General features: G+C 43.0%; 1 protein-coding gene and 1 non-coding gene across 2 annotated transcripts; both read right to left on the bottom strand.

Moving 5' to 3' along the window:
* Positions 1-1,572: 1,572 nt before the first annotated feature.
* Positions 1,573-20,883, bottom strand: ATP6AP2 (ATPase H+ transporting accessory protein 2). The gene is made up of 9 exons (XM_057538571.1): positions 20,651-20,883; positions 14,570-14,700; positions 12,778-12,909; positions 8,038-8,133; positions 7,752-7,889; positions 6,687-6,740; positions 5,687-5,836; positions 4,580-4,699; positions 1,573-2,575 (listed from the first exon to the last, which is right to left on the bottom strand). The coding sequence occupies exons 1-9, from the start codon at positions 20,688-20,690 to the stop codon at positions 2,381-2,383; spliced, it is 1,056 nt and encodes a 351-aa protein (XP_057394554.1). The 5' UTR covers positions 20,691-20,883; the 3' UTR covers positions 1,573-2,380.
* A 23,704-nt stretch (positions 20,884-44,587) lies between these two features.
* Positions 44,588-44,691, bottom strand: LOC130706551 (U6 spliceosomal RNA). Its single transcript, XR_009006771.1, has one exon. It is a non-coding gene; the product is annotated as a U6 spliceosomal RNA (small nuclear RNA).
* Positions 44,692-60,948: the final 16,257 nt, after the last annotated feature.

Raw genomic sequence — 60,948 nt, 5'->3', positions numbered from 1 at the left:
TCTTTATTTCAGTCACAGTGCTTCTTAACTAATGCCTTTTTCTGACAACTCCTTATTTTTCCAGGAAACCACTGCATAGTCACTCTGTCATGAAAAGGCTGGAAAGAAACCTACCTGAAGCCAAGGTTGGAAGGCCTGATGCCACTGCATGTTTTGGAAATTGTTGATCACCCATTAAAAAGTAAGTTTATGGCTTCCATATTATTTGGTACTAGTGAAAATGGATTCAGGATAGCATTCCTTCACAAAAGACAGCCAAAGAAAGTAAAAAATCAATTCTCTATTATTCTTAACAGAATTAGGCCATAAGCAGTATCTGCCACATGTAGAATCTCAGATATTTTATAAACCTGGAATATTCCACCAATTAGATATAAAGTGACTGGGTTTTCTCTTTCAGTGTCAGTGGAATAGTCTGCCATGAGCCTGACTTTCCTGCCTCTCACACAAATCTTGACATCATGATTTATGTTCCTGAACAAATTAGACTTAATTTAAGAGCAAATCATCAGCAACAGGTATAATAATCTTGGCAGAACATTTATTTTAATTAATTGCTTTCTGCCTACCATAGATGGAAGGGTGCTGATGCCATTTACCCTGTAAGGATTAGTGCTGTCATGTTATTAATTTTTTTTCTTCTAGAACGTAGTCTCATCAGTTTTAAATTACAAAGGCACTGGTTTACTTCATATTTCATCATAACAATCTAACTTCTGTGGCAATATTTATATAAGAAACTTGTGAAAGAAAAATGAATTTTAACCGCTCTGCAGCATTATAGATCCCTGTTCCCCAGACATAGGCCCTGTTGGGTTCCGTGGGGGTCAGAGTGTTTCCGGGCTAGGTTGCTGAAAATGCCCTCACCCTCATAAACTTGGCAGGGGGTAGTGGTGGAGGAGAACACTTGAGTGATTTTAGGACCATTAGTTTTTCTTTCCTGTGGAGTTATTAGCTTCACTGTTTATAGTTCAATGAGAGGCAAAAAGAAAACAAAAACTTCCTCCACTCTATGGAAGTTTAACACTGTAACTGTCAATGGTATCCTGCAGGATAAATAGACTCCGTCTTCTCAAACATGTTATTTAGAAACGATTTGATGTTCTTTGCAAAGAAGAGGCAGACACAGCTAATACTAAACCCAAGTAGGGGGTTCCCAGGGGCAGGGCAGCACACCTCTCTTACTAAAGTAACTTAGCTACATAATCATGAAGTTTAAAATTCTAATTAATTGGGTAAGCTATACGAATTTAAAACTGTATCCCTTAAGCCTTTACCTTATTAGTTCTTCATACTGTAATCAATTAGTTGTATATTCACCTTTTTAAATGCTATAGGAAAATTTAAGCCTTCCCTACCTGAAGTCTAGTGTGAATTTATCACATATTCTGTATAAATTCAGTAATAAGCATAGTAATTGAAATGTCTTCCTCAATTGGTAATGAATCTCAGGAGGCAGTGAGAATAATAATAAAAGTTTGTGTAACAAAACAGCCAATTTTAATTAGATTAAAACCCTTTTCAGTTAGGTTTTTACAATATAAAATAGATTTAATATTGAAATGACACAAATTTGGAATCATTATTAACTTTATTTGCCACTCTTTATAGACATTGGTCCACTTCCACATGAAAAGTAGGGAGCATCTACTTCCACTTAACGTTCTATAGAATGATGTTGTACTGCAAACCAGAGTAACTTACTTACAAAAGGGGAAAAATTAAATCATGCCCCAAGATGTCCCCCAAATGTTTTTGTGTCTAACTCCACAAAGCTAGTTCCTTCTTAGATCAATGTAGTATCTTTAATATCCACACCTGACCATTCGGATCACCAAACTTTCAGAAGAGGTTAAAAAACAGCTATAGTCTGTCAATCAGATGGAAGTCCAAATCTAAGTAAGTGACTATATAAGCACATACATAGACATACGTAGTTTAGAGCTGCTTGAAGTCAAAAACCTTTACTTTACTCGTTTCAGATTAAGATGTTTATGTTCATAGTATATAACAGTCCAGTTATCACTTTCACCTGTCCTGTGTAAGGAAGTAAGTTAAGCATTTCAAAGTCAGTGCATTTTCCCAACATAAATAACACAAACTGTTATTTCAGTGCATGTTTCCAAATATTAAATGGAATGAAATTCATATTAAATGGTTATATCAATCATATTTGAGCATATTATGGAACCTGTATCACACAAATCAACTCACATCAATACTATAATTCACTCTAAAAGAACATCATCTCACAGGCACATAAAAGCGAGAACACAATCTGCTTTTTTATAAATGTATACTATCTACTTTACACTAAAAGATTTATTATAACGAAACAGGCGATTTCCAAACCCCTTTTCTAAGTTGGCATAAGGAAAGTTCAATCCATTCGAATCTTCTGGTTTGTCATCCTATAAATGATGCTATCATATCCAGGATCCATGTTCCAAATATTGTAAGAGGTGATAATCACAGCCAAGGCCAAGGCGATCATTATCCAGAGTATCATGTTGAAAACCACTGGATATTCAAAATTGTACTTATATGCGAGGTTATAGGTACTTGATGGGTCCTTCTACAGTAAAGAAAAGAAAATCACAGAGGGAAGAATGTTAAGTTAGGAAATTATCCCAATTTGCTAGCTATGATTCATTTATCTAACAAAGTATATTAATAAGTGGCATAAGAACTCCCTATATTAGGAGGAACCAAGAAGGGGGAGCCTTCAAAGAGAAGGTTAGCACATTGTTGGTGGAAGTATATACAGTGCTCCAACTGCTTGCAACGCTGATAGACTTGACAGTGTGCGTATACTGTGATGCAGCCAGTGCATGCCCTAGGGAACACGTCTAGATGTACCAAGACATGTGCAAGGACATCCAGCAACGGGATGAATAAATGTGGCACATCCAGTGGAACATAGAGTAGTTCAGGTCATTTTACTGCTATGTTTATCAACTTGCGTGGCTCTTAAAAACAATACTGAGCCTTTGCTCAGAGAAAAATACATATAGTATGATTCCATTTATAGAAAATTCAATTACAGGCAAAACCAAACATTATTTAAGGATAAATACATATGTATTAAAACTGTAAAGAAAAGCCAGGGACTGGTTAACATAATATTCAGGAGAGCAATTACCTCTAGATGGGGAGGGTAAAGGAATAAGACAAGAGGGAGCTTCAGAAGAACAAGTATTCTCTTCAGCTTTATAACGTTAAATTTTTAAAATTCTTTAACTAGTATTACATGTTACATACTTTGTACGCTGTGTGTGGAGGGTGTGTCCTGCCAGGGAGGTTTTACATTCGCTTCCGTTGGAGGCCACTGGTCTTACCAGCCTGGGGCTGAGGTTTGTGTTAATTTCTTGGCCTGGGGCTTCCTAGAACTTGCGGATAGTATAAATTTGAGCCTCAAACCCACATGAAGGTGGCCCTGTGGTTAAGGATTCCCTAGGAGACATTCCACCCCCAGCACATACCCCGACTGCACAGCCCCCAAGCTGCCTTCCTGTCTCCTTCTGCTGGCAGGCGGGCTGTTTTCTAGTCTCGCTGCGGGCACGGCCCTTTCAGGGTCCCAGCTTCACGGGGAGGCGTCAGTTCCAACTCCCCACAGAGAGCCAGTTGCTCAGTAACCCAACTGGAAATGTTCCCGGGGCAGCCTGACTAACAAACACAGTTCTCCAGTTCCCTTTCTGCAGTTGCTCCTTAAGAGTTTCCCTTACTTTCTTGAGAGTTAAACTGTGCACTCAAGAGGGTGTTTACTTTTTATCCACTATTTCTAGATGCTCTGTAGTCAGAAAATTTTTCGGTTTGTCTAGCCTGCCATGCTGTCTTAAACAGAAGTCCTTCCGCTCCTGTTAAGGATGAAAACAAGTCACATCTAGATTATCTTGAACACATTACTTTTGAGCATCTCACTCTAAGTCCCACACAGCGATTGATAAAACTGAGGAGAGTGCTGGCTGCAAAATGGACCCAAAGGAGTGTCCATAAACGACTGGGAATCCGCCTGCTCTGAGAGATGAAGCCAGCTGAAGCCAGCTGTAAGTAATGTTCTTGGCCGTGCACGCACACGCACTTGTTATATATACTAGAGCTGGAACCCTTGCCTATGATCCTCTAAATGCTTAAAAATCAAAGCAAGATCCAGGTCAAAAAATTGTATTATAAAGAGTGTACGTAGCTGGAAAATGGGAGACTGTACCACAAAGACGATGTACCTCTGAGAAAAGCAGACTCCACAAGTTGAGAGCGCCACACCACTCCCTCATGTTAACTTCTGAGGTCTCCTTGTAATACCCATATTTGAATTATCTTATGGGCTCTGACACATTTGCTTTTATCCCTAACAAAGTCTCGCATCCCTAACAAAGTCTTGCATTATCTGATTACAACCCCAAAGAACTGAGCATCACTGGCAAAACACACATACCTACGTGAATAAGAAACCTACATTTTAATTGTTTTTTCAGATTTACTGACTGCTCATTCATATTGCCCACAAGTGATACAGGATTTAGTGGGTTTTTTAGAGTTAATTTTACAATTTTAAAGCAGGATCTAAAAACATACTCACCGCTTGTTTTGCCTCAAGGATAGTCCTAGTCTTCCTCGCAAGGGATGTGTCGAACGATCTGACAGTCACTAACTCTACCACTGCATTCCCACTGTAGAGATTGTACATGTCATCTGCAAACTGAAGAGTTACTGACATTACTATGAATCTCAAAATACACACTTATTAAAATTTTTGTAAAGCTTCTGTGCACCTACAAGAACAAATACAATTACCTACTGGCTCATGAAATACACTGTGTCTTAAAATAGGCAAGTCTTAAAGGTTTTGATGATGTTAAAATATTCAGAAAAGTGTTAAGATTCAACATATAAACGTTCAAAATAAAATTACTTCCAGAAAGAAGGGTCACTGAATTTGTTGGTGTATAAACTGGGGGCAGGGAAGTAGGAAAAATGAAATCTTTGTTGTCTCTGGTTGATCACAAACATCTACGAAGATTTAACTATGAAGCCTCACTGAAGAGCTGCAGGTGAATAACGTCAAGGGCAGAAGAAAACTAGCATTTACTAGTATCTACTAAATGTCTGGTACTGTGCTAAGTGTTCTCCTTCGATTATTTCATAGGGATTAGAGTTTCAGGGAAGATGAAAGTTCTGGCGATGGATGGTGGTACAGTTGCCCAACAATGTGAATGTACTTAGCGCCACAGAGCTGTACACTTAGAAATGGTTAAATGGGAAATTTATGTTAGATACATTTTACCATGCCAAAAAGAAAAAGAAAAAAGTACTGTGCTAGAGTTATTGATCATTTCCTATGCTGCCTATGCCAGCATTAGAAAGAGAGACATCCCTGGGATTTCGATTTCCCTGGTGGTCCAGTGGTTAGGACTTGGCACTTCCACTGCCAGGGCCCGGGTTCAATCCCTGGTCGAGGAACTAAGATCCTGCAAGCCGCTCGGCAAGGCCAAAAAAAAAAGACAGACAGACATCCCAACATACACCTGTGACCTACTCCATCCTCGGTCACTGAAATTAGAGGGCCCTCAAAGAAGGTGAGTAAAAGACTTCAATCAATAGTATTTCACTAAGCAGATTTTTCCCATTAGGAGGCTAAAAGTCAAATGCTCATACTCTAACTGCTCACACCCCATTGATGGTTTACCTTTTGTAGAGCATCAACAAGGATCTTAGAAGCATCTCTAAATTGTTCAGAGTCTTCCCCGTAACGTTTCCCAATTTCGTCCAAACCTGCCAGCTCCAGTGAGTATAAATCAGGAGAATGATCCTTGGCTAGATGCTTATGTCGAGACAACTTAGGAGAAAAAACAAACAAAAGGAAATAGATGAAGTATTGTCAAACACAGCCAGTTGGAGTTTTACACCTAACTAAACTAGGCAGAAGCACCCCAGGGTACCACAATAGTCTAGAACGGTGGCAAACAGAACTGGTTTAAATGGGAGTTTCTGATAAAACAAATCCAACACAAATCTCATTTTTAGGAGCAGTTATAATAGCTCTTTTAAAAGTTTCTTAGTTTAAAAACCTCAGATACGGGCCAGGGTATGAGAGAACAGATGGTTGGACCAGTTTGATCCCAGGAGAGATGAGCCATCAGTGCTCACAGAGCAGACATCTCCCACACCACCAGCACTACACTTCCACACTCCCCAAACCAACCCCACTGAGAGTTTGGCCAGCAACTTCAGAAGATAGCACACGGGTAAGATTTTCTATTTCATCATAGGAGGGTTTTTTAAAAAAAATCACCAAAAAAAAAAAAAAAGAATACACTACAGGCATATATATTCTCTTCCTGACTTGGTCGACTGTGTTATTAGTCCAAACTGTTTAAGTCTTAATGTCTGACAAGAAATCAACAGGTCAGGACCACAGCCAGGGTGGCCTTACTCCTAAGCCTGTGTTCTTGGAAGATATATTAATACTTACTATCCCTCCTAAAGGTAGAAATGCAAAGTAATTTGTTAACATGAGATGAGTTCAAAATTCCCAACACCACCACTGCTTTCTCAACTTTCATGGAATCATAAATCTAGGGCATACTTAAACTTTTTGACTGGTTTCACTATCATTCAAGGACTCTCTAGAAATGTCTTCTGGAACCAGAATAAATGGAACGGAAAAATTTGAGAAGCCTACTTACCAAACTTGAAATATCATGTAGCACTTGCAGTTCAGAAAGAAAAAGCAGATCAACCTGCAGAGAGCAGAAAGAAATGAGCATTATTTTAAATATGCATCTAAGATCTATATTTGCCATCTATCAAATAAGGCACAGGATATTACAGACATTAAGTACATGAGTGAATTTATGCAACAACTGTCCTCCATTTGCTAGGTTCATTTCAACTGAAAATGCTTATAAAACAGTATTTCCTAACAAAAAGGTGATAGTCATTCTCCAGCACAGTGACTACCACTCAAATAGCTTTATTTTTTTTTTTTCATTTATTTATTGTATTTATTTATTTTTGGCTGCACTGGATCTTCCCGCACCAGGGCTCGAACCCGTGTCCCCTGCATTGGCAGGCGGATTCTTAACCACTGCGCCACCAGGGAAGTCCCAATAGCTTTATTTTTGATAAAGCTGTGAAAAAGCATCTAAACTGGTTTTCCCTCAGGGCATCAGAATATTCTGGCGCACTGCAACGAGGTCCTGCCAATAGCCTACTTTGCTCACATCCCTTGAAGAATAAAAGATGGTGGTCCTGGTCATCCAGAGTAGGTGAAGAAGGGAGGCTACCACAAAGGTGGCATGCCATGTGGTTAAGAGGGTGCATGAACAGGTGGTGAAGCTGACATACAGGAGTCAAAAGTAAGGGTGGTGCCCTCCACTGTACAGTCAAGAATGAATTAGAAAAATGAGGCAACACATCAAAAGTGGCAGTGAATAATGGCTCCCACATTACCAGATCCACACAGCTGTACCAACTACCAACTAGTTACTGTGATTTCTGGCCTGTCAGGATTAATTGGTGGCAACCCTTGCGCTAGAATGTAGTGCTATTTATTACTACAGATCAGCTCACAAAGAGATGAGATTCATTTCTTAAAAATTACACTAAAGGAAAAAAGAATCTACTCCAAGCAATAAACTTGCAAAACTTTTCATTTTCTAAAATTTCAAGTTTGCTCTAAAGTCAGGAGCATAAGAAATGGCAAGTTACTAATGATATTCATTTATTCATTCAATAACTGCACTACTTACTTCATTGTTCCTACTCAGAGAATTGAGGGGAAGTGAACTGAGAACAGAGTTTTCTTGAAACAGTCGATTGCGGAGCTGTCTTAGTGTTACTGAGAGATCTTCAAAAACCGAGTTTGCCTTCCCCACCATGTACACTCTCTGGAAGAATCCAAAATTTTGTTACATTCTACAGATTAATTCCAACATACAGAGGTCTGTCAGCATTTTTCATAAAATTAGTTTTAAATTTTCATTAAATAAAGAAAGCTTATTTTTTAAAGCATTTAAAATAAAAACTATCACTTACTTCCTCACTGGGAGCCAACTGTAAAACTACAGGAGTTTCTTCAGAAAATAAGGAGTGAATGGAATTTGCAACGCTGTCAAGACTGAAAGGAACTGCCTGAAATTTAATAGTGAGATCTTAATTATTATCTGAACCAAAATGGGAAGAAAAATCATTTACATAGTATTAAAAAAGGAGCCTTAAAAAAAAAAAAAAGTACCAGCATTTTCTATGGAAATTCAAAAGACCTAAATCATATCCAAACGCAAAGAGCCCTTTTGAGGGCACAGAAGATTAAACAGCCCCCTAGTGGGCCAATGAGTTTGTGTCTCCAAATGTGCCTAAATGAGAAAAAACGTGCAAAATGAAGGAGAAAACACTACCTTGCACAAACGACCATTTTCTGGTGGTCATTCAGGTATTTTAAGCAGCAATACATCTGGTTTCAATATTGATAAAATGTGCCACAATGAATGTATATTCTACAATAATGTATTAACTTGCATTTAAGAGAGGGTCAAAGGAATTTGAAGACTTGAATATAATTGAAAGAGAGACCTCATTTTCCATTTCAAAATTTTAAAAATAATAAGATGTAGGGTTTGGTCTTCAGATAGACTGAAGACTCTTAGGCAAGGCATAAAGTATGTCACAAGAATTCTGAATGTGAAATTTATCTTGGGAACACATGATATTAATAAACTGAAATAGCTAATTGTGATAAAATGTACTTTTTCCGTGAATTTATTATTAAAGTGTAACATACATATAATACGGTGCACAAATCTTGGAGTAACAGCTCAAGGAATATTTACAGATGGATATGCTCATATAACCCAACCAGAGCAAAACAAAACATCAGCACTCTGCAAGCCTCTCTACCCACTCCCTCCATCCCCAAGGGTAACCAAAATTCTGACTTCTATTCCCATAGACCTGTTTTTGCCCCACATTATTTTTTTTAATTATGGTAATTTTTCCCCTCAAAAACTTATTTATTCTCAATATTATTACAACAAGCAGTACAGTAGTAATGTTTTTGTTTTAATGGAGATTTCGTACAGTGATTTTTTTTCCAGTAATTCCCTTTACTATTAAAAGGTTCATATATATAAGTAGCTCGTTAATGTGGGCCAGGCAGAAATAAATGTGATTAATAAATGTGAAGTGTTATCTATTTTTACTCTTACACAAGATGCATATTAACTCTTCCCCAAATTCTCTTAAAATAAGTTAATGAGTAACTGAAGAAGGGGAAGAGTTCCAGCTTGCAAAAGCATCCTGTTACAAGCTCCCTGAGTCAGCCACAAGCGCTCCTCCTTTTGCAGGCACACACTTCACTTCCTTGGGCTTTGGAAGGAATATGAGAACATGTAACACAAACTCTCCAGCCTCATTTCACCTCAGTGGCACACACAGCAGGAAAGTTGAAGATTAAAGGTAACGTGTCCCTAGCAATCAAATTGGAGAAGCTACTGAGTCAGGTAAGCGCCAAACTATGAAGGAAAAGAAAAAATTATATAGACTGCTATACTCAAAAAGGAAAAAAGGTCATGCTTAAAATCCCATGATTGTTTTCTTCTACTACATTATAAGGATAACACGTTTGTCCTGGGAAAAATGGAAATTCTGTATCTACAGGACTTGAAAATCTAATGATAACAGCTAGCTAATCAAATAGAAGCTTTGTTAAGTGGAATTCTAAGGCTTTTTTTTTTTTTTTCTGGTGGATTTTTCCCTCGGAGCCTTATATCTATCTTTCCACCTACTGCCAGTAAAAGTATTAGAAGCGGTCAGTCAGGGTCAAGCAATAACATGACCTCTTTTCACAGCTTCTACTCCTGTAAAATGAGGCTAGTCTGTTTTAAAATGTTTAGTTTTGGATTGTAGGCTAATGAAAATCTTAATGGCATATTGGATTTTTTAATATACTTTTTTATTTTTATTTTTTGGCTGTGCTGCGTGGCATATGGGATCTTAGTTCCCTGACCAGGGATGGAACCCGTGCCCCCTGCAGTGGAAGCGTGGAGTCTTAACCACTGGACCGCCGGGGACGTCCCATATATACTTTTTTAAAAGAGATCTTCTACAGTGATTTTTACAGAAATCACACAACAAGCTACTTAATAATCTTTGAGAAGACTAAAAGTATCTTTTTCACATGTCTTTCATTTTTATTGTTCCCTTCCTTCCATTTACTCTGAAATTCTTCTGGTTTTTCTTTAGCTCATTAATTTCCAGTCTTTTAAATCATCTAACATGTGCATGTAGGGTTATAAATTTTCCCTCTTCTTACCACTTTCGCTGTACCCTTCAAATATATGGCACATTTGTGATACTCAGTCCCAAATAATTTCAACACTTCCACCATAATTTTCTCCTCAACCAATGAATTATTTAGGACTGTGTCTATTTCAGCTAGCTTTTCTTATTGGCTTTTTAAAAATTAATTTTTAAGAGTTATATATACATGTGGTTTAAAGAGACAAACAATTCTTTAAGACTTTCTATGGAAGATAAGGTTGCCCGTCCACTTCCTATTTCTCTGAGGTACTCACTTTCTTTCCTCCCCCATCTTTTCTCTTCCTCACTTCGAGTTAGTTTTTCCAGTTTTATTGATACAGTTGACATACATCACTGTGTAAGTTTTAAGGTATACAACATGATGGTTTGACTTACATATACTGTGAAATGATTACTGCAATAAGTTTAGTGAACATAAAGAACATTTTTTTTCCTTGTGATAACTTAGAGTTTACCCTCTTGACAACTTTCATATGTATCACACAGCAGTGTTAACTACAGTCATCATGCTGACTGACTGAACATTACATCCTTAGTACCTATTTATAGCACTCACCTTCAAATCCTTTGTTTCCTTTTCTTTTTACCACCACCTCTAAATAATGTTTATACTACTCCATCTTGATTTTTCAATTTTAGGCATTATGTATTTATCGCCCATTATAGAAAATGAGGATCTAGCTCTCCGACATTACCAACCACAGCCCTGTCCCCTTACAAGCACTCTGTTTCTATCTCTCCACCCTCCCAATAGTTATAATTTTCATTTCTGTATCATTTTATTATAACTACTTAAACAATATTCTCAGCCTAGCTTCATACTGTGCAATTCCTGCTTTTCCTTTCTTGCGCTTCTGGTCCCTAATGGCAATGATGAGAAATCTGCTACCATTTTACTCTCATTCCTTTGTCATGACAGCATCTTTTCTCTCTGGGAAGATTATTAGCGTCCTTGACCGTTCTTCAATTTCACTATATTTAGGTGTTGATTTGGCTTTACCCTACCTCAGTGTGCTCTAAACCTGAGGAGTCGTATCTTGTGTTTGTTTCTACCACTTCCAAGCATTTTTTAAGGTATCATTTTGTTATTGTATTCAGATTTAACTGCATTGTGGTCAGAGAGGGTGGTTTATATGATACTGATTATTATCGATTGAGATTTGCCTTGTGGCCTAGTACACGGTCATTTTTTGTAAGCATGTCATGTGTGCTTGGAGATAATGTATACTAGACCACAGGAAAAGTGTGAAACCCCCCACCACCACCAAAATCAGCATCTTATAGACCAGTGTTACAATGCAGTGAAATTAGAAACTGAAAAATTAAAAGTTATTTTGAAAGAACCCGTATGTTACAACACTTCTAAATAACTCATGGGTTAAAGAAATCAGTATAAATTACAAAATATTTTTAAGTGAAAATGAAAGCACCACATATCAAAAATATCTTTTAACTGCCTCTGGTTTCTATCCCTTCCTTTAACTCTTCCACAATTTTAATATATGTATTTTTAAATCTCTTTTTGAGGCTGGTCTGTTATCTGTAGTAGTTCTAGGGGGATGAATTCTGTTTGTTGCACCTGCTGACTTTCTCATGGCATTTTTTCCTTCAAGTGTTTGGTAAATTCAACTCCTCTTCAGTTCTTTTTTACCGAAGGAGCCCTGGGCTGGGGAGGTGTCTGTGTGGGGTGGATTGTGTGAATTTGGAGCATGTGACTCTGCACAGCACAAGCCCATAGTTACGATTTCTCTTAGGGGGGCTCTTTGGGCCCCACAGCTAAGGGTGGCAACCCAGCTCCTTCATGGTAGCCCTGGGGCAGCTGGGGTTTTAATAGTCCTCCTTTCAAGAACAAGACAGCATTTTATAGCCCCAGGCTTTCTGTAGGGAACACAATTTCACCTTCAGCTCCTGCTCACCATTGTGGCTTTTGAATTCTCTATTCATATCTGGCACCTGTGTGTATCCCTTCCTCACTTTCAAGTTTAGTGATACATGTAAAGATGTTTGGTGACTTCTATATGCTTACAGTAGAAGGAGGGCCTCTCACAACAGCTCAGTCAGCCATATTGCCTGAAAGGCCAGTGAAGGAATAAGTGAGCCAGCAAAATTGCCTCCAGTCTCCTTCTTACACAAAAATGATAAAATTCTGAAGGGAAGGTGACAAAATAATGCCCTAGAAAATGTCAGCAGGTTACACCCTCAACTGGTTTCTCTTTTTTGAGCCTCTGACTATTCTGAGAGTGGGCCAATTTCTCTACCTTAGAAAGTATTCTCATCCATAGCAAACAGCCAAGTCTCAATAAATTTACAACCATCATATAATTTAAAAAAAACAACTATTTTACTTATCAGTGCATTAAAAAAAAAAAGACGAGTGCTTAGAACACAATCCATAATGACAGCTGACAAGACAAAATTTTAAATGCATCCCTTTAATTCTTTATAATAAATACTCACATTTTCCAAAGGGTACGAAATGACGCTGCCTGGGGGTAGAGCAAGCTTGTCCACTCCCTTCACCGTCACCATAACGGTAGCCCGAGGACGGTGGAATAGGTTACCCACTGCAAGTCCCGGCCAAGAAAGGTCCTACACATTGAAAAGTGCGAAACTGTGCCAATTATCAATGCAGGAAACCATTTCCCTAATAACATCTAACAAGCAGAATTAAGGGGTACTGGGATGACACTGGCAATGAAAACTCACAGGGACAGCAAATGTCTTATTTAAAGCAGTAGTTGCAATCTCCTAATTGAGGATGCTGATTTCTACCTTCTTCATTTTCTTAAACCTTTACAGACTTGAAACAATAAAGTCTAATAACAAGTCATCTCAAACCTTCTGTGGAAAAAAGGCAAATAAACAAAATGTAGGTACTTTTCAAATTCCAGATTACAAAACATTCTCTCTTCCATATAACCATGGACATTTCCTTCCCTCACATCATTCTTTGCCCTTACCTACAGCATCACTTTTCTCTTTCACAGTGACACAGCAAGGCTACCATTACAACATTCTCTTTAGACTAAGTGCTTTATAAATAAAATTCCTGCTGAAAGTAACTCATAGTAGTTTATTAATAATTATTTCTAAAGGTTACTTTGACAGCCATTTGTAGTCAAAATTAAGTTTGTAAAGAACTAGGTGCAAATTTCATCCTAAAATGTAAACAACCCATCAGGTTCACGCAAGGAATGCAGGGGCTCCAACCCATCAGGTTCACGCAAGGAATGCAGGGGCTCCACCCAAAGGCCCAGCAGAGAGGCAGTTCCCACGCACTGCTTCTGGTTTCAAGGGCACTCAGGACCTAGGAAGAATGTTCCTTTGAGTGACTGATGATATCTAGAGACCACCTCAAAAGCACCAAAGTTTAAAGTGGGAGGAGATAGGAAGATAGAGCAAACTCCATCTCCTTTCTTCCAGCCCTGAGCTTTATAAGATGTCTCATACTGACTGGACCTAGGCCCCCTACGCAACAATCATGTAAGCAGCCAGATATTACAACAGGTTATGGCTACTGACCACACTATTTTCCTAAACTCAGGTAAGATGCATATACATTTTATCATGCATAACAAATTGCAATGGACTGAATGTTTGTGTCTCCTCAAAATTCATGTTGCAAAAATCCTAATCCCTCCAGTGTGACGGTATTAGGAGGAGGGGCCTTAGGGAGGTAACTACATTATGAGGATGGAATCCTCATGAATGAGATTAGAGCACCCTTATAGAGGGGACCCCAGGGGGCTCTCTCCGGCTCTCTCCACCATGTGAGGATACAACAAGAAGTTGGCAGTCTGCAACCCAGAGAGGGCCTTCACCAGAACCCTGCCGTGCTGGCACCCTGATCGCAGACTTCCAGCCTCTAGAACTGTGAGAAATAAATGTTTATAAAGCACCCAGTCTATGGTACTTTGTAACAACAGCCTGAACCAAGACACAAATCTATCATGTGTACTGGAAAAACACAATAAAATTATACATCCTATTAATAGTAGGACAGATGCATTCTCTTATATAACAAAGAACGTCACTACTATGAATAAACGATTACGTGGTTAATGTTTTATAATGATTTGTTTTCATAATCGAGCTTGGAACACTTATCCAAAATCTTCCTGACTACAAATAAGCTTTTTACTTTTGTAATCTGTACCTATGTTTGCCCGTTGCTTTCCTGGCCTATTAGCAGAAATCAACAAAAATGCTTTCAGAAGCAGCTCCAAATATTTTTTTTAAATACACATACTTCTTTCACAGAGAAGCCCATGGACAATGCAGCCACGTCTGGGATTCGCTCTCCTGGTATGGGCCAATTTCCATCCCGGAAAACAACAGACCCTGGTGATCTTAATATACTAAACTCGTCCCCTAAGACACCTGAAAGGAAAACAGATTAATAAATGATCACCATCAAAAATCTTTTGCACCCACATTGAAAATTATTAAATATAATACATACTTGCCCATTCTCCATTGACTTTAGCATACTAAATTTTGATTGGACAAAATGCTGACACCTAAACATCAACAAATTCTTTTTCAAAGCATCACTGTAAGGATTTAAGTCCATACATTCTGCTGTAACAAAGTTACAACTATGAAACAAGATTCTCCTAATGACCTAGGTGCCTTCCTACAGATGGCCCTTAAACAGGGGCATGTGGCAATTTTGCAAGAATCAGAAATCAGCAGCATTTCTCCAGATTTTTAAAGAACAAAAGCCAAAACCTTGGCTCAGACCAGAAAGGAAGAAAAGAAACTTGAAATCTCTAAATTATTTCTACCATCAAGAGTTTCCCTGATGGCTCAGTGGTTAGGAATCCGCCTGCCAATGCACGGGACACGTGTTCGAGGCCTGGTCCAGGAAGATCCCACATGACGCGGAGCGGCTGAGCCTGTGCTCTGGAGCCCACGAGCTGCAACTACTGAGCCCACGTGCCACAACTACTGGAGCCTGCGTGCCTAGAGCCCGTGCTCCGCAACAAGAGAAGCCACCGCAACGAGAAGCCCACACACCACAACGAAGAGTAGACCCCGCTCACCGCAACTAGAGAAAGCCCGTGCACAGCCACGAAGACCCAACACAGCCATAAATAAATAAACAAATAAATATTTCTACCGTTGATCCTCTCTTGAAAATGCAAATTCATAAAATTCCTAATATATCATGCCAAAACTTCAGCAGGTTAGTATATCTTGGGATAGATCATAGCTTCCCTTATGTCCCACAGGCAAAGCTAGTGAAATGAGTACTGTCAAATGGGGGGTCCACGTTACGAGTCAGAATGTAAAATACTTCAGACTCTAGAAACAAAGTCCAGGACATAGTATTTCCAATGCACATATCAAGAGGCTGAGAAAAGGTATTCTGTAATAATAAAGTCAACTAGTCTAGGGGTATGGGGCCTGGGATTAAGAGGTGAGAATGAGAATAAAGGGACTATGTTATAGGCCCTCCAAGGCTAAGGATGAGGTATCTTGCTTCTTCACCCATCGTGAGTTAACCCAATCGTGTCTAGATTACACAAGGACAAGTAACTAATGGAAACTTTCGAGTTCCTATGAAAAGATTAGTTCCAAGTCCAAAACAAATCTTGGTCACGCCTAGTATAGGAAAATTAGACTTTAATAAAGCATCACTGTTACTCTCTTGACCTAAGGAAAGTACCGCTTACAGGCTATGGGAATAACGTTGGAAGCAACAGTGTTTCGGTGTTGCAGTATTGACAGTAAATAAAAGGCCTCAGGATGGTGCTGATACAACATGAAGAGTTACGAGCTTCATTCAGCACAGCCACTAGAGCAGGAATTTCCAAACTGCTCTAGCCAAAGGCAGACAAAAAAAAATTAGCAGAATGGAATGGCAGTTTGTAAATGATAGACATCTTGGTTCGCTGAAGTAGTAGTTAACTGCAAACTCTAAGGAAAATGGGGCAGCAAGGAAGGCATACTTTCTGAATACCATACACACTTAAAGAACAAGATCTGGATCTGGAGATTGCCTTGTTTGAGATGCAGCCCTACTCACTCGACCCCAGCAGAGCTCTACTAAGTTACTTTGCCTCAGCTTTACACTTAGAAGCCACTTCCACACCTGTACAACAGCCCTTCAGGAGCCTAGAGCTTTAGAAAACCTTACAGAGACTCCTGTGCTGAGAAACTGCTGCTTCACGCAGGCATCTCCGGGATACCTGAAAGAAGGTCACCCATCCTCTACCTGAATGTGACCAGCGAATGGGGATGCCACCTCAGCACTACGTTTGCCAGCAATCATCTCCATTGTCCCAACATTCTAATCCTTTAAAAAGTTTAAGAAGTTGGCTTCCCAACTTCTCTCAATTTCCAGTTTTATCACTCCCAACTCAGTCTCACCAGATAACCTCATCTCCAGCTTCAAGAGAAAGCACAGGAATTCCTCCAGCTTCCTGCTTCCTCTCCCCATCACAAGTTTATCTGCACAAGCCCCTAGCCTTATCTCCTCTCCCTCCAGGTGCTGGCAGGGATGTCCCTCCTCCAGTTGAAAATATCCCATGGTTCAGCCTTCAAGGGACCTTCATTCATTCACCTACTGAATTATTCATTCAGGGTTTATTAAGTCTCTATTCTGGAACAAACGATGTATCAGGAGTTAGGTGGCTATATGGTTTGGGGCATACGAAGCTGGCCCTGTACAATATGAGCTCCACGAGGGCAGGGGTTTCAGTCTGTCTTGTTCACACAATATCCCCAGGGCTGAAAACGGTGCCTGGCACACCGGTGCTCAATAGATACTTGTTGAGTGAATGAATGAAGCCACACGTTGCACTAGCCGTTTCCCCTCTCAACTGGCTCTTTCGCTTCAGCATAAAAATACGCGTAGGGTGCTCCCATTCTAAAATCCAAACCACAAAACCCTTCCTTTGGTCCTACCAGCCTCCACCTACCTCTGCTTCCCTTCAGACGAAGAATCCTGTAAGAGTTGTCAGCCATCACTGGCTCTGCTACTTCTTCATCTCCTGTTTGCTACCTAACCCACAGCTTCTGACCCCACCATGCCACTGAAATGACTCACCAAATCCCAAAGAATTTTCAGCCCTCAATTTATGTAACTTCCCAAAGCAACTGATACTGACAACTCCTGCCTTGGCCTCCATAAGCCCGGGCCCCTAGTTTTCCTTCCAATCCCTCTGGCTGCTTTTCTCCTCAGTTTCTTCCCCTTCCCATCCTTCAAAGCAGTGACGTCCAAACTTTTGAGATTTCAACCCTCTCAGTATAAAGTTTGAAAGTATTCCCAATATACATATATTTACTTATAAAGTATACATTTGTAGTATAAAATATATATTCATAATATATTACAGAACACACAAAATAGAAATTTTTTAAAAGGATGAGACACCTTAGTATTCTTCCCAATTTAATCATGAGAAAATAGCAGACAAGCCCAAATTGAGGGACATTCTACAAAAATATCTGACCATTACTATAAACAAAAGAGAAAATAAGAGACAAATGGAATTTCCAGTACATTCTTCTGGCATCCCAATATCACTGGGCACACTCCACTTGGGAGATCTGCAGCTCCATTCCTGACCCTCACTGCTTTCTATTCTATACTGTTCTACAATGGAGTCTCCCCCTGGCTGAGCCCATCTACTCCCTAAGACTGCAAACACCAAAAACACACTAATGGCTCCCAGATTTTTATATTCAGCCTCGATTTCCCTTGAGCCTTAGGCCTACAGTCAGCTGAGCATTTCCTTCTAAGTCCCATGGGTCCTTCAAACTCAACAGGTTCAGAACTGAATTCACCATTTTTCCATACACGCCTCCTACATTCTCTGTATCAAAGGATGACACCACCTTCCACCCAGCTGCTCGAATTAGTCATCTTTAAATCCTTCCTCAGCACCACAGCTAATCAACCAATGAATTCTGTCCATCTTTTGTTCTTCTTCTTATCTCACAACCCTTTCCCCTCCATGTCCAGGGTCCTCATCAGGCCCTCCCCACTTCAGGCCCTCCCGAGGCTTGCTAGAACTGGCTGCCTTATGACCCGTCATGCCACTCTCGGATCCAGCCTTCCCAGCACCTTTTCAAACTACAGATCTGAACATTCACCCTTCAGCTCAACCACCTTCACTCGATGCCCGGAGCCTCTGAGACAAAATCCAAAATGTAACACCCAAAGCACTTCACCACCCTTCCTTCTGGGATCTCCCCAACTTAACTCCTATACGTTTCAGCTCCACCAAACTATTCACTCTTTTGCTCTCACACCTCTGTGCTTTTACACATACTGTTCTGTCAAAAATGCCTTTTCTTCCCACCCCAACCTTTCACACATTTGCCTGTGAGGCACCCTGCCTAGGGAAATTTCCCCCAGCCTCCCCAGTCTGGGAGAGAGGTTAAGAATCCTTCCCCTCTTTGGGAACTCCCACCATACTATGCTGTCATCTATGAATGGGGATGGAATCGACAAGTGAAAAAATAAACAGGCCCTACTTTCGACCTCTGGGGCATCAGTGACCAAATTGAATCCCTCTTCAACATGACATCCCTTCAAATTCCATGTGTTCACCCTTGGCCTTTTCTCTCCAAGCTAAACATCTGAATTTTTTTCAAATACTCCTCATGACCTGGTATTCATAACCCTAGATCCCTTCCCCTGGTCTCTGGTTTGGTAACACCATTTTAAAGGACTCATATTTTTTTCTCAAATAGAGAAGTCAGATCTCTTAAAGATGTTTTCCATTAAATCACATTTAGTCATTGTGGAAAATAGTAATTTAACCTCATCTGACAAGACCATGCAGTGCAGAAGCTGACAGGATCAGAGTCCTGATCTGTATGAACTAGACTATTATAGTTAGGAAAGCAGGTTCAAACCATATACAGAAGCAATTATTTTGCCTCAGACCAAAACCTAACAAAAACCCCTAAACCTCACTGAATCAAAATAATACCAATCATAACATTAAAACATGGAATTTCAGCGAGATGTTCAGCTAAATCACAGTATCAAAGGGAAGATCTTTAAATTTCAAAAACTGAATTTAAAAACTTAAAATAAAATATTCCCCCAAAGAAATTGAGTAGACAGATCAGAACGACCTTGACAGAGCCAGAGACGAAAGGTACAATACAACCTTAAAATTTGGGGGTCATTAAAGTAAGTGTAACTATCATCAACACACAACACTGGGCACCTCCAGGGATGGAGAAAACCTGCCGATTTCAAAAATATCAAAGGTCTATACCTTCATGTAGAATTAAACCACCATTCCCAAAGTGGGGCATCTCAGCACCTCACAGAGCAGCGCCACAGGCGTCCTACAGATTTTTAACGTCTAGGTTTTAAATCGACACACTGGGGAACAGGGACCCATTCCTCCAAACTGTTCTCAAGTCGGCCTCTTGTTCACCACTGTGCCGCTAGTCCCAGCCCCCATCATTCCCACATTCTCACACCTGTGCCACGACACGTATAATGGGAAAGGCCCACGCTTTGGAACCAGCTGATCTGGGTTCAATTCCAGCTTTGCGGCTTACTACTTGTGTGCTGTTTGGGTAATTTATCTAGGCTTGACCACTCTGTAAAACGAGGGTGATATCCTCTTCTAAGGATTGGTGTAAAATTAACCGAATTACATGATACACGGTAAGAGGCCGATTATGAGCTGACTTGCATTCCCCTTGTTGAATGCTAGGGAACCTAGGTTCCACGGAGAAAGCTACCATTTATTTGACATGTGACCCTAAGAACGTGACTCACATCTTAGTTTCCAAATCCTTAAAATTGGGAACTATTGCAAACTACTGAGAGGAACTTTAAATTCTCCTTGAGAAATAATCATACAAAAACAATAATCATACAAAATCAATTTCCGTATCCTGAAACACTGGGGGGAGTGGGGAGATTTCACCAATTACTGATGACAACCGCTAGAAATGAAGACACCAGAAAAATGCAAAGAAAAGCAGCAGCTGATGGCAGCTGAGAAGTCTGCCTTCGCTTCTTTGCAGAGGGCTGCGGTTCAACAGTTGACTGAGAAATGCATCCCTGTCCTCCGAAGCGCCTCCCGAGCCGGAAGAGGCCGGAGCAAGACAGGCAGACTCGCCTTTCTTGAAGAGGCGGAGGGTGGAGGCCGGCTCGGGTGCCCCCAAGCAGCCCCGCCCCGCCCGGCCCCAGCAAGCCCGCCAGGCCGCGCCGCCACAGGCCGGCCCGGAGAGAAGGCGGAGAAGGAGGCGGCTGGGGCGATGCCATCGCCAGCTGCCCGCACTGCGGCATCCGCCCCACTGCCGCCCACCCGCGGCCGCCCCCGAGTCCCGCGGCCCGGGGCCTCACCCGCCACCAAGAAGGACAAGAGCACGACGAGCACAGCCATGGTTCCGCGGCGGCCGCAGCAGTGCAGGACGACACGGAGCGGGCCGGCGGGACGCGATCGACCACCGCAGCACGAGGGGGTGACGAGATCGGGCTCGCCCCGACTCCCTGCTCGCCTCCTCTGGGACGGCTGCCACCTTCTCCACCAACCGCCAGCTACGCCGCGGCCTGGGGAAGAGACGAAGCCTGGGAGACGTAAGCATCAAGGGCGGAGCCTAACGTGATTGATGGAAGGCCCTGCCAATGGCAGGCAGCGATCGAAGAGCCGGGCTGTTCCTCCCCCGGCCCGTGACGACCAGTCACGGGATGGAGGGTAGGGCGGGTGGTCGGGGGCTGGGGGGATGACGGAACCTGTCGAGGGGTCTAGAGAGCCCACAGGGTGGGGCTGCCTCCCGGGTGCGGACCCTTTCGCCAGTCTCGAGCGACGGTCTCCAACCAGGGTGTCTCTCTGTCCCGGTCGCGTGGCCCCGCCCCGCTACGGGTGCAGCTGTGGAAGCTGCAAGGCTGGTTTGGGTTTCGCTGTAACAATTACACAGATGCTGAGCACCTGCTGGGAGGAAGCCAGGCGCTTCGGGAAACCCCTGCACTCCAAGTAGGGGTGCTAGATAAACTACAGGACGCCCAGTTACGTTTGAATTTCAGATAAACAACGAATACTTTTTAGCATAAACATGTGAATATTCCATGGGACGTACTGATACTAAAGAAAAGTATTGTTTATCTGAAAAGTTGTTTATCTGAAATTCACATATAACTGGGCGTCCTGCATTTTGATTTGCTAAATCTGGCAACCCTATCTAAGACTTTCTGATCCACCAGGAGTTAATTACATTAATTACTTCCTTCATCCATTCACTCAGTGTTACGCGAAGGCTAGACATAATAATTTGACCAGGAGCCTTCCTTCTCACACCTTATGGGGTTTTTTAAATTATTATTATTAAACCTATGATATGAAGCAAGAAATGACAGTGTATCATCTGTGGTCAGAAAACGATGCCCCAGCCAATGACCTTGAAAGATGGATGTGGTTTCAGTACGCAGGAGATGGGGAGGTTCTTTCAGGTAGCAAAAACTAAGCTATGACAGGGAGAAAACCCATTAGGTTAAGCATTAAATGTTTAGTTTAACCAAAGAAGAGGGGCACAAAGTGCTAAAAATTTCAATTAGGGACATGTTTATTGAGGATGTTGAATGTTACATAAAAGAACCACGCTTCAGTTGGTAGGAAATGGGGAGCCACTCAAAGGTGTCTGAGCATTCATTGTTCAGTGCACAAATGCAAGACCAAATTGTTGGGGCGGGGGGGGGGGGGCGGGAAATGCCCTACTGTTTCCTCAGTTTCCAATCTCCATTTTCTTCTTGGGATTAATAGAGGGAGAAAAAAAGGAGAGTGGGTTGAAAGCAGTGACCCCAGCAGTTTCTCAGGTATCCTAGGAAAATACTCAGGTTTAAACTGTCTAGAACCCCTATGCTTACCAAAGCCACTCTCAGTTTAGGGAATGGAATCTGGATTTCCTCACTCAATTTCAGAAAACCCTTGGACTCTCGAATTTGTGTTCTTTCAGAGGAGAATTTGCACAAATGTGATTTTAAAGAAATCTGAAGGGGGAAGGGATATTTTTTCATTAGGAATGTGAAATTATTAGATTACCAAAACTATCTAAAGCAGCTAAGTTCAAAACATCAACTCTAAAATGACTGGCTTGAAAAAAATAAATATCAATATAAGAATTTAATCATTTTTTTAAAATTCATTTTCAAGCACGATGGAATCATTTCTCTTCACATCAACTAAAATTTCATTCTTTGTGCATCTTGCTACGTATTGTAGAACAGGTTCTAGACAAAGGCCCTGAAAACGTTTGTCTAGATAATCAGCTAAAAGTGGAGCACAACTCCTGCAATTTCATCCAGCCTAAGAAACAGGGAAAGGAGGGAATTTTTCTGTTCTTGAAAGAGTTCTAGGACGTTCTTATTTCTATTAATTTGAAGTAGACTAAAAATATTATAAATAGACTGGAACATAAAATAAATCCTGCCTCTTCCCCCCACCCCCAAGAAAACCTCAAAATCTCACAATCTTTCATACTCTATGTCTTGAGAAATAACATCCTTTTTTGAGCTAAGGGTGAACAGCTTATCCTTTAAACCTAAGACACCTTTTCATCTGGGGTCTCAAAGGGGCACTGCTGCTCCTTATAGCCTTGAAATGCAGCAGGATAAACGCTGTAGGAAGCCTTCTCCTTGTTTCATAGACTGAGAGATTGAAACCTGGGGGAGGGCATGTGTACTCAAGGTCACATTCTGAATCGTCAGCAGTTCTGCTTTATGAACACAGCCCTTCTGATTCAATCTTTAGCGCTCAGTAAACAACCGGTGATGTGCAGTTAACTTTTCCATTGAAGCATTTCGAGGTGGATATGTGTGTGGCAGGATAATATTTGAAGTAATGACCCATGTGTTAGCCTAAAAGAACCTCCTCCCCGACTCTTGCCACACCTCTCCTCCCAGGCCAAATAGCCAAGATTCCAGCCATCCATTGCCCTGAGGGGAGGACTCTTGGAGAAGAACCAGAAAACAAAAATGTCAAATTCCTGGTTCTTGAGTTCCCAAAGGAGAGGTCCAGATAGAAGATTTGAAAGAATATGTAATATAGTTTGCTTCCCTAACTCTGCCCCCTCCACTCCTTATTAATTCCAGCAGTAAGTTCTGAGTGATCCCAGAGAGACCACGGTGAGATGGTCTGGTCCCTGCAAATCAGCCATCAGGGAGCCCTGTGGAGCCCCACTCAATTAAAATTAAGGATTTCTGTTCAAAAGACACAATATACAGAATGGAAAAGTGAGAGAGAAGGAGAGAATAACCTTACAGAGGAGAAACCTGACAAACACTACTGCAGCCCGGTGATCAAGGTCAACATCCACAGTGACAAACCATGTTGAGAGTACATACTCTTGATATGATGGGATGAGAATGGTACCCAATCTCTGTGACCTTCCTCCCCAAATCCATAACCCCAGTCTAATCATGAGAAAAACATCAGACAATTGAGGGACATCCTACAAAATATCTGACCGGTGTGCCTCAAAACTGTCAGGGTCATCAAAAACAAGGAAAGGCTGAGAAACTGTCACAGCCAAGAGGAGCCTAAGTAGACATGACAACTAAATGTAATGTGGGATCTTGGATGGGATCCTGCAACAGAAAAAGGAAATCTGAATAAAGTATGGATTCTAGTCAAGAATAATGTATCAATATTGGTTCATTAATTGTGACAAACGTGCCATACTGATGTAAGTTGTTAATAATAGGGAAAACTGAGTGTGAGGTATATGGGAACTCTCTGTAGTATCTTCTCAATTTTTCTTTAAATCGCAAACGTTCTAAAAAATAAAGTCGATTAAAAAAAAAAACCCCATAAGGTAAGTGAAAATACAAGTCACAAAATGGGAAAAGATCAATTATATCCAGAAAGTGGAAATCACTCCTACAAATCAATAAGACACCACCTGGTAGAAAAATGGGCAACTGACTTGAATAGATACTTTACAGAAGAGGAAATAGGAAAGACCAGCAACTATATAAAAAGATGCTCAACTTCATTAGTAGTTAGGGAAATGCAAATTTGAAACCACGAGATACCACGACACACCACTAGATTGGCAAAAGCTTAAAAGTCTGACCATGCCAAGTGTAGGCAAGGATGTGAATCAACTGAAACTCTCATAACATGCTGGTGGGAGTATAAATTGGTATGATTTTTGAAAACATTGCCTTGTCTATTAAAGCTGAAGATATACATACCCTATGACCCAGCAGTTCCATTCCTTGGAAGAAATACTACAGGAATGTGCACTTACATGTGCCAGAATGCATGTACAAGAATGTTCATAACAGCACTGTTCATAATAGCCCAAAACTGGAAGCAATTTAAATATCCATTAACAGTAGGCTGGATAATAAATTGTGGTACTGTATGTTTCATACAATGGCGTACTATATCATAATGAAAATGAATAAATATAAATAACAGATTATGTATTATATATCACATTTATATTGTATTGTATATTATATAGAAATAAGAAATGAACAGTATGATTCCATTTATATAAAGTTCAAAACCACACAAAAAGAAAGTATGCTGTTTAGAGATGCAGCATAGGTGGTCAAAGTATAAAGAAAAGCCAGGAAATGATTACCATAAAAATGCCATAGAAGTTACCTATGGGGTGGCAGAGAGGGGTATACGTCTAAAAGGGACATGCATGCAGAAAGATTTGGGGATGCTGGTCATTTCTTAAGGACTTAGGTGGCTGTTGTTACACTAGCGTTCATTTCATTATTATCCATATTTTGAACATTGATGTTGTATGTTTATTTGTGTGTTATATTTTACAATAAAAAAGGTTTTCAAAATCTAGTTTGCTTGTTTGAATCTTGAGGAGCCGTATCTCCCTTTGACTTGGTAGGAATTATTTGTATGCGATTTCAACTTACTTTTGGAGATTCTTGTGTTTACAAAACATGTGTTCAATGAGGGTGGAAGTTTCCAAAGAAAGGCCAGAGTTGTGGTTGGCATGTTAACGGCTGTCTTACAAGAGATCTTAGAGATGGTATCTACTATAGGAATTCACCACAGGGCAAAATCCAGGCTTCAGCCTCCCAGCCTGAGAACACCAGTTCTGTCAGTGTCCCAGAGGGAATCTGACACTGTGACATTGACCCAAAACAATAAAGTCGTAAGTTCTTAATGTTGCGAATAGCACTTTGACATATATAAGTATGTGGTAGTCTGCATATTCATGACAACCTGGTGAGTGTTTTCTCTCCAAAAATGCAAGTGACACAGGAATCCTAGTTACTCAAAATCAACTTGGTGAGTACGAAACCACAGCAAATATTTAATGAATCAGGCTCCGTGGTACCCATCTCCGCAGCTGGAACACACCCGCTGGGCAGACTAGATAATTGTGTCAGACTGACAGGGCACTGTGATAAGCCCCCTTTGGGTTTGACTGCACAGACCATACCTCTCCATTCGTGAGAGCTTCCAACCCCCTTCCATGGTCTTCGCCATATTTGTTTTCCTGATTAAACCCTGACTGAGACAGAGCGCAATCTTATTTCCAAGTTTTAGTGGGCATTTCATCTCATTGAGCCACTGGATACTGACTTCAGTGACTTTGGGTTAGTGTCTCTCCAAAGCCCCCTGAAAAACCTAACCAAAAGCACCATGTCCTCTGAACCTATGACGACAGAAGTCAGAATGTCCGTAATCTGAGGGTGAGGGAGATAGACTGAGAAGGGGCACAAGGGAACTTTCTGGGGTGATAGAAATGTTCTGTATCTTGATCTCGACTGTCGTTACATGGGGGATATACACAGATGAAAACACAACAAGCTGTTCACTTAAGATCCGTGCATTTTACAGTAGGCAAATTACACCTAAAATATTTTAAGAGTATTCTCAGATTGCACCTAGTGGATCAGCATATTTAAACTAACATGAATAGAAGTTGTTTAATTTTTTCATTCACTCATTCATTCATATATCCAGTGTTGGGCGTTTGCAGTGTGCTCTGTGAACGCTGGGTCCTGCTAACTTGGAGATGAACCCTGCATAAATAACCTGAGAATTTACATCCCATATGAAGGGGGAAAGGGGAAAAAGCTTCTTTTCATATGGTTCAGCTCCAAGTTAGCAGGGCCCAGTGTTGACAGAGCGCATTGTAAACACTCAACATTGGATATATGAATGGATGAATGAATGAATGAACAAATTAACAAGTGATGGTTTCTAGTCATACACAAAGTGTATAAGGGAATCTTCTGCTAGTGAAGTGATCACAGCAAGTTCATTTTCCAGATAATTACAAAAGGTAAGAACAAGGTAAGACCATACTTTGGCGACAACTGTTTTCAAGACAGCTTCTGAAGCTGACAAGAGCTGGCGGGGATGCTTGGCCACCTGCTCAGGCCCGTGGTCCTCTATTTCCCCCATTGATTCCCCTTCTGTCTTTTTTTTTTTTTTTTTTTTGGCCACACTGCACAGCATGCAGTATCTTATTTCCCTGACCAGGGATCGAACCCGTGCCCCCTGCAGTGGAAGCGCGGAAGTCCCTCCCCTTCTATCTTTTCTGCCATGCTCATTCCGCTTTGGACCCATGGACTACCCCTCACTCTTTCTCTTCGCTATGCCCTGATTTCCTTGCCTCTCAGGACTTCTCTTGGAACTACTGGACAAAACCCAGACCCTGGAATCATGTGGCTGCTCGCCTTCTCTTCCTATAATGGGCTGCTGTGGAAATTTCCCTACCTCTGGGGATTGGCTCTCAGGTGGGCCCCCAAAACCTACCCAATCATCCTTTCTCCTGACCCAGTCACTGCCTCCTCTCTCCCTCCCCCACCCCCATAACTATTTAAAGCTGCCAGCAAAAGTCTTCAAGCCCCTATCTCCCCCGCTCCCCGCCCTCCCTAGCTCCAGTCCGCTGTTGGGCATCCATCCTGCTGCCCATAATGGGAAAGAGTCTAGACTCAGGAGTGTGCATTGGTCATTACCGATCCATTACCAGCATCAGGAAACCAACTGTGCTCCCTCTTCTCCCATCACCTCTGGCAGCTACTTCCCCTTCCTTATGAATGTGGTGAGTTATGAATGAAAAATCTCCAGTCTCCAGATACCCTCCCTCAACCTCAGAGGGCAACACCAGGAACCCTGCACACAGCAGCTTGCGGGGGTGTCCTGCACTGACCCACGCCCGGTTGTTAGTGAGATTAGTGAGAGCCGAGAGGGGAGCGTGGGAGCCTGGCTCTGCACCGTCGCTGCCCTCAGGCATGTACCCCCCATCCCCCCCCCCCACATTTTGAGCGTCATGAGTTCCAGTGCACGCTGGATGGGGTGCCCAGGGCTGGGGAGAGAAGGGCAGGTCAGACTCAGCCTCATGTTCCTAACCCACCCGGTGTTCAGACTCCTGCTCTGGCCTTTGCTTCCTCTTTCGTTCACTGTCAGACTGTCTCTTGGTGCCTGGTTCGGCCTTCTAGTTACAGATGGTTTGCTTGTTTGAATACAGTTTAAATTTGAGAATAGTTTCTGTACACAGAAAAGTTGCAAAGATAGGACAGAGAGTTCCCACATACCCCGCACCCAGTTTCCCCTATTGTTAACCTCTTATGTTAGTTTGGTGTATATTTGTCACAACTAATGAACCAATATTAACACATTATGATGAACTAAAGCCCATACTTTATTCAGATTCCCTCAGTTTTAACCTAATCCAACTGGAGCTTTGATTCATTTCCTTCCATCGTCTTCTAAATTTGCCTTGGCCTGAGCATGGATGGTCTCCGTCCGCAGCCCCACCCCGACTCCACTCCTGCGCAGCCGCAGTGCTCTCCGTCCCAACCAGCAGCTGAGCCTCAAGCCTGGAAGCCCCAGTGGCTTGCAGTTCTGACCTGCATCTGTATCTGGAGCTATCGCATTGTCTCCTGCAACCACTGCATCCTTCCCTCTGGACTCCTGTTAAGTCTATTTGTATCAAGTTTTACCAAACTGGAACACTTCCATACATATTTGGCTTGATCAGAAGCGATTTGTTTGCAAGTGACCTTAACAAAAACAGGGAGTCTTTATTGGCAGGATGTAAGGGTATATAACAACAGTGTTGGATAAAGAGTTCCTGTTATCCAACTGACTGTGATCTTGGACGAGTGACTTGACCTTTCAGGGCTCAGTTTCCTCATCTGTGAATGTGGATAATTGTGGTGTCAACCCCGTAGGTCATGCGAGGATTGAAGTTAATACGCATAGGGCTTCCCTGGTGGTGCAGTGGTTAAGAACCTGCCTGCCAATGCAGGGGACATGGGTTCAATCCCTGGTCCGGGAAGATCCCACATGCCACGGAGCAACTAAGCCCATGCGCCACAACTACTGAGCCTGCGTGCCACAACTACTGAAGCCCACGTGCCTAAAGCCTGTGCTCTGCAACAAGAGAAGCCCGCGCACCGCAACGAAGAGTAGCCCCGGTTCATTGCAACCAGAGAAAGCCCACGCGCAGCAACGAAAACCCAATGCATCCAAAAATAAATAAATAATAAATAAATATATAATTTTTAAAAATTAAAAAAAAGTTAATATGCATATAGCACTTAGAACTTGGCGTGTGAGCATTCAGTCGTCCTTAGCCATAATAATAAAGGTGACGATGATGATGGTTATAAAGGTGTCTCAAGGAAGAAACAAGGAAGAGCATCAGAAATAAGACAGAAACACAGGAAAGGAGGTTCCTTTTTTAAGGCTACGAGGTCTCTCTCTTTCCTGCTTTTCTCTAAGTGTTTGATTCCTTCTTCTGTCCTCTGCAGATTGGGACACAGGCTACAAACTGAAGCTGAAGTTCCTAGTGCCTTCAAGCTAGGAGGCTCAATGTTGGTGTTCACGTTGCAAATTTCCGGAAGAGCAAAACAGAGAAGTCCCGCCGGGGTAAGGCAGCCTCCAGGGGTCCTGTCACTGGTGGTATGTGTAGGGGCGTATGGAGCCAATGGATTCCTAGGGCTTCCCCTCCCAGACTGAGGAAGTGGCAGGTTCTCTCAGGGGGTGTCACAGTTATCTACTGCTGCACCACAAATAGCCCCCAAATTTAGTGGCTTCAAATCATTAGCTTTTATCATCTCTTAGGGTTTCTCTGCATCAGGAATTTGGGAGCAGCTCAGCTAGGTGGTGTCCTGGCTTGGGGATCTCTCATGCCACTGCCGTCAGATGGTGGCTGGAGGTGTTGTCATCTTGAAGGCTTCTGCACTCACGTGTCTGACACCTGAACTGGGAAGACTCAAACAGCTGGGAGTTGGCACAGCTGGGCATACTGGGTATCTTCCTCTCTCTCTCTATTTCTATTGATACGTGATCTTTCCACATGAAAAGATGTCTACATGATCATTCCAGCATGGTGGCTTCAGGGTAACCAGATGTCTTACATGATGGCTCAGGACACCACAGGCTCAAGTGTGTGTCCCGAGAGGGAGAGAAAGCCAGGTGGCAGCCATCTTGCATTTTATGACCGGGCCTTGGAAGGTCACTGAGCATCAATCACTTCCTTGCTCACTTGCTCATCACGTCACTTGCTTGGTCAAGGCAGACAGAAAGATCTGCCCAGATGGCCAAAAAGCACATGAAAAGATGCTCAACATTGCTAATTGTTAGAGAAATGCAAATCAAAACTACAATGAGATATCACCTCACACTGGTCAGAATGGCCATCATCAAAATGTCTATAAACAATAAATGCTGGAGAGGGTGTGGAGAAAAGGGGACCCTCCTACACTGTTGGTGGGAATGTAAATTGGTACAGCCACTATGGAGAACAGTATGGAGGTTCCTTAAAAAACTAAAAATAGAACTACCATATGATCCAGCAATCCCTCTCCTGGGCATATATATATTTAGAAAAGATACATGCACCCCAGTGTTCACTGCAGCACTATTTACAATAGCCAGGACATGGAAGCAACCTAAATGTCCATTAACAGAGGAATGGATACAGAAGATGTGGTACATATACACAATGGAATATTACTCAGCCATGAAAAAGAATGAAATAATGCCACTTGCAGCAACATGGGTGGACCTAGAGATTATCATACTAAGTGAAGTAAGTCAGACAGAGAAAGACAAATATCATACGATACGACTTATATGTGGAATCTAAAAAAATGGTACAAATGCACTTATTTACAAAACGGAAACAGACTCACAGACTCTGAAAACAAATTTATGGTTACCAAAGGGGAAAGGTGGGGGAGGGATAAATTAGGAATTTGGGATTAACATATACACACTACTATATATAAAATACATAATCAACAAGGACCTACTGTATAGCACAGGGAACTCTACTGAATATTCTGTAGTAACCTATATGGGAAAAGAATCTGAAAAAGAACAGACATATGTATATGTGTAACTGAATCACTTTGCTGTACACCTAAAACTAACACAACATTGTAAATCAACTATAATATAAAAGAAAAATTAAATTAAAAAAAAAAAAGAGGGACTTCCTTGGTGGCGCAGTGGTTATAAGTTCACCTGCCAATGCAGGGGACGTGGGTTTGAGCCCTGGTCCGGGAGGATCCCATACGGGTGCCCAACTAAGCCCGTGCACCACAACTACTAAGCCTGCGCTCTAGAGCCCACGAGCCACAACTACTGAGCCCGCGTGCCGCAACTACTGAAGCCCACGCGCCTAGAGCCCGTGCTCCACAACAAGAGAAGCCACCTCAATGAGAAGCCCACACACCGCAACGAAGAGTAGCCCCCGCTCGCCGCAACTAGAGAAAGCCTGCACGCAGCAACGAAGACCCAACGCAGCCATAAATAAATAAATGAATAAATAAATAAATAAATAAATAAAACAGTAAGAAAAACTAAAAAATCGTTAACACTTTAATAAAAAAAAAAGAAAGCAAGAAAGGTTTGCCCAGGTTCAAGGGGAGGGAACACAGACAGCACCCCCACCCCCACTCCCACCTGTCAACAGAGGCCTGTCAAAGTCACACCGGAAGAAGAGCTTGTGCGTTGGCATATTTATCGGCGTGACCATCTTTGGAAAATACAGTCCCCAACAGGGGGGGTTGCACACAGATGAGGAGACAATGGCTGCCATATCTAATATAATACTATCTAATGTATTTTAGCCAAGAATATATTATAAACATTTCTCCACATAATTATTCTTCCCCAACATCCTTTTCTACCAAGCTTTAATTTTTAAAATTCATGTTATCAAAGTAATACATACTCATAAAAAATTCAAAACGCAGAAACGCATAAAGAAACAATGGAAGGTCCCCCCTTCTCTTCCTGCTAATTATTCTCTAGGGGTAACAATAAATTTTATATCTGTTTAGACTTTCTTTTATACCTATTTAATCATATATATGATTTTTCTTTATAAAAATAAAAATCATGTTATATATTCTTGCTTATTTTACTTTAAAATGGTTTAGCTATCTTGCTGTGTAGCAGGAAGTGATGTGTCATACTCTTTTTAATTGGTGCATAGTATTCTGTTGTCAGTGTTATGATGTCTCTAACTTACTTTAAAGACGGGCAGTGTGTTATAAAGTGTGTGTTATTTAGTTTAAGCTACGCTTTCAGGGCCAGTGAGCTGCTCTTTACAGGAATTCCCACTCCAGGAGCAGCGGCCAACTTTAATCAGAAAAGTCACCCTCCACGAGCTTCATCTATTTTTATCTCCCATCAACACTAGATTTTGCTAATTAGCAGAGTGATTGTTCAAGTGAATCTGCACAATGGATATTCCCAATGGGCTCTTATTGTTGAATTGAGAAGTATTCAAGGTATATGGCTTGGCTGAACTATTTTAGAGACGCTCTCCAAACTTGCACAGACAGGGCAGTTGAATCTAGGCGGGCATGTAGCCTGTGCTCAGGGGCACATCCGGCTAGGTCTCTAAGGGGGCCTTTGTCCAACCATGAATTTGAATATCCTGGTTGCCTGATGCTGCCTTCAAGGCTAATAGAATCCTGCTTCTAGAGTACTGTAGCCTCCGCCTTAAATGAATTTTGCATGCAAGGACCGAGCTGGGACTCCTTTGGGTACACAGAAGAGGTTGTACCACTGTTGCTTGCTAATTTCTACCTGGCTGATCTGGGCCTGAGACCCGCTCTTGTTACAACCTGGTGGCTAGGTGGGGAATAGGTAGGCCCCACCTACCTTGGACTAATGGCAGCTACAAGAGAGCCTCATAAGACTACCTGACCAAATTGACCTTGGTCAGTTCACAACATTATGGATCATAATTTATTTTCCCAAACCCATTTCAACAGACATTTAAAATGCTTCTAATGTTTTGCCTTTACATTAAATATTGCAGTGCCATCCATTTCACAAAATGTTTGCATAAAATTTTTTAACATAATAATTGCAAACTATTTCATTGAGGGGATGCACCCAAATTTATTGATCTAACCCCCTATTTTTTTTTAACATCTTTATTGGAGTATAATTGCTTTACAATGGTGTGTTAGTTTCTGCTTTATAACAAAGTGAATCAGTTATACATATACATATGTTCCCATATCTCTTCCTCTTGCATCTCCCTCCCTCCCACCCTCCCCATCCCACCCCTCTAGGTGGTCACAAAGCACCGAGCTGATCTCCCTTTGCTATGCAGCTGCTTCCCACTAGCTATCTATTTTACGTTTGGTAGTGTATATATGTCCATGCCACTCTCTCACATTGTCACAGCTTACCCTTCCCCCTCCCCATATCCTCAAGTCCATTCTCTAGTAGGTCTGTGTCTTTATTCCCATCTTACCACTAGGTTCTTCATGACCTTTTTTTCCCTTAGATTCCGTATATATGTGTTAGCATACCGTATTTGTTTTTCTCTTTCTGACTTACTTCACTCTGTATGACAGACTCTAACTCCATCCACCTCACTACAAATAACTCAATTTCGTTTATCTTTATGGCTGAGTAATATTCCATTGTATATATGTGCCACATCTTCTTTACCCATTCATCTGTCGATGGACATTTAGGTTGCTTCCATGTCCTGGCTATTGTAAATACAGCTGCAGTGAGCATTTTGGTACATGACTCTTTTTGAATTATGGTTTTCTCAGGGTATATGCCCAGTAGTGGGATTGCTGGAACCCCCTATTTTTGTATCTTTGGTTTTGGCAGAATCCAAATCAGAACCTGGGTCTGGTTGATGGAAGCCCAAGTCTTTTCTAATGCTTTTAAACAGAATTTTCTGAAAGATGGAACCTGGGAGTAAAGTGCCAAGGAGCTAATAATGGATGTTGTTCTTTTCCCAGTTCCTATTTGGGGATTCCATCCAGGACCTCAATTGACTTTTCACCTCTCTGGGTCTGCTTAAAGTGATTCCCCACCCTCGTTACAGGTATGATTTTCTGAACAAACATAAGAAATCCTGTTGTTACAGAATCTAATTTTCAAACCCAGGAAGGTGCAAAGCTCAGATCGTCAGTATATGGAGTTAAATATAACCTCATGCACTGAGCTATATATTTAACGTCCTAATTAATAATTCAGAGCATCAAGCGCAGTGTGGAAAGATATTATGTCTGCACTGCCTGTTTGTGGGAAAATCTGCTACCTTAACTGCATTCCACTCACCTTTCACCCACCAACCAAAAAGCAAACCAGAGACATTTGCCAAGAAGTGGCAAGCATATATTAATGACAAAGGGCAGGAAGATAATTATTCTCATTTACCGGTGATAACACTACTGAATAGGGAAGGACTTCTTTAAATTCTATTTTCTGAGACAATGGAGATTTGATGTGGATTTTTGCCTTTGTTATAGTGTTTTATAGTCTGTGTTCCTAAGAACTGGGTCAGATTTTGCATTATGTCTGTAATTTATTTTGGAGTGCCTGATATTTACATTCCTATAATGCCATGCTAATACAGGAGTTTTTAAGTTAGAGGAGGTTTTTTTTTTTTAATTGAAATAACAACTCTCCCCCCTCCATACCATACATTCTATACACAGTTCAATGTAACTTAGTTTTTTCAAAATGAATTCATCTGTAATTTCCCCTCCTGCAGATTTCATTCTCCCACTCCACATACCTTTTCTCCCCTGGCCCAAGGCCGCCAAAAGTACATTCCATCTTTTCTGATCCTCCAGAGTAGTTTATCATTCTTTATCTTATACAGCAAGGCGCTTCCTTAGTTGGGATTTTAATTTGTTTCTAGGTAAGAGAAGTTGCTTGTTAAAAGCTGTCTGGGTCCTGTTTATAAGTTTATCCAGTACAGCTTTATTTGTAATTTTAAAAGATTGCAAATAGCCTGAAAGTCTACCAATTAGAAGACTTTCGGTTAAATAACTTACAGTACATTCATGCTTTGGAATACTCTGCAGCTGTAATAAGAGCAGAAAGCCCTATGGATTGATTGTAAAGATATCCTGTTAGGTGAAAAAAAAAAAAAAAGGAAAAGATATCCTGTTAAGTGAAAAAAAAATCAAGGAGCAGAACACTGTGTATTGTATGCTACAATTTATGTAAAAAGGAGGGGAATATATATATATATACACACACATATAGAGAGAGAGATATTGGCTTGTATGGACATACAAATATTTCTGAAGGAAACACAAGAAACTGATAAAATTGGTTGCTTTTGGGGAGACGATCTGGGTGGCTGAGAACAGGGGTGGAAGGCTTTCTCTTATGTATCCTTTGACAGCTTTTGAATTTTCAACCATGCAAATGTATGAGCTGTTTGAAAAATAAATGAACAAGATGAAAAGTAAAAAGCAAACAAAAGGAAGGTGAAACAACACGGGCTGTGTAGGGGGGAGGCAGCAGGTCACTTTGGTGTTGACTTTGGTTCCAAGGGGTCCTCAAGCCACCTCTCCTAGCTATGTAGATGCGTGGTGACAGATAGCTCAGGGGAGGGGTATAACAAGACCTTTCTTTGTGGCTGGATATGGCCTCTCCCAGGAGGCCTTGGTATGCAGAGACTATCCCAGGGCAAATCTGTGTGGCACTCAAGAGATTCCTGAGAGTATAGGGAACTGGCTTGAGTCCTTCACTTTTGAGGGATCTCCCTTCTCTGATGGGTTGAGAGGGTCCGGGCGGGGGGCTGCTGGCTGGGGAGGGGACATGGGAACTCTTGGGGAAGCGCACCAAGAAGGAAGAAGCTTGACTAGGTTCAACACCTTGGCATTGACCATGGCTGGGGAAGGTAGATTCTGGTCAGGGGTGGGGCTGGGCCTGCAGGCCCCCAGGTCTGTTGTGGAAACAAGGGCCGAGTGTTTCAGGGGCAAGTGAAGAATCATATACTGGGATCCAGCTCTTGGCATCTTATCCCAGGGTCCCCCCAAGGGAGGGGGTTGGCCTTCCTTGGAGAGCCACTGGGGCCTGGACAAGAGCTGGACTCGCAGTGAATTAGGGTGGTTGGACTGAACCAGACCACTGGTTTTCATCAGCAAAACTCAGGGGCAGCCATGGCAATAAACAAAGATGGTCCCTGCTGGGGGACTGCTCAGATTTCTCTAGTTCTTTCTCCTCCAGGTGTCTGGAAGCCCGGCTAGGATGGCACCGGACTGGCATCTTGGATAATTTATCAGGAGAGGGGCCCCAAGAGAGAAACTGGGCTTTTTATTAATCTGGGTATGTGAACACTCAAGCAGTTAATTTGAATATATCAGTGACTTGAAGGGGAGCAGAATTTGTCACCCCAAAATATGTCTCTTTGGCATAAAAATTATTTTAGACTGCTTATTTTTAAGAAAGAGCAGTCATAGGAAAAACTCTGAAAACAGAGTAGAAGTTACCTTTTTGTAAGAGATATTTATAAGGGAAATGCCCATGTATAAGGGTGTCTCCCACTCTGTACCAGCAAGAGAAGGATGGCCTAAATCTTTACAAACTCTTATCAAAGGAGAAGGTAAGGACCTAAATCTGGGTAACAACCTTCCCCTTGTTTTCTTTTCTTTTCTTCTTTTTTTTTGGCTGCGCTAGGTCTTCGTTGCGGCGCACGGGGCTCTTCTTTGCGGGCTTCTCTCTAGTTGCGGCACATGGGTTTAGTTGCCCCACGGCATGTGGGATCTTAGTTCCCCAACCAGGGATGGAACCTGCTTCCCTGCATTGGAAGGCGGATTCTTAACCACTGGACCACCAGGGAAGTCCCCTTCCCCTTGTTTACTGTGCTTTTCCTGATAATCTCCCATAACTGACTCCCCCCAGCATCTTCCTTTGTCTTTAGCTGGAGATGGGATTTAAGGTGGTGTCTTGGGCCATTTCGGGAAGTTACTCAGTTTTCCTGGGGCTCTCCTATGTATACAGGAGGTATGCGTATTACTAAACTTCTCTTTGTTTTTCTCCTGTTAATCTGCCTTTTATTACAGGGGGGTTCTCAGCCAAGAACCCAGAAGGGTAGAGGGAAAATGATTTTTCCTCCCCTACAGACTGAATGATCTTAAGGTATCATGTTAGTTATTTTGGGAGTGATATGGGTATTGCAGTTATGTTCACAAGGATTCTTTCTCTTTAAAAGATAGGTATTTGTAGATTTGAAGTATTTGTGGATAAAAGAATATGATGGCTGGGATTTGCTTCAAAAAATTCAGTAGGATCCTATAAGGGAAAAGAATCTGAAAAAGTATATATATATACATACATATACATATATATATATATATATCTATATCTATATCTATATCTATATCTATATCTGAATCACTTTGCTGTACACCTGACATTGTAAATCAACTATACTTCAATTTTTTAAAAAGTAAAATGGGTGGGTTAGGGAACTCCCTGGCAGTCCAGTGGTTAGGATTCCGCACTTTCACTGCCGAAGACCCGGGTTCAATCCCTGGTCGGGGAACTAAGATTCCACAAGCCACACAGCATGACCAAAAATAATAATAATAAACTTTAAAAAATAAATACAATTGCTTATATATAAAGCCAAAAAAAATTCAGTAGGGAGGAGGTGGGGGAAGGAAAAAGTGGGTGGGGTATAGATGAAGCAAGATTGGCCTGTAAATGGATACTAATCACGCTGGGTGATGGGTACTTGAGGGTTCATTATGCTTGCTAATCTCTCTCCTTTTGTGTAAGTTTGAAAATGTTAAATGTTAAAAAAAAATGTTAAAAAAACAAAGGCCATGTGAACTTATTTAACCCCAAACTGGTAAAACCTGTCCTACCAAGTTTGCATCTATACTGTTTGTTCCTGGGCTAGGTTGATCTTTTTGATCTCCTCAGCTCCCTGAAGTGAAGAGCTTGCTTAAACAGCTCTCCAGCTCAGCACCTGAGTTTCTCACTGGGCACATGGAGGCAGCAGAGGATAGAGGTTTAAAGGAAGAGTCCTGGGCACACGGCCAGAGCTCCCATCTGGGCACGGCCATTTCGTAACTGGGCAAGTTACCTAGCTTCTCTCTGCCTCAGTTTCCTCATCTGTGCAACAGGAATAAAGAAAATAATCTACCCCACAGGCTGTTGAAAGGATTAGAACAAGATGCTATACAGAGTTTTAGTATAATGCCTGATATATAAAAAGGCTCAAAAATGTTGATTATTATTAATATTAGGCACTCAAAGAGTATTTATTAAATATGAATGCCTGGGTGAATAAAGGCACGTGAGAGACAGGATTATTACCAAAACTATCATCTTGTAATTTGTCTTATTTTAAACAATGTATTCGAATAGCACAGGGAATTATCTTCAATACTTGTAATAACTTATAATGGATAAGAATCTGAAAAAGAATACATATGTATATATATGCATAATTGAATCGTTTTGCAGTACACCTGAAACTAACACAACATTGTAAATCAACTATACTTCAATTAAAAAAATTTTTTAAAACGTATTCGATATTTTCTAATGTCTTTAGTTTTCAAAGAAAGCTTTGAAATTAGTTAAAGTTTGCCATCCTATTTTGTGGTTTAACTTATATTTATTTTGGGGTCTTATTGGCAATAATAGTGGGCATCCGGAAGAATCCATTGTGAAAATGTATTATTCAGCATATGCTTTTTGGTCTTCTATAGTCTCAAACTTCAAGAATTTCTTAATGAGAAATGTGAAGTTTATACATTTGGCTACTTTACTGTTGAGATTAGATACTTGTTAAACATAAAATGGGGATGTATTTTTCCTATGCTTTATTAATTAAAAAAATTAATTCAATTAAGACTCAATTCTGGGAGGAGGGGGAGATGGAGAGTTGTCCATCAATGGATATAAAGTTTCAGTCACACAAGATGAAGCAGTTCTAGGGAATTCACTGGCAGTCCAGTGGTTAGGACTCGGCGCTTTTACTGCCGAGAGCCCGGGTTCGATCCCTGGTTGAGGAACTAAGATCCCGCAAGCCACGCAGCACAGCTTAAAAAAAAAAGAAAAAAAGATGAAGTTCTAGAACTCTGCTGTACAGCATTGTGCCTGTAGCTAACAATACTGTATTGTGCACTTAAAAATTTAAGAGGGTATATCTCATGTTAAGTGTTCCTACCACAATTTAAAACAAGAGACTTAACTTCAAAGCTTCCAGGCAGAAGTCTGTTCATTTTTAAGTTTTGCAGTAAGCAGTAAGCATCAAGAAAGGTGTTGGGCTCATGAAAATACTTTCACAAACATAAGATTTCTTAGTCTTGGCCAAAATGTTGCAGTTGAAGAAATGTACAGCCTCACAGGGGGTGGAGTCACTTGGGCCCTCAACCCTTCCGAATGACCAGGATAGCGTCCCTCCTCTAACCTCTGTGCTAGGAAACCAGCCTTCAAAATAAGACAGTGGTTTTCTGTGACCTGCTGCTGCCTATCAAATCATCTCAAAACTTAGTGACTTAAAATAACAATTGGGACTTCCCTGTGGCGCAGTGGTTAAGACTCCACGCTCCCAATGCAGGGGGCCTGGGTTCGATCCCTGGTTAGGGAACTAGGTCCCACATGCATGCCGCAACTAAGGAGCAGGCGAGCTGCAACTAAGGAGCCCGCCTGCTGCAACTGACTTGGCGTAACCAAATAAGTAAATTTTTAAAAAAAGAAAAGAATGCTCAGCTCTCTGAGCCTCAGTTTAAAAAAAAAAAACAACAATCATTTTAATATTATTCCTCATGGTTCTGGGGGTTAACAGGGCTCAGCAAAAGCGGGGTATGTAGTAAGGTTACACAGCACAAGCATGACAATAGAGGGGCAACATTTTGGAATGAGGGCAGAGTTGCCTACAGAAGTGACATGGGGACTTCCCTGGTGGTGCAGTGGTTAAGAATCCACCTGCCAATGCAGGGGACACGGGTTTGAGCCCTGGTCCAGGAAGATCGCACATGCCGCAGAGCAACTAAGCCCGTGCGCTCTACTGAGCCTGCGCTCTAGAGCCCGCGAGCCACAACTACTGAGCCCTTGCGCCACAACTACTGAAGCTCGCGCTCCTAGAGCCCATGCTCCGCAACAAGAGAAGCCACTGCAGTGAGAAGCCCGCGCACCTCAACGAAGAGTAGCCCCCACTCGCCGCAACTAGAGGAAGCCCGCGCGCAGCAACGAAGACCCAACGCAGACAAATATAAATAAATAAATTAAAAAAAAAAAGTGACACGGAAGCCTGGGAGATGCTGGCAAGTAGAGATTACAAAGAAAAGCCGAGGGGCTGGAGATGGGGCCAGAAACACACGCCCACGTCCTTTCTGCTCTTTAGACACGTTAGGCTGGTGTGGTGTGGTTTTAAAACAGGTTTGCAAATCCTCGGACACATTGAGAGATGGAATCTAATTCCCCTCTCTTTTAACATGGGCTGGCCTTAGAGATTCGATTCTAATGAATAGAATTTGGCAGAAGCGATGCTGCGTGACTTTTGAGGCTAGATCACGAAAGTCTGTAAGACTTCTGCCTAATTCTATCCCTTTTGGAACACATGTCTTTAGAGTCCTGAGCCCCCATATAAGAAGTCGGTTACCATGAAACCACCATGCAGAGAGACCGTATAGGGATAGAGGGATGCCCGAGGATCACAGCCATACCAGCTGCCAGGTGTGCTAAGTCTTCCCAGTTCAGGTATTGGACATATAAGCAAAGAAGCCTTCAAGATGTCCCCAGCCTCAACAATTAATAGACATAGATAAAGCATTGTGCCCAACAGAGAATACATATTCTATTGAAACAACTGTGGAAAATTTATAAAAATTAACCAAGACTTAGCTTTCAAAGAAAATCTGAATATATTTCCCAAAAGATATCACATAAGCCATATTATCTGACCATAATACAATAAAATTAGAAAGTAACAAGAACAAATAGGCCCTAACACAACATTGTAAATCAACTATACTTCAATTTAAAAAAAAAAAAAAAAGAACAGCCCAAATACCTCTATCTTTTGGAGATTTGAAAATATCCCTTCCTTCACCTAAATCAGCAAGAATAAGCAAATGTTTATGTAGGAAGAGGAAGATGCAAGATTAATGATAACTGAAGGGGAATCCTTAAAACAGGAAGAGGAGTTACTAAAACAGGGACTGAATGAAAACTTTAAAAAACAAGTAAGGAGAATGTATTTTTTAAATACTCTATGATGGTTGGTTAATTTGGAGGCTCAGTGACCAAGCTTCTTTCCACATTTCTGCTCTGTCATCCTCAGCTGTCAGTGCCTCCCCTCATGCTCACAAAATGGCTGTATCAGCTCCAGTCATCACATCCTCACACAACATTCCAAGGCCAGAAGGGAGGAGTCTTATCTCTTTCCTTGTTTTCCTCTTTGAAAGGAAAGCCTCCCAGCAGACTTCTCCATCTTAATCTTTGGTCAAAATTGCATCACACTTCCTTTCCTGAACCAATCCCAGGCAAGGGGAATGGAATTACTGCGATTAGCTTTGATTTGTCAGGATTCACCCCCAGCTCCACTCCTGGGATGGGGAGGGGCCCAGCTTTTCTTGAGTCACAAAGCCTTCCATAAATGAAAAAAATCTGGATTTTGTAAGAGAATGGCTGTGGGGTAAGAGACCAATAATGATAGTCATAACCTGCCCCTTGAGACTGCCACTTGCATCAAAACTTAATATATTCTTTTTCCTTTTAAAGTATTTCACCTGTATGAATGAACAAAACCTTCTCAAATATTAATAGATTTTTTAAACATTTTTATTGGCATATAATTGCTTTACAATACTGTGTTAGTTTCTGCTGTATAACAGTGAATCAGCTATATGTATACATATATTCCCATATACCCTCCCTCTTGTGTCTCCCTCCCACCCTCCCTATCCCACCCCTCTAGGTGGTCACAAAGCATCGAGCTGATCTCCCTGTGCTATGCAGCTGCTTCCTACTAGCTATCTATTTTACGTTTGGTAGTGTACATATGTCCATGCCACTCTCTTACTTCATCCCAGCTTACCCTTCCCCCTCCCTGTGTCCTCAAGTCTATTCTCTACAACTGCATCTTTATTCCTGTCCTGCCCCTAAGTTCTTCAGAACCATATATATTTTTTAGATTCCATATATATGTGTTAGCATACAGTATTTGTTTTTCTCTTTCTGACTTACTTCACTATGTATGACAGACTCTAGGCCCATCCACCTCACTACAAATAACTCAGTTTCGTTTCTTTTTATGGCTGAGTAATAGTCCATTGTATATATGTGCCACATCTTCTTTATCCATTCATCTATCAATGGACACTTAGGTTGCTTCCATGTCCTGGCTATTGTAAATAGTGCTGCAATGAACATTGTGGTACATGTCTCTTTTAGATTTATTAAATAACATAAATCAAACAAATTAAACTTTCAAAGCCAGTGAACTTAAAAATTTCCTGGATATTCTGGTACCATACAAAGACTGTACAATTTCAACTTAAAATTCTAAGTCTACATCAGTTACATATTTTAAGTTAGAATCACATGGCTTTTACTTGAATAGGCTAAATCTTCTTAAACATTACAAGTACATAAAATGCCTGATTTGCCCAGATTCTTTATAAGAAAATATGGGCTACTTTTAAACATTTCTAAAGTTAATTAGAAATTTTTGCTGGGTCAAAAGATGTTATCCACTAAGGAACAAGGTTATCATCCCAGTGAAATGAAGTTACTTTTGACCAGAAATTTTGGCCACATATGAGCTCTGGAAAGGCAGAGAGCAGGGCAATTCCGCTCACACCCACTAAGGAAACCATTATATCATCTTCTCAGCATGTTTGAGGCTGCAAAAAGAATCTGCATTGACATTTAGAGTTGCTATGTCAATGATTCTATAACTCCAAGGGGTGGTCATGGGTCCCTGACATTACCTAATTCTTCAGTTTTCTCACCTAATTCAGCAAGCACCCCCCTAGGCGGAGTACCCCACTAGAGTCTTTGTTTCTTGAACGCTTAAACGGTATGTTCATATTTTCCTGCCTAGGTGTAAAGACCTTTGAACTTTACAGGAATTCTGCATTCTTTCATGGTCTCAGGACCACTCAATACTTCCAGATATTAAAATGATATTCAACTGAATTCTGGAAATCTCACATGGTTTGTCTGATTTGTGATCACAGCACACAAGGTCCATTCTACTGGTATTAAATACCATTGGATTGTGTAGAAAATATTTTAGAAAGGTGACTAAGTTTGTGATCAGAGTAGATCTAGTGTTGTATTATAAACGAGGAAGAAAACAGTAAGGTGGGAGGAAGGGATGGGAGAAGAGAGAGTGACAGACACAAGGTTTGTGCCTGATTAGGGTCTTACCACCTAGAAGTGGAAACGGGTCTTGATTCTAAGCATCCCAGGGCAGCTTGGAGAAGGGAGAGATGCCATCTCCTTACAACTCACAGGGCTCACAGGGTGTGCTTGCACAGATGGACAGGCCACCCACCACTCATCTCTGATTGTGGGTTCTGATTGATCTGTTTCTCTCGCCTCCCTGGAGATAAGCAATTTGCTAGCTGGTCTTTGGCAGGCTTCCTCTGCAAGCCATCCTCCTTGTGATCCCTTAGTGTGCTAGCCAGGGGTCATTCGAGTTTTCTGTTATTACCCAGGAGTATGTGCAGCACAAAAAGAGAGCCTGAATCTTGCCACAGAGAACCTGGCTCCGGGGGTGACTGTCTGGTGGGCTTCAGGATGCTGTGGCTGTGGATGTGGGTTGCTCTTTCAGCATGACAGTTGCTGCTGCTAAAATATTCCTTCTTGCGTCTCAGACCTTCCTTCCTTCCTGCAGAAGTACATCCCTTAAGGAGTTCCTTAAGTGAGGGTCAGTTGCTGGTAAAACTTCTCCGTTTTTGTTTTCTAAAAATGTCATGTCTTCACCTTTCTTCTGGAATTATAATTTATCTTGGCATAAAATTCCAAGTTGATGGTTATTTTCTCTCAGCACTTTAAAGATAGCATTCGGTACAAAGAAAATTCAATGGGGAAAGAAGCATCTTTTCAACAAATGGTGCTGGGACAACTGTATATCCACATGCAAAAGAGTGAAGTTGGACCCCTACCTCACACCATATACAAAAATTCACTCAAAATGAATCAAAAGACTAACTGGAAGAATTAAAGCTATAAAGCTCTTAGAAGAAAAATATAGTGGTAATTCTGCATGACCTTGGATTTGGCAATGGATTCTTTGATATGACAGCAAAAGCATGAGTAGCAAAAGAAAAAATAGGTAAATTGGACTTCACTAAAGTTAGAAACTTTTGTGCTTCAAAGAACACCATCAATGAAGTGAAAAGACAACCCATAGAATGGGATAAAATATTTGAAAAACATATACCTCATATGGGTCTAGTATCAAGAATATATAAAGAACTCTTACAACTCAATAAAAAGACAACCCAATTAAAAACAGGCAAAGTATTTAGAGAGACACAACTCCAAAGAATATACACAAATGATCAATAAACACATGAAAAGGTGCTCAACATCATTAGCCATGAGGGAAATGCAAGTCAAAGCCACAATGAAATATTACTTCACACCCACAAGCATGGCTATAATAAAAAAAGACAGATAATAATAAGTGTTGGATGTCCCTGTGGGTCCAGTGGGTAAGACTCCATGCTCCCAATGCAGGGGGCCCGGGTTCGATCCCTGGTTGGGGAACTAGATCCTGCATGCATGCCACAGCTAAGAGTCCACATGCCGCGACTAAAGATTCTGCATGCTGCAACAAAGATCCCGCGTGCCGCAACCGACCCAGTGCAGCCAAAATAAATAAGTGAATAAATAAATATTAAAAAAAATAAGTGTTGACAAGGATATGGAGAAATTGGAACTCTTTTTTAAAAATATAGAATACGGAATTCCCTGGTGGTCCAGTGGTTAGGACTCTGCACTTTCCCGCCAAGGGCCTGGGCTCAGTCCCTGGTTGGGGAACTAAGATTCCACAAGCCATTCTGTGTGGCCAAAAAAAAAAAAATATGGAATATTTCATGAATTTTCATGTCATCCTTGCACAGGGGTCATGCTAATCTCTGAATCATTCCAATTTTAGTATGTGGGCTGCTGAAGTGAGCACAAATTAGAACTCTTATACATTGCTAGTGGAAATGTAAAGTGGTGTAGTTGCTTTGGAAAACAGTTTGGCAGTTCCTCAAAATGTTAAACAAGAGTTACTCTATGACCCAGCAATTCCACTCCTGGGTATATTTCCAAGAGAAATGAAAACATATGTACACACAAAAACTTGCACATGAATGTTTATAACAGCATTATTTCTAACAGCCAAAAGGTAGAAACAATTCAAATGTCCACCAACTGACAAGTAGATAAATAAAATGTAGTATATCCATGCAATGGAATATTATTTGGCCATAAAAAGGAATGAAGCACTGATACATGTTACAATGTGGATGAACCTTTAAAATATGCTAAGTTAAAGAAGCCAGTCACCAAGGACCACATATTGTATGATTCCATACATATGAAACGTTCAGAATAGGCAAATATATAGAGATAGAAAGTACGTTAGTGCTTGCCAGGAGCTGTGGGGAGAGAGGAATAGGGAGTGACTACCAATGGGCAGTGAGTTTTTTTTTTTTTTTTAATTTTTTGGCTGGACCGTGCAGCATGTGAGATCTTAGTTCCCCGACCAGGGATCGAACCCACACCCCTTGCAGTGGAAGCATGGAGTCTTAACCACTGGACCGCCAGGGAAGTCCCAGTGGGTTTCTTTTTAAGGTGATGAAAATGTTCTGGAATTAGTGGTGATTGTTGCACAATTTTATGAATATACAAAAACCACTTAGTTGCACACTTTGAAAGAATGAATTACATGGTATGTGATATATATATATATATATTTATTTTATTTTATTTTTTAAAATATTTTTAAAATTTATTTATTTATTCATTTTTTTTTGGCTGCGTTGGGTCTTTGTTGCTGCATGTGGGCTTTCTCTAGTTGAGGCAAGCGGGGGCTACTCTTCATTGCAGTGCACGGGCTTCTCACTGCAGTGGCTTCTCTTGTTGCGGAGCACGGGTTCTAGGCATGCGGGCTTCAGTAGTTGTGGCGCGTGGGCTCAGTAGTTGTGGCTCGCAGGCTCTAGAGCGCAGGCTCAGTAGTTGTGGTGCATGGGCTTAGTTGCTCCGTGGCATGTGGTATCTTCCCAGACGAGGGCTCGAACCTGTGTCCCTTGCATTGGCAGGCGGATTCTTAACCACTGTGCCATCAGGGAAGCCCCTATATATTTTTTTTAAAAGGAGCATTTTACAGTCTTCTGGTTTCTACTATTGCTGTTGGAAACTATGCTGATATTCCAATTGTCGTTTTTTTATAGGTAATTGTCCTCCCCTCCACCCAGGCCACTTTTAGAATCTTTTTGGTTTTTTTTTGGTTCTACAGTTTCACTGTAATGTGTCTCAGTGTGGATTTCTTTTTATCCTATTTGAATTTGTTGGGCTCTCTGGATCTGAAGATTCATATCTTTCATTAATTTTGGAAAATTGTCAACCATTATCCCCTCAAATATTACCTTTCTTCTATTTTTTTTCCTTCTGAGACTCCAATCAAACATTTATGAGACTGCCTCATTCTGTCCTCCACATCTAGTAACCCCTCTTTTATATTTTTCTTCTCTCTTTCTTTGCTGCATTCTGGGTAATATCTTGCAACTTTGTATTAATAACTTCAACTGCTTTCTCACTTGCATGCCTAATAGCATCTCAACTATAGCACATCCAAAACTAAATTCCTACCTTCCCCAACCTGCTCCTCCCTCAGGCTTCCCCATCTCAATAAATGGCAATTCCATTTTTCTAGTTGCTCAAACCCAAAGCCTGGTGTCACCTTCCCCTTTGCTCTTTCCCTCACACCCCATATACAATCTATCAGCAAATTCTATTGCCTCTACCCTTATATCTTATATGTAGAGGAGAAAATGCACCCATCTGTTTCAGAAGGAAGAGCATCAGCCAAAAAGTGAAATTGAGACCTAATTTCTTAGCAGCAGAACTGGAGGTAAGAGAAAGCTATGTTTTTGACTAGATATTCCTCTCTGGGTCCTGAACACAAACCTTTGATCTGCATAGGACATTCTTCTGGGGTTGCAGGAGGGGTCTATCCCCTCAGTAGACCAAACGACAGACCAGAGAACTGTTTGGGAAGCAGAGAATTAGAATAAACAAATTCCCATCAAGCTACGGAGGCCTGATAGACTGGTATTCTTCACACCAGACCTCTGTCTAAAGAACTCGGACCAATCATCCAGAATTAGTCATCTTCAGCCTCCCATCTCAATATCTAATTTCTTATATCCCAGAATTTTGCTTGAATCTGGTCTCTTCCCTCAATCCTCACACCCATACCTTGGTTTGAGCCTCATCATCCCTTTCTAGGACTCATGCAGTGGCCTTCTCCTTGGCCTGCCTCCAATCTTTCCCCTGCTGCTTCATCTTCCACCCTCCCACCAGAGTCATTCTCCTAGAAAGACTTTGTCTCATGCTGCTTCTCTGTTGGAAAACCTCCTCTGGTTCCCCAGGCTTTGGCATCAAATCAAAACGCCTCAGCCTGGCACTCACATTGCACACACCCTATGCTCCAGCCACTCTGAACCTCTCTCCACAACCTCTACAACATTTGGTGTCCTTGGAGATGTGGCTTCCTCTGCCTGAAAAACTCTTCAGCCCCCTGTCTGCTTGGTAATCACTTACTTGCCTTTTAAGAGCTAGCTCATATGTCACTTCCTCCAGGAAGCCCTCTCTGGCCTCCTCCAGACAGTGCTCCCCTCTCTTAAAGGAATGAACACACTATATTGCAATTATTTGCTTGCATCTACCTCCCCTTTGACATCTGGAGCAAGCACCTTGAGGATAATGACCCTGCTTATTTGTCTTTTCATCCCCAGAGCCTAGCACAGTGCTGGGCTCAAGCAAGGTGCTCAAAAAGGATTTGATGAATGAATGAATGCATGCATGAATAAATGAATGACTGTTTGACCACTGTGGTAGACTGCCATTTGGTGATGCCTAAGGAACCTCACCCCACTGTATTCATGCCCTTGTGTAGTCTCTCATACACTGACTCTCGGCTGGGAAGTGACACCTGTCAATTTCAGCTCACAACTCAGTGGGCAGAAGTGATCACATGGCCCTGCCCAACTGCAAGACTGAGGGGAGAGGGGTGGCAGGCAAGTGTGATGCCAGCGCTCTAAGTCAGGACTGATTAAACACTAACAAATTCTTATTCTTTGGCTCTCCTAGTCCTAGATTTCTACCTTTCTAATAATGACAAACATTTGTATAGAAATTGGCTTCATGCAAAATATTCTCACATATGTGATCCTTGCCAGAATACTCTGAGATAGATAGCATTGTTGTCACCATATTTTATAGATGAGGAAACTGAGACATGGAAAACTCCTCAATCCCCCAGCTAGTTAATGAGGAGGTTGGGGTTCAAGCTTCAAAGCCAGACTGTTTCCTTAGCCACAGCAGCCTTAGATTTGTCACAGTTCAGGCATGTTATCAGGAGGACTTCTCTGAAAGAGCAAATACAGTGAACAGACTGGGCCTGGGTTAATTTTTAGGAACATCCCCAATTACTCTTTCTTTCTCTTTCTCTTTCTCTTTCCCTCTCCCTCTCTCTCTCTCCTAATTCACTTAAATAATTACAAAACAGGGAATTCTCTGGAGGTCCAGTGGTTAGGACTCCATGCTTCCACTGCAGGGGGCATGGGTTCGATCCCTGGTCGGGGAACTAAGATCCCACATGCCACATGGCGTGGCCAAAAAAAAAAAAAAATTACAAAACATAGAAAGACAGAGAAGGAGAGACAGAATCTGCTGATTGGCCAGCTTGGGTCATATGTCCATCCCTGTAATGAGAGGACAAGGTCACGTCATTGGCAGCCGCATAGAAAGGAAGGGTTCACTCATAAGGAAGAGGAATGCTGTTACCAGAAGAAGATGGCCAGGCATGCTGTGCAGACAAAACCCAGAGATGCCCAGTCTAAGTTTGGAATTATTTTTTTAAGGTTTATTTATTATTTATTTATTATTTTATTTATTTTTGGCTGTGTTGGGTCTTAGTTGCAGCACGTGGGATCTTTCGTTGCGGTGCGCGGGCTCTTCACTGTGGTGTGCGGGCTTCTCACTAGTTGTGGCGTGCGGGTTTTCTCTTCTTTAGTTGTGGCACGTGGGTTTTCTCTTCTTTAGTTGTGGCACGTGGGTTTTCTCTTCTTTAGTTGTGGCACACCGGCTCCAGGGTGCGTGGGCTCTGTAGTTGTGGCGCGTGTGTTCCAGAGCATGAGGTCTCTGTAGTTTGCGGCACGCGGGCTCTAGTTGTGGCACGCGGGCTTTAGTTGAGGCACGTGAGCTCAGTAGCTGTGGCATGGGGGCTTTAGTTGCCCTGCAGCATGTGGGATCTTAGTTCCCTGACCAGGGATCAAACCTGCGTCCCCTGCATTGTAAGGCGGACTCCTTACCACTGGACCACCAGGGAAGTCCCTAAGTTTGGAATTAGAAAGTGTTGTGGGGACTTCCCTGGTGGTCCAGTGGTTAAGACTCCATGCTCCCAATACAGGGGGCCCAGGTTCGAACCCTAGTCAGGGAACTAGTTCCTGCATGCCGCAAGTAAAGATCCCACATGCCATAACAAAGATCCCGCGTGCCGCAACTAAGACCTGGTGCAGCCAAATATATATATAAACAAACAAACAAATAAACAAACAAATAAATGAAAGTGTAATGGTTTGAATTGTGTCCCCCTCACCCCAAAAGATATATTGGTGTCCTAACCTCCAGAACCTCAGAATGTGACCTTATTTGGAGATAGAATCTTTACAGAAGTAATCAAGTTAAAATGAGGTCATTAGGGTGGGCCTTAATCGAATATGACTGGTGGGGACTTCCCTGGTGGCGCAGTGGTTAAGAATCTGCCTGTCAATGCAGGGGACACAGGTTCGAGCCCTGGTCCGGGAAGATCCCACATGCCGCGGAGCAACTAAGCCCATGTGCCACAACTACTGAGCCTGCGCTCTAGAGCCCTCGTGCCACAACTACTGAAGCCTGTGTGCTCTAGGGCCCAGCGTGCCATAACAACTGAGCCCGTGTGCTGCAACTACTGAAGCCCACGCGCCTAGAGCCCGAGTTCCACAACAAGAGAAGCCGCTGCAGTGAGAAGCCCACGTACCGCAACGAAGAGAAGCCCCCGCTTGCCGCAACTAGAGAAAGCCCAGGCGCAACAACGAAGACCCAAAACAGCCAAAATAAATTTAAAAAGAAAAGAAACTTATAAAAAAAAAAAAAGAAGAATATGACTGGTGTCCTTAAAGAAAGGGGAAATTTGGACATGGAAACATGCATATAGGGAGCTGGCCATGTGAAGATGAAGGCAGAGATGGAGGTGATGCTTCTACAAACCAAGGAACGTCAAAGAGTGTCAGCAAACCACCAGAAGCTAGGGGAGAGGCCTGGAACAGATTCTCCCTCTCACCCTCAGAAGGAACCAGCCCTGCCAACACCTTGATCTTGGACTTCTGGCCTCCAGAATGGTGAGACAATACATTTCTGTTGTTCAAGTCACTCAGCGTGTAGTCCTTTGTTACAGCAGCCCTAGCAAACGAAAACACCAGGCTGGACAGAGTGGGATTCTGACAATGGCTGTTATCGTCACTCTCCACCTCTGATCCATTTCTGCCTCTTCTCCTGTGCCCTTTGCCCATCAGCTCCTACATCAGTGTTCTTCCCCAGCCGCTCCCTCTCTGTCCAGCCTCTAGCCAGCAAGACCACTGTTCCCAAACACTGCTGTGTGTGTGTTTGGATCCCAGAATCCTGCTCTCGCCAAAGCAAAGAGCAGCCCTTCCCTAAGGAGGGGCGGGAGAGAGTGTGGCTGTCTGGGCCTTACCCATGCGGGTTGTCCTCTGTGCCACTCACCTCCAGATGGGTTACAGGACTGAGGGGCTTAGTAGCCCCTGCCCTAGCGTGGCTGGGGGTTGAGGGGGAAGGCTGGGAAGGGGGGGTGAATAAAAATCTGAGATGGGAAAAGGGGAGACTGTGAAGCAGGATTTCGATTCGGCTTCCAGATGCCTGGTAAGCTATCACAGGATGAGGAAACCACACTTTCTAGTGTCACTATGCACTTCGAATGCTCTTCGTTTCCCTTGAGAATCTCCTTAGGTTTTGACAAAATTCCTTTGGATAATTACAGCCCATCTGAAAACTGCTAAAGAATGTAGTGGGGCTGCAGGTGGTGATGGGGACGGCAGAGGGCAGAATGGCCCAGAACGGATAGGACCTTGCACTGTCTGACTTAGTTGGGGAAAAACTGGAAAGATCCCATGGCCTTAGTAACATAGAGTTGTTGGAAGGGGTGGAGGCGGGGGAGGCAGGGAGCTGCTGGAACAGCCTTGTTACCTAAATTCCGGAAGGGGCTCACTCTTTTCTAGAAGGTCTAAGAGAAGACCCAGTCCAGGCAGAGGACCAGGGCTGCGTGAGCCCAGAGGAGGCCATTTAGCTCAGCAGCCGGGCAGAAACGGCAGATATCGGATCGCTTGCTTTCAGTGGCAGCTCTGTCACCCATTAGCTGGGTGGCCTTGGTGTGGTGGGCACGGTGATGTGAAGGGGTCCAGGTCCCCCTTCAAGGGAGGATGTGTCACCCCGGCTGCTATCTGCAGCGCTATTGGCAGACAGCCCTCAGCCTTTCAAGGTTTTCTTGGCTCCAGAGACCTCGCCAAGGTCATGGCCTGCTGGGGCGGTCCCCATCCACTGACTGACGGCTGCCGGAGTAGAAGAGTCCGGCCACCTCGGGGCAACTTGGGACAACTCTGAAGGGCCAGAGCTCTGGGGGTGGCTGAGGCTGCCACGGGGCCTGCATCACAGCTGACTTCGGCCTCTGGCCTCCCTCCCTGGCTTCCTTCTCCTCCTCTTCCAGGAGACTTAACAAACACCCTACGTGCTCACCTCTGTCTCAGAGTCTCCTTCCTGGGAACCCAACACCCAACGCTTAGGTGAGTTAATTTACCCCCCCTCGCCTGGCTTCCTTCATCTTCGATGTAGCTGTGGCACTGCCTTCTTGGAGGTTGATTACTCAGATTAGATGAGACACCGCCTCACCGTCCTGGTCCTGTTCGGGGCGGGGCGGGGTGGGGAGCGGCCAGGACCTGGGAGTGACTCTCATTACTATGCTTCGAGGCTGGAGCCCGCTGGCGGGAAATGACAGCCAGCTGCTGCAAGGGGATCGTCTCATGCTTTAAACCTGTACCTAAGTGAGGGCTGCCAGGCTACGCGTGTTCCTCTGGTAACATGTCCTGTGGTTGCCCGAGTCCCTCCTGCTGTGCTAAGGCTGCTGGTTCAGCTGCGCGAGCTCACTTGGGGGTGTGACAATCCACAGTGGCGTGACAAGCTACAAGGTGGCCGCCGAAGCGCCACCACAGCCCTGAAGGGAGGGGGCGGGGAAGCTGGGTCTTCAGGGTGGGGAGCCATCTCTACAAGAGACATTTCTCATTTCTTTTGAGCCCCAGGCGGTAGTGGTCTGGAGTTAGGGCAGGGGAGCTCTGTTCCTCAGGGGGCCCAGCAGGATCGGGGCATCTGTAAGCACCAGCGCCGGCTCTAAGCACCCCCGATCCCTTTGAATGTGGCAGCCACGAGAATGTCACCTTGTGCTTCAAGCAGAGCACATCACGGCCTCCTCTTAGGAGGTCCTGGAGGGCAGGGGACTCCAGAGGGGCCTGCGACTCTTCTGGTCTGGGTGATCACCCCGTGGTGGGCTAGCACTGGCTTACAAAATTATTATTTTTCTATTACGAACTCATACAAAATTCACCTTCAGTCTGGCCATCGGAGAAAAAGGTAAAAATACAGATAAGTGTATTACGCACATGCGTGCACACGCACACATGAAAAGAAAAAGACAAAAGAAAAAAAGTAATTTGCTATCCTGACACCTAGAGATAAAAACATGACGTTTGGGGGGCATCCCCTTACATACTTCATTCTTTATATTTTCATGTCAATATGCAACAGAGTCACCTATACCCCTTTAGAGTATGTCAACTGAACGCTATACCTTCCCAGAGCAAGAGAAAGCAGTTTCAATAACAGAGGCGAAGATTAACAGAAAATTACCAGCACCCCAGAACTCTCCTCCCCTAATGCTTCTGGGAGCAACCAATCTCCTGATTTCTAATGCCATTGATACAGTTTTGCCTATTTTTAAAGTTTATATAAATAGAATCATATAGTATAAAAAAAGAAATAGAGACGATTTGGTCCACGAGTTCACTCAAAGAATGAACTTCAGATGGAAGCCACAAATCTATTTCCTCAGTTGCTTTCAATTCAAATGTGTCTCTCCAATCTTGTTAAGTGATACCAGTATCGAGAGTACCTCTTTTTCACAGTGTATGGCCCCGACACGCTAGCGAACTACTACAGCAGGAACTCACCACGAGAAACAGGGACCTTGCTGTGGAGGATTTAGTGTTGAGATTCCAGGATGTTGCCGTCCAAGTTATTTTCAAGGGCGATTTTGTCTATTGGTGGTTTTCTCTCATTGCCTGTCTTTAGAAGCCACCTCCTCCAGAGGGTGCAATTCCACTGCACATCTGTTTACAACACTCAGGATGTTTTCAATGTTCCAGTAAGAACTCAGATGCTGAGACGTACATCCTGGTCCATAATACAGGGGCCCTCTTGGCCAGTCATTTCGTTAGGATAAATTGCTAGAAGTAGATGTGATGGTTCATTTCATGTGTCAACTTGACTGGGCCCTGGAAGGGCCTGGATATTTGGTTAAACAATGTTTCTGGGTGTTTCTGTGAGGGTGTTTCCAAATAAGATTGGCATTTGAATCGGTAGACTGAGTAAAGCAGGACCCATCTCTCCCTGCAATGTGGGTGGGCCTCATCCAACCCATTGAGGGAGTAGAATCCATTCTGAGTAGAACAAAAAAAAAAGAGAGGAAGGGAGAGCTTGGCTCTCTGCCTGATGTGAACTGAGACATCGGTTTTCTGCCGTGGGATTGGGGCTTACACCATGGGACTTCTTGGCCTCAGAATCATGTGAGCCACTTCCTTATAATAAATCTCTTTTATTGGCCCCTCTGTGTTCATTCTCCCTATCTTTGTCCACTACCTTTGAAGTCAGAGAGAATCAGTTCCAACTCAAGTCCCACCTCTTACTCGCCCCCAGTTTCTGAACCTCTCAGAGCCTTAGTTAGTTTCCATGTTGTAAAACGGAGTCCTCAACACTTTCTACCCTGAGGTTTTTGTGAAGATTAAAAGCAATTAGCACAGTGCTGATATAGTAAAAACACATTTAAATGTAATTTCAATGACTATCGAATGAATATATATATATATATATATATTCTCCTCCTATTGGTTCTGTTTCTCTGGAAACCCTAACACTGACCCTAACCATTCCCCCCAAGAACAGTGGTATGGGCTTACAGTCCCACCAACTGTGTAGGAATGTGTCTTTTTTTTCCTTTTGCTTGCCGACATTGAGTTATCACTCAAAACAATATCAGGGTATGCTGTCTTTTTAAAAAATATGTGGTCCACATACTTGGTACGTCATTCAAGCAGTGCAAAAGGGTTTACGGGTGAAAGTAAGGTGGCCATCTCTATCCCCCAGTCCCTTAATTCTCTTCCTGAGAATTAACTGTTAACCTGCACTGTCCGTGTGGCTACCGAGCATGTGACATATAGCTATTTCGAATTGAGATGCACTATCAGTGTAACATACACCCTAGATTTCGAAGACTTAAAACACAACACAGAATTTAAAATGTCTCATGAACAACTGTTCCTACGGATTAGATGTTGAAATGATATTTTGATATACTGGGCTAAGTAAATATCTTATTAAAATTCATTTTACCTGTTTCTTCTTTTTTTTTCAATGTGTCTACTAGAACACGGCTCCCCAACCCCTGGGCCGCGGACCGGTAGCGGCCTATTAGGAACCAGGCCGCACAGCAGGAGGTGCACAGCAGGCGAGCGAGCGAAGCTTCATCTGTATCTACAGCCGCTCCCCATCACTCCCCATTGATCCCCATCGCTCGCATTACCGCCTGAAACACCCCACCCACCCCGTCCCTTCCGTGGAAAAATTGTCTTCCACAAAACTGGTCCCTGGTACCAAAAAGGTTGGGGATCGCTGTACTAGAAGATTTTGAGTTATCTCCGTGGCTTGCACTCTACTTCTATTGACTAGAGCTGTTCCATGCATACTGAAGTGTTTGCTTATAAGGCCTTCCTCCCCCTTTTATTTAACCCAAATGGTGGCATCTCAGGCATGTGGCAGGAGAAGCACCCGACCTCAGTTGTGGTTTGTACATTGCTGGGTGCGGCTGGGCAGCTCCACTGGCTAAAGCTAAACCTCTGCGGGCTGGGTTGCAGGCGAGATCAGAAAGCCAAAGCACTGGGGGAAGTTCCCTGCTGTCCTTGGGCCAGGTCACCAGGGGCAACTGTCCCCTCCCAGGCTAGAGGGCCTAGAGGGCACCTCAGGGCCAAGGTGCAATCTTGCCTTTGGAATATCTGTAATATTTAGCTGCCCTAACTCACGCCTTTCCTTTAAAAACAAAATAAAATTTAAATCCCTTATTGTCCTCTGGGCCACTAAATTGTCAGCCTGAGGCTGAGGGTGTGGCGGGTATGCGCCTTCATATTTTCTGTCTCACGTCAAAAGGTTTTGTCAGGCCAAGCCTCTGACATCCAGGGAGGCCGAAGTCAGTTCGGCCTAGGAATATGAGGTAAGCTGTGTATGTCAAGATCAGTGAAATGGAAAAACAAATGATTTTTTTATAATTGGCGGTGCTTTGCTGCGAGGTTACATTTTGTCCCAGAAAATACAGGTTATTGATTTTCCCCTCTGTATATACAAATCCATTTATAATCCTACTATTGCAGAAAAGTAAAAACTAAAGGAAAAGAAAAAAAAAAGATCGAAAAAAAGAAAAACAATTTGGCTCCCAGGGAAACGATACAGGAAACTAGAGCATGTGAGGATCCCATTAAGTTCCAGGATGAAGCAGGGCACGTTTGGAGTGTTCATGCAGGAAAGACTGGCAAGGAAAGATCAATTGAAACCATCTGTTTCTAGAAGAGGGCCAGGTGCCACCCTGACAGATGGGCACGAACGCTAGCCTGGCACGGGGCCAGCTGACGCCCGGCCTAATGGCAGAGAGCAGGGTCTCTCCTCAGCATGTGTGGCGACCACCCAAACCTGGTCAACGCGGGGCCGCAGGCGCCTGTAACTCCTGTTCTCTTGCGTTCTGACGTGGAATTCTGCACAGTGCTTGGGGCCGGAAGTGGACCTGACCATAAGGACACAGGCAGGGGGTGCTGAGGGCTACTCACCTATGTGTCCTCTAGGAAGAAGTACACTTGAAAAGCAAGTTGCCCGTTAGAGCTTAGTCAAAAATTTCCCATGACCTCTGGCCTAGGACTGTTCCAAGAGGTAGGGATGGGGAGTAGGTTAGCATAGCTTGGTATTGCCAGTTGAAAACCTTTTCTCTCAAAATGAATGTACACATTGATGACATTTACTGTTTTGGCCTTCTCTTTCCAAGAAAATGATTCGAATCCATCCTCACCTGTGGTAGCTCACACGGCCACAATTCTCACCCCTCCTTTCTTCCATGCCCTTGGCCATGTGACTTTGCCGTGCCTTCCCACAGTGGGTGGCTTGATCTACCCCATCTCTGGGTACTGGGCTCAGCCATGTGACTGGCTTAGGCCAATGGGCTGTTAGCAGGCATGTCACAGAGGCTCAAAATGGCCCATCCAGGCTTCCCTGGTGGCACAGTGGTTGAGAATCTGCCTGCCAATGCAGGGGACACGGGTTCGAGCCCTGGTCTGGGAGGATCCCACATGCCGCGGAGCAACTAGGCCCGTGAGCCACAATTGCTGAGCCTGCGCGTCTGGAGCCTGTGCTCCACAACAAGAGAGGCCGCGATAATGAGAGGCCCGCGCACCGCGATGAAGAGTGGCCCCCTCTCGCCGCAACTAGAGAAAGCCCTCACACAGAAATGAAGACCCAACACAGCCAAAAATAAATAAATAAATAAATAAAATTTATTAAAAAAAAAAAAATGGCCCATCCATTGGAACTTTCTCTCTCTTGGGTATGTGCCATCTCCATGACAGTATGCCCGAGCTAGCCTGCTGGACCGTGAGAAACATGTGGAGTGGAGAGGAGCTGAGGCCAGCCGCGATCAGCCACCAGCTAGCCATGAGTGAGTCCGGCTGAGATCAGCAGAGCTACCTAGCCAGCCATCTCGTTGCATAAGTACTGAGCTTTGAGTTGTTAGGTGGCGTTGCTGTAGTAGAAGCTCACTGATACAGTCAAAAGTCTAGAGGGCCTGAATTAGCCTTTGGTACACACAGGAAGGGGAAATCCATTTTTCACCTACTTTCCAGCCCAGGCTGCCCCACTGATAATATTTATAGAGGAATTGGTGCAAATTTGTCTCCAATTGCAGCAGCCTCAACAGTGGAATCCTGGGAGATTTTGGTGACCCAGAGCAGTCATAAATTAGGCCATATTGGAACTATGTACGATTTTATAATATAATCACCCATAAAACCTTAAGAGCTCCTTTAGAAAAATGTTCAGAATTCACGCGTGGGCAAAAAGCTCCATATGTGTAACTAGAGCCAGCTAATGTTTGTTTTAGAAACATCTCTATTTCCTGACTTGCAAAAGTTCACCCTTGCAGACTCAGCAGGGTAATAACATTGGTATCTGCATTAATGTCCTGTACCTCTAACGAGAACCTCTTGCATCCACGTAGAAGTAATTTCAGGAGTTCTCATAGCAGGGTTGTAATTCTTAAATACTTAAGATATTATGTATGTTGTCTCTCCTGATGAATAGAACGTTTTTTCATCTCACTGTTAACAAACTTAGATTCTCTCAAGTGACTGAAAAGCTCTCTGCAAGCCTATAGTTCTATAAAACCTCTAAGTAATAGCAACAATAAAACCTTATTAGCCATTTCGGGCTCTGAATCAAGATTTTCAATCCTTGGCATCTAATTAAACGTTTTACATTTTAAAGGAACACGTAGCATTATACCTCTCTCCAAATGCTTCCTTTCCTGATTGGGATTAGAAAATTGGTCAAGACTTTGTATGAGGTGCACAAATGAAACTCAAAATAAAGATGTCTTACGTATTATTGCTTTCAAACACGAGTGTCGGTCCTGGCTGGTACTGCTAATTGCAGGTGGAGGTTGAGGTGGGCCATAAGAAGCCCATTGTTTCTGAATAATGTACAGGCATGCCAGGTGCTTTAGGGATGCTAGCTTGTTAAATAAAGTCTCACCCCTGCATTAGGAGGCAGATATAGCATGATCCCTAACTTATGGAGCAATGAGAAGTGAAGGCCAGTAAGAACCTTCGAGTTCAGGCTTAAAACTCATCAGCCCTAGAAGCAGAAGCGCTCAGTTTCGAAATCCCAGATCCTCATCCGCCTTCTTCTGTAACCCCCGTCACTTATAATCTGTGACCAATGCGGTCACCACCGTGGCTACCGGATGCTTACAATGTGACTGGTCCAAACTGAGAGGTGCTATGTCACATAGGCACCAAAGTTCAAAGACTTCAGTATGAACAAGGACTGAAAATATCTCAATAATTATTTTTGGATTGATAATATGTTGAAATGATCTTTTGGATATATTGGCTTAAGTAAAGTATATTACTGCAATCAGTTTTGTCTGCTTCTTTTTACTTTTGTGTGTGTGGCTCCTAGAAAATGGAAGATTCCCGATGTGACTTGAATTTGATTTCTATTGGGCAGGGCGCCCTAGAGAAAGAAAGAGAGCGAAGGTCAACATGGACAACCTCCAATGGGAGTGGAGAACCTCCCAGGCCTGTCTCCAGGCTGGAGGGACTGAGTGGGGAAATGATCCCTTCGTTATATCATATAGCAGCGCTTTTTGAATTGGGGCTGAGAGCTACAGGATCCCAGCATTGCCCGCTAACCTGCCTCGGTGAGCAGCCGCTTCCCTATGTGCTCGGGTTCTCAGGCTTCTGAAACTTTGGGTTCTTTGGGGGGGTCTACTTGCCAAGAGCTGGTGGGAGCTGTAGCGGGCAGCTGCGAAAATGACCACCAAGGGAACCCTGGGAGTGGCACTGAACATAGCTCCGGGGCTTTCGGATAGCCTCCTAACACAGTACAGAAAGGGTGCTTGCCTTCCCCAAGGTCACTGCCTCGTGTTGGGTTCCCCAGGAGGAGGACTCGGAGATGGAGTTTAATGTGCAAGAGGTTTACTAGGGAGAGCCCCTGGGATCCAGCCCTGAGCAAGGGAGGGGAGAAGGCAAGAGTGGCCAGACGGAGAAATTGAGCTGCGATGCAGACTTCAGCGAAGCCTTAGCCGACTCTACAGAGAGTCTGAAAGATAGAATGAGACTTGGCGCCTTCTGAAGGCGGGGCAAGAGGGCTGAGCCTTCATGGCCCCTTGGCAATCAGTCATTGGAGGTAGGCTACCTGGGAAAAGTGTGGCCTTGGCTGGAGGGGCTGCCTCAGCTGGGAGGAAGAAGCCCTTCATTCCTGAAGGGGGATGCCGCAGTCACACAGCTGGCATCTGAACATAGGTCCCCTAATTCCTTGTCTAGACCTGGTTCACCTGTTCTGCCCAACCAGAGAACCAAGCTGCTGTCCGGAGCGAGCTACTTCTACGAGGCAAAACAGAACCACCACGATCTAGAGCCAGAAAGGCACTTTGCAGGGGAAACCGGCCAGGATGTTTCCGATTCTGCTCCTTCCACCTGCTTTGAAAAAGCGCCTGTTGTCCCACGGGATTTGGCAATCCTGGGGCAGTCAAGGAACGAGGGGATTTACTAAAGGTGCAGCCAAGAGCTGCTGTGACTCTGGGCCAGTCAGATCTGCTGCGTCCTCTCACACAGATGTAATCTCCAACCTCAGCCAGCAGCGTCATCACTATAAGGAAAGCTTACGACTCATCAAAGACAAACATTGTAGCCTCAACTACTGGAGAAGCGCACGCATCTGGGCACTCAGGATGACAGCATGGCGGCTCTTGAGTTGTACTCTTCACCCTCTCATCGTTAGCATGGTTTTCCAGCAAGGGCCCTCACCAATACACCAAGTACACGTTTGGGTCAAGAGCCCTCAGCAACGGCAAAGCTCTCAAAAGAAATCAAGAAGGTGGTGAATTCTGGTCACTGCCCCATGCTTTCTGTGTGATGTGTTCTGAACTAATGGTGTTGGCCTAAAGGGCTAGAGGACTGCCAAAACCTTGCAGGGGAAGGGGCCGATAGTGGCCACTGCCAGCTTGGAAAATGCAGAATTGGATCCAGGAAGCCTGACTCTATTTCTATCATTGTCTTTCTTAGGCAAGTTGCTCCGTTTTTTTTTTTATGGTTAACATAGGAGTCATTCAGCCTTCACAGGGCCCCAGTAAAAAATAGATGGAACCATATCTCTCTCAGACAGACGGGAATGAGGGCTGGTGTTGCAGATAGCGCTCTGTTCAGAGCCCCGACTCGGGGGTGTGGAGAAATGCATGCAAAATAGAAGCCAGGTAATGAAAGTTCCAAGCATAGCAGCAAATAATCAGGCAATTATTGAACTAAGACTATAGCTTTAAGTCCTGAAACTTCTGAGTCAGAAAATTCTTCTAATAACAGTTAATAAGAACATAATCCTTAACCATAAGAAGTAGGGGAAGATGTCTAGAAGACGATGTGCAGGCTACAGTTGAGTTAACAAACAGAAACGCAGATTTGTGACGACTTTAACCAAAAAGAATGAAAAAATAGTAAGTGCAGTGAGGCTTGGCAAAGGTGAGAAGGCACAGGTAGGGAACATGAAAAACCCACTTTACCTTGATTAGCTCTTTTTTTTTTTTTTTTTAATATTACATTCATGGTAGAGTTTTATTTATTTATTTTTTTGGCTGTGTTGGGTCTTTGTTTCTGTGCTAGGGCTTCCTCTAGTTGCGGTAAGCGGGGGCCACTCTTCATCGCAGTGCGCGGGCCTCTCACTATCGTGGCCTCTCTTGTTGCGGAGCACAGGCTCCAGACGCGCAGGCTCAGCAGTTGTGGCTCACGGGCCCAGCTGCTCCGCGGCATGTGGGATCTTCCCAGACCAGGGCTCGAATCCGTGTCCCCTGCATTAGCAGGCAGATTCTCAACCACCACACCACCAGGGAAGCCCCCTTGATTAGCTCTTAATGAGTTTTTGACTGAATGGAGGGACCACTCTTTTACCTCCATCTTGTGGTCAAGCCCAGAACTGCAGCCTCTTCTGGGTCTCCCCCCACCCCGCCCCGCCCCTTTTTCTATTTGCCAAACATTCCTGT

Source organism: Balaenoptera acutorostrata, chromosome X (genome assembly GCF_949987535.1).
Source record: "Balaenoptera acutorostrata chromosome X, mBalAcu1.1, whole genome shotgun sequence".
NCBI classification, from domain to species: domain Eukaryota; kingdom Metazoa; phylum Chordata; class Mammalia; order Artiodactyla; family Balaenopteridae; genus Balaenoptera; species Balaenoptera acutorostrata.
This window is presented reverse-complemented; position numbering and strand designations above follow the sequence as displayed.

Bases quoted from the DNA above. Each gene is read 5' to 3' on its own strand.
- ATP6AP2 (XM_057538571.1), bottom strand. From the start codon at position 20,690: ATGGCTGTGCTCGTCGTGCTCTTGTCCTTCTTGGTGGCGG. The intron at 7,890-8,037 runs GTAAGTGATAGT...GGATTCTTCCAG, and splicing joins AGTTGGCTCCCAGTGAGGAA to AGAGTGTACATGGTGGGGAA. The intron at 5,837-6,686 runs GTAAGTAGGCTT...TTTTCTCCTAAG, and splicing joins TACATGATATTTCAAGTTTG to TTGTCTCGACATAAGCATCT.